Source organism: Pseudophryne corroboree, chromosome 3 (genome assembly GCF_028390025.1).
Source record: "Pseudophryne corroboree isolate aPseCor3 chromosome 3, aPseCor3.hap2, whole genome shotgun sequence".
NCBI lineage: Eukaryota > Metazoa > Chordata > Amphibia > Anura > Myobatrachidae > Pseudophryne > Pseudophryne corroboree.
The window spans coordinates 145,969,229-146,035,823 of NC_086446.1; the positions used below are offsets into that span (position 1 = coordinate 145,969,229).

At 39.4% G+C, this 66,595-nt stretch overlaps 7 non-coding genes across 7 annotated transcripts; all 7 read right to left on the reverse strand.

Annotated features, from left to right (window-relative positions):
• Positions 1–3,739: 3,739 nt before the first annotated feature.
• On the reverse strand, positions 3,740–3,813 carry TRNAY-AUA (transfer RNA tyrosine (anticodon AUA)). The gene has a single exon. It is a non-coding gene; the product is annotated as a tRNA-Tyr (tRNA).
• Positions 3,814–15,412: 11,599 nt separating this feature from the next.
• TRNAS-ACU (transfer RNA serine (anticodon ACU)) lies at positions 15,413–15,486 on the reverse strand. The gene has a single exon. It is a non-coding gene; the product is annotated as a tRNA-Ser (tRNA).
• A 1,093-nt stretch (positions 15,487–16,579) lies between these two features.
• TRNAS-ACU (transfer RNA serine (anticodon ACU)) lies at positions 16,580–16,653 on the reverse strand. The gene has a single exon. It is a non-coding gene; the product is annotated as a tRNA-Ser (tRNA).
• A 1,094-nt stretch (positions 16,654–17,747) lies between these two features.
• TRNAS-ACU (transfer RNA serine (anticodon ACU)) lies at positions 17,748–17,821 on the reverse strand. Its single transcript has one exon. It is a non-coding gene; the product is annotated as a tRNA-Ser (tRNA).
• Positions 17,822–18,915: 1,094 nt separating this feature from the next.
• TRNAS-ACU (transfer RNA serine (anticodon ACU)) lies at positions 18,916–18,989 on the reverse strand. Its single transcript has one exon. It is a non-coding gene; the product is annotated as a tRNA-Ser (tRNA).
• A 1,093-nt stretch (positions 18,990–20,082) lies between these two features.
• Positions 20,083–20,156, reverse strand: TRNAS-ACU (transfer RNA serine (anticodon ACU)). The gene has a single exon. It is a non-coding gene; the product is annotated as a tRNA-Ser (tRNA).
• A 1,094-nt stretch (positions 20,157–21,250) lies between these two features.
• Positions 21,251–21,324, reverse strand: TRNAS-ACU (transfer RNA serine (anticodon ACU)). The gene has a single exon. It is a non-coding gene; the product is annotated as a tRNA-Ser (tRNA).
• Between the last annotated feature and the right edge of the window lie 45,271 nt (positions 21,325–66,595).

A 66,595-nucleotide genomic window follows, 5' to 3' on the forward strand; every position in this document is an offset into this window, starting at 1 on the left:
AAGCCAGAAAATGAAGAGCTGTTTAATCACTCAATTGGATTTTTTTGCCAGCATATTTCTTTTTCTCTGCAACCCACTGCTAAATTGTGCTTCCTAGCTGTTTTTATAAAATCACTGAATCAAATCTAACTCTGATTACATCAGAGAAGGCCAGGTACCCTACACCATAAGAGGGGGTTTGAAATTTTGACTTGTCTACTTAAAGATCACCAAAATCTGATAACAAGGTCAATTACGTCCCTGGGTGGGATTGAACCACCAACCTTTTGGTTTATAGCCGTACACACTAACTGATTGCGCCACAGAGACACTTTGCAAAAGTACATACTGACAAAGGCTAATAAGCATTCATCTAAAACGTTTCCTAGAAAAACTTTAAAAAGTCAATAATCTGGAGAGTTTTTGTAAGATGTTTCTTCCATCCACCAACGAAGAAACACATTGGTACTTTCCCATGATGAGTGAGTGCTTCAGGATCTCTTGCACTTACATGTGCAGCAGAGTACTGCAATGGAAGCATGCTGGGCCCATAACCCAGAGGTAGGCAGATTAAAACTATCCTCTGCTATATGCATTTTTTTTGTTAATTAAAGTAATCCAAAACTGGGATTGATATTTTTGCTCTTTTATTTTTCATTAAAGTACAATAACTTTTACCATTTTAATTTGTTTTAATAGTATATTGAAAGTATTGTTTTCTTTTAAAAATCCACTTAATTTTCTTTACCCTATTATTAAAATGGTAATTGACAAAAACAAACTACATTGTCACCAGAAGAGCAATACAAAATGTACAAGTGATATATTAAAATCATCTTTCCAGCTTGAATTTCAATGATGCATTGGGGCAACGATTTTGTGAGAAACATTTTCACCCTTAAATAAAGATTTTCTTAATTCCTTACCTGTGTGCTAATTAGATATCACCTTGTTTTCACATTAAACAGACTTCCACATGAGAAAGCAGCAAGGATGCAGTGGCGTTAATGTTTCCTGGTGTCAACCTGTATTATTTCAGTAGACATTGAAATGAGGATGCATCTTGCTGCCTTTCCAATGAAGCAAGTTTAATTTAGTAATAGGTGAAAAACCATCCTTACAAAGGTGTTAATCAGAGACTTGGCTTTGTGGATACTTTTCAGAGAACAAATTTGTTAGCATAAAAATAAAGCCAGAAAATGAAGAGCTGTTTAATCACTCAATTGGATTTTTTTGCCAGCATATTTCTTTTTCTCTGCAACCCACTGCTAAATTGTGCTTCCTAGCTGTTTTTATAAAATCACTGAATCAAATCTAACTCTGATTACATCAGAGAAGGCCAGGTACCCTACACCATAAGAGGGGGTTTGAAATTTTGACTTGTCTACTTAAAGATCACCAAAATCTGATAACAAGGTCAATTACGTCCCTGGGTGGGATTGAACCACCAACCTTTTGGTTAATAGCCATATACACTAACTGATTGCGCCACAGAGACACTTAGCAAAAGTACATACTGACAAAGGCTAATAAGCATTCATCTAAAACGTTTCCTAGAAAAACTTTAAAAAGTCAATAATCTGGAGAGTTTTTGTAAGATGTTTCTTCCATCAACCAACGAAGAAACACATTGGTACTTTCCCATGATGACTGAGTGCTTCAGGATCTCTTGCACTTACATGTGCAGCAGAGTACTGCAATGGAAGCATGCTGGGCCCATAACCCAGAGGTAGGCAGATTGAAACTATCCTTTGCTATATGCATTTTTTTTTGTTAATTTAAGTAATCAAAACTGGGATTGATATTTTTGCTCTTTTATTTTTACTTAAAGTACAATAACTTTTACCATTTTAATTTGTTTTAATAGTATATTGACAGTATAGTTTTCTTTAAAAAATCCACTTAATTTTCTTTACCCTATTATTAAAAGGGTAATTGACAAAAACAAACTACATTGTCACCAGAAGAGCAATACAAAATGTACAAGTGATAAATTAAAATCATCTTTCCAGCTTGAATTTCAATGATGCATTGGGGCAACGATTTTGTGAGAAACATCTTCACCCTTAAATAAAGATTTTCTTAATTCCTTACCTGTGTGCTAATTAGATATCACCTTGTTTTCACATTAAACAGACTTCCACATGAGAAAGCAGCAAGGATGCAGTGGCGTTAATGTTTCCTTGTGTCAACCCGTATTATTTCAGTAGACATTGAAATGAGGATGCATCTTGCTGCCTTTCCAATGAAGCAAATTTAATTTAGTAATAGGTTAAAAACCATCCCTACAAAGGTGTTAATCAGAGACTTGGCTTTGTGGACACTTTTCAAAGAACAAATTTGTTAGCATAAAAATAAATCCAGAAAATTAAGAGCTGTTTAATCACTCAATTGGATTTTTTTGCCAGCATATTTCTTTTTCTCTGCAACCCACTGCTAAATTGTGCTTCCTAGCTGTTTTTATAAAATCACTGAATCAAATCTAACTCTGATTACATCAGAGAAGGCCAGGTACCCTACACCATAAGAGGGGGTTTGAAATTTTGACTTGTCTACTTAAAGATCACCAAAATCTGATAACAAGGTCAATTACGTCCCTGGGTGGGATTGAACCACCAACCTTTTGGTTTATAGCCGTACACACTAACTGATTGCGCCACAGAGACACTTTGCAAAAGTACATACTGACAAAGGCTAATAAGCATTCATCTAAAACGTTTCCTAGAAAAACTTTAAAAAGTCAATAATCTGGAGAGTTTTTGTAAGATGTTTCTTCCATCCACCAACGAAGAAACACATTGGTACTTTCCCATGATGAGTGAGTGCTTCAGGATCTCTTGCACTTACATGTGCAGCAGAGTACTGCAATGGAAGCATGCTGGGCCCATAACCCAGAGGTAGGCAGATTAAAACTATCCTCTGCTATATGCATTTTTTTTGTTAATTAAAGTAATCCAAAACTGGGATTGATATTTTTGCTCTTTTATTTTTCATTAAAGTACAATAACTTTTACCATTTTAATTTGTTTTAATAGTATATTGAAAGTATTGTTTTCTTTTAAAAATCCACTTAATTTTCTTTACCCTATTATTAAAATGGTAATTGACAAAAACAAACTACATTGTCACCAGAAGAGCAATACAAAATGTACAAGTGATATATTAAAATCATCTTTCCAGCTTGAATTTCAATGATGCATTGGGGCAACGATTTTGTGAGAAACATTTTCACCCTTAAATAAAGATTTTCTTAATTCCTTACCTGTGTGCTAATTAGATATCACCTTGTTTTCACATTAAACAGACTTCCACATGAGAAAGCAGCAAGGATGCAGTGGCGTTAATGTTTCCTGGTGTCAACCTGTATTATTTCAGTAGACATTGAAATGAGGATGCATCTTGCTGCCTTTCCAATGAAGCAAGTTTAATTTAGTAATAGGTGAAAAACCATCCTTACAAAGGTGTTAATCAGAGACTTGGCTTTGTGGACACTTTTCAGAGAACAAATTTGTTAGCATAAAAATAAAGCCAGAAAATGAAGAGCTGTTTAATCACTCAATTGGATTTTTTTGCCAGCATATTTCTTTTTCTCTGCAACCCACTGCTAAATTGTGCTTCCTAGCTGTTTTTATAAAATCACTGAATCAAATCTAACTCTGATTACATCAGAGAAGGCCAGGTACCCTACACCATAAGAGGGGGTTTGAAATTTTGACTTGTCTACTTAAAGATCACCAAAATCTGATAACAAGGTCAATTACGTCCCTGGGTGGGATTGAACCACCAACCTTTTGGTTTATAGCCATACACACTAACTGATTGCGCCACAGAGACACTTTGCAAAAGTACATACTGACAAAGGCTAATAAGCATTCATCTAAAACGTTTCCTAGAAAAACTTTAAAAAGTCAATAATCTGGAGAGTTTTTGTAAGATGTTTCTTCCATCAACCAACGAAGAAACACATTGGTACTTTCCCATGATGAGTGAGTGCTTCAGGATCTCTTGCACTTACATGTGCAGCAGAGTACTGCAATGGAAGCATGCTGGGCCCATAACCCAGAGGTAGGCAGATTAAAACTATCCTCTGCTATATGCATTTTTTTTGTTAATTAAAGTAATCCAAAACTGGGATTGATATTTTTGCTCTTTTATTTTTCATTAAAGTACAATAACTTTTACCATTTTAATTTGTTTTAATAGTATATTGAAAGTATTGTTTTCTTTTAAAAATCCACTTAATTTTCTTTACCCTATTATTAAAATGGTAATTGACAAAAACAAACTACATTGTCACCAGAAGAGCAATACAAAATGTACAAGTGATATATTAAAATCATCTTTCCAGCTTGAATTTCAATGGTGCATTGGGGCAACGATTTTGTGAGAAACATTTTCACCCTTAAATAAAGATTTTCTTAATTCCTTACCTGTGTGCTAATTAGATATCACCTTGTTTTCACATTAAACAGACTTCCACATGAGAAAGCAGCAAGGATGCAGTGGCGTTAATGTTTCCTGGTGTCAACCTGTATTATTTCAGTAGACATTGAAATGAGGATGCATCTTGCTGCCTTTCCAATGAAGCAAGTTTAATTTAGTAATAGGTGAAAAACCATCCTTACAAAGGTGTTAATCAGAGACTTGGCTTTGTGGACACTTTTCAGAGAACAAATTTGTTAGCATAAAAATAAAGCCAGAAAATGAAGAGCTGTTTAATCACTCAATTGGATTTTTTTGCCAGCATATTTCTTTTTCTCTGCAACCCACTGCTAAATTGTGCTTCCTAGCTGTTTTTATAAAATCACTGAATCAAATCTAACTCTGATTACATCAGAGAAGGCCAGGTACCCTACACCATAAGAGGGGGTTTGAAATTTTGACTTGTCTACTTAAAGATCACCAAAATCTGATAACAAGGTCAATTACGTCCCTGGGTGGGATTGAACCACCAACCTTTTGGTTAATAGCCATATACACTAACTGATTGCGCCACAGAGACACTTAGCAAAAGTACATACTGACAAAGGCTAATAAGCATTCATCTAAAACGTTTCCTAGAAAAACTTTAGAAAGTCAATAATCTGGAGAGTTTTTGTAAGATGTTTCTTCCATCAACCAACGAAGAAACACATTGGTACTTTCCCATGATGAGTGAGTGCTTCAGGATCTCTTGCACTTACATGTGCAGCAGAGTACTGCAATGGAAGCATGCTGGGCCCATAACCCAGAGGTAGGCAGATTGAAACTATCCTTTGCTGTATGCATTTTTTTTTGTTAATTTAAGTAATCAAAACTGGGATTGATATTTTTGCTCTTTTATTTTTACTTAAAGTACAATAACTTTTACCATTTTAATTTGTTTTAATAGTATATTGACAGTATAGTTTTCTTTAAAAAATCCACTTAATTTTCTTTACCCTATTATTAAAAGGGTAATTGACAAAAACAAACTACATTGTCACCAGAAGAGCAATACAAAATGTACAAGTGATAAATTAAAATCATCTTTCCAGCTTGAATTTCAATGATGCATTGGGGCAACGATTTTGTGAGAAACATCTTCACCCTTAAATAAAGATTTTCTTAATTCCTTACCTGTGTGCAAATTAGATATCACCTTGTTTTCACATTAAACAGACTTCCACATGAGAAAGCAGCAAGGATGCAGTGGCGTTAATGTTTCCTTGTGTCAACCCGTATTATTTCAGTAGACATTGAAATGAGGATGCATCTTGCTGCCTTTCCAATGAAGCAAATTTAATTTAGTAATAGGTTAAAAACCATCCCTACAAAGGTGTTAATCAGAGACTTGGCTTTGTGGACACTTTTCAAAGAACAAATTTGTTAGCATAAAAATAAATCCAGAAAATTAAGAGCTGTTTAATCACTCAATTGGATTTTTTTGCCAGCATATTTCTTTTTCTCTGCAACCCACTGCTAAATTGTGCTTCCTAGCTGTTTTTATAAAATCACTGAATCAAATCTAACTCTGATTACATCAGAGAAGGCCAGGTACCCTACACCATAAGAGGGGGTTTGAAATTTTGACTTGTCTACTTAAAGATCACCAAAATCTGATAACAAGGTCAATTACGTCCCTGGGTGGGATTGAACCACCAACCTTTTGGTTTATAGCCGTACACACTAACTGATTGCGCCACAGAGACACTTTGCAAAAGTACATACTGACAAAGGCTAATAAGCATTCATCTAAAACGTTTCCTAGAAAAACTTTAAAAAGTCAATAATCTGGAGAGTTTTTGTAAGATGTTTCTTCCATCCACCAACGAAGAAACACATTGGTACTTTCCCATGATGAGTGAGTGCTTCAGGATCTCTTGCACTTACATGTGCAGCAGAGTACTGCAATGGAAGCATGCTGGGCCCATAACCCAGAGGTAGGCAGATTAAAACTATCCTCTGCTATATGCATTTTTTTTGTTAATTAAAGTAATCCAAAACTGGGATTGATATTTTTGCTCTTTTATTTTTCATTAAAGTACAATAACTTTTACCATTTTAATTTGTTTTAATAGTATATTGAAAGTATTGTTTTCTTTTAAAAATCCACTTAATTTTCTTTACCCTATTATTAAAATGGTAATTGACAAAAACAAACTACATTGTCACCAGAAGAGCAATACAAAATGTACAAGTGATATATTAAAATCATCTTTCCAGCTTGAATTTCAATGATGCATTGGGGCAACGATTTTGTGAGAAACATTTTCACCCTTAAATAAAGATTTTCTTAATTCCTTACCTGTGTGCTAATTAGATATCACCTTGTTTTCACATTAAACAGACTTCCACATGAGAAAGCAGCAAGGATGCAGTGGCGTTAATGTTTCCTGGTGTCAACCTGTATTATTTCAGTAGACATTGAAATGAGGATGCATCTTGCTGCCTTTCCAATGAAGCAAGTTTAATTTAGTAATAGGTGAAAAACCATCCTTACAAAGGTGTTAATCAGAGACTTGGCTTTGTGGACACTTTTCAGAGAACAAATTTGTTAGCATAAAAATAAAGCCAGAAAATGAAGAGCTGTTTAATCACTCAATTGGATTTTTTTGCCAGCATATTTCTTTTTCTCTGCAACCCACTGCTAAATTGTGCTTCCTAGCTGTTTTTATAAAATCACTGAATCAAATCTAACTCTGATTACATCAGAGAAGGCCAGGTACCCTACACCATAAGAGGGGGTTTGAAATTTTGACTTGTCTACTTAAAGATCACCAAAATCTGATAACAAGGTCAATTACGTCCCTGGGTGGGATTGAACCACCAACCTTTTGGTTAATAGCCATATACACTAACTGATTGCGCCACAGAGACACTTAGCAAAAGTACATACTGACAAAGGCTAATAAGCATTCATCTAAAACGTTTCCTAGAAAAACTTTAAAAAGTCAATAATCTGGAGAGTTTTTGTAAGATGTTTCTTCCATCAACCAACGAAGAAACACATTGGTACTTTCCCATGATGACTGAGTGCTTCAGGATCTCTTGCACTTACATGTGCAGCAGAGTACTGCAATGGAAGCATGCTGGGCCCATAACCCAGAGGTAGGCAGATTGAAACTATCCTTTGCTATATGCATTTTTTTTTGTTAATTTAAGTAATCAAAACTGGGATTGATATTTTTGCTCTTTTATTTTTACTTAAAGTACAATAACTTTTACCATTTTAATTTGTTTTAATAGTATATTGACAGTATAGTTTTCTTTAAAAAATCCACTTAATTTTCTTTACCCTATTATTAAAAGGGTAATTGACAAAAACAAACTACATTGTCACCAGAAGAGCAATACAAAATGTACAAGTGATAAATTAAAATCATCTTTCCAGCTTGAATTTCAATGATGCATTGGGGCAACGATTTTGTGAGAAACATCTTCACCCTTAAATAAAGATTTTCTTAATTCCTTACCTGTGTGCTAATTAGATATCACCTTGTTTTCACATTAAACAGACTTCCACATGAGAAAGCAGCAAGGATGCAGTGGCGTTAATGTTTCCTTGTGTCAACCCGTATTATTTCAGTAGACATTGAAATGAGGATGCATCTTGCTGCCTTTCCAATGAAGCAAATTTAATTTAGTAATAGGTTAAAAACCATCCCTACAAAGGTGTTAATCAGAGACTTGGCTTTGTGGACACTTTTCAAAGAACAAATTTGTTAGCATAAAAATAAATCCAGAAAATTAAGAGCTGTTTAATCACTCAATTGGATTTTTTTGCCAGCATATTTCTTTTTCTCTGCAACCCACTGCTAAATTGTGCTTCCTAGCTGTTTTTATAAAATCACTGAATCAAATCTAACTCTGATTACATCAGAGAAGGCCAGGTACCCTACACCATAAGAGGGGGTTTGAAATTTTGACTTGTCTACTTAAAGATCACCAAAATCTGATAACAAGGTCAATTACGTCCCTGGGTGGGATTGAACCACCAACCTTTTGGTTTATAGCCGTACACACTAACTGATTGCGCCACAGAGACACTTTGCAAAAGTACATACTGACAAAGGCTAATAAGCATTCATCTAAAACGTTTCCTAGAAAAACTTTAAAAAGTCAATAATCTGGAGAGTTTTTGTAAGATGTTTCTTCCATCCACCAACGAAGAAACACATTGGTACTTTCCCATGATGAGTGAGTGCTTCAGGATCTCTTGCACTTACATGTGCAGCAGAGTACTGCAATGGAAGCATGCTGGGCCCATAACCCAGAGGTAGGCAGATTAAAACTATCCTCTGCTATATGCATTTTTTTTGTTAATTAAAGTAATCCAAAACTGGGATTGATATTTTTGCTCTTTTATTTTTCATTAAAGTACAATAACTTTTACCATTTTAATTTGTTTTAATAGTATATTGAAAGTATTGTTTTCTTTTAAAAATCCACTTAATTTTCTTTACCCTATTATTAAAATGGTAATTGACAAAAACAAACTACATTGTCATCAGAAGAGCAATACAAAATGTACAAGTGATATATTAAAATCATCTTTCCAGCTTGAATTTCAATGATGCATTGGGGCAACGATTTTGTGAGAAACATTTTCACCCTTAAATAAAGATTTTCTTAATTCCTTACCTGTGTGCTAATTAGATATCACCTTGTTTTCACATTAAACAGACTTCCACATGAGAAAGCAGCAAGGATGCAGTGGCGTTAATGTTTCCTGGTGTCAACCTGTATTATTTCAGTAGACATTGAAATGAGGATGCATCTTGCTGCCTTTCCAATGAAGCAAGTTTAATTTAGCAATAGGTGAAAAACCATCCTTACAAAGGTGTTAATCAGAGACTTGGCTTTGTGGACACTTTTCAGAGAACAAATTTGTTAGCATAAAAATAAAGCCAGAAAATGAAGAGCTGTTTAATCACTCAATTGGATTTTTTTGCCAGCATATTTCTTTTTCTCTGCAACCCACTGCTAAATTGTGCTTCCTAGCTGTTTTTATAAAATCACTGAATCAAATCTAACTCTGATTACATCAGAGAAGGCCAGGTACCCTACACCATAAGAGGGGGTTTGAAATTTTGACTTGTCTACTTAAAGATCACCAAAATCTGATAACAAGGTCAATTACGTCCCTGGGTGGGATTGAACCACCAACCTTTTGGTTTATAGCCGTACACACTAACTGATTGCGCCACAGAGACACTTTGCAAAAGTACATACTGACAAAGGCTAATAAGCATTCATCTAAAATGTTTCCTAGAAAAACTTTAAAAAGTCAATAATCTGGAGAGTTTTTGTAAGATGTTTCTTCCATCCACCAACGAAGAAACACATTGGTACTTTCCCATGATGAGTGAGTGCTTCAGGATCTCTTGCACTTACATGTGCAGCAGAGTACTGCAATGGAAGCATGCTGGGCCCATAACCCAGAGGTAGGCAGATTAAAACTATCCTCTGCTATATGCATTTTTTTTTGTTAATTAAAGTAATCCAAAACTGGGATTGATATTTTTGCTCTTTTATTTTTCATTAAAGTACAATAACTTTTACCATTTTAATTTGTTTTAATAGTATATTGAAAGTATTGTTTTCTTTTAAAAATCCACTTAATTTTCTTTACCCTATTATTAAAATGGTAATTGACAAAAACAAACTACATTGTCATCAGAAGAGCAATACAAAATGTACAAGTGATATATTAAAATCATCTTTCCAGCTTGAATTTCAATGATGCATTGGGGCAACGATTTTGTGAGAAACATTTTCACCCTTAAATAAAGATTTTCTTAATTCCTTACCTGTGTGCAAATTAGATATCACCTTGTTTTCACATTAAACAGACTTCCACATGAGAAAGCAGCAAGGATGCAGTGGCGTTAATGTTTCCTGGTGTCAACCTGTATTATTTCAGTAGACATTGAAATGAGGATGCATCTTGCTGCCTTTCCAATGAAGCAAGTTTAATTTAGTAATAGGTGAAAAACCATCCTTACAAAGGTGTTAATCAGAGACTTGGCTTTGTGGACACTTTTCAGAGAACAAATTTGTTAGCATAAAAATAAAGCCAGAAAATGAAGAGCTGTTTAATCACTCAATTGGATTTTTTTGCCAGCATATTTCTTTTTCTCTGCAACCCACTGCTAAATTGTGCTTCCTAGCTGTTTTTATAAAATCACTGAATCAAATCTAACTCTGATTACATCAGAGAAGGCCAGGTACCCTACACCATAAGAGGGGGTTTGAAATTTTGACTTGTCTACTTAAAGATCACCAAAATCTGATAACAAGGTCAAATACATCCCTGGGTGGGATTGAACCACCAACCTTTTGGTTAATAGCCGTGCACACTAACTGATTGCGCCACAGAGACACTTTGCAAAAGTCCATACTGACAAAGGCTAATAAGCATTCATCTAAAACGTTTCCTAGAAAAACTTTAAAAAGTCAATAATCTGGAGAGTTTTTGTAAGATGTTTCTTCCATCAACCAACGAAGAAACACATTGGTACTTTCCCATGATGACTGAGTGCTTCAGGATCTCTTGCACTTACATGTGCAGCAGCGTACTGCAATGGAAGCATGCTGGGCCCATAACCCAGAGGTAGGCAGATTGAATCTATCCTTTGCTATATGCATTTTTTTTTGTTAATTTAAGAAATCAAAACTGGGATTGATATTTTTGCTCTTTTATTTTTACTTAAAGTACAATAACTTTTACCATTTTAATTTGTTTTAATAGTATATTGACAGTATAGTTTTCTTTAAAAAATCCACTTAATTTTCTTTACCCTATTATTAAAAGGGTAATTGACAAAAACAAACTACATTGTCACCAGAAGAGCAATACAAAATGTACAAGTGATATATTAAAATCATCTTTCCAGCTTGAATTTCAATGATGCATTGGGGCAACGATTTTGTGAGAAACATCTTCACCCTTAAATAAAGATTTTCTTAATTCCTTACCTGTGTGCTAATTAGATATCACCTTGTTTTCACATTAAACAGACTTCCACATGAGAAAGCAGCAAGGATGCAGTGGCGTTAATGTTTCCTTGTGTCAACCCGTATTATTTCAGTAGACATTGAAATGAGGATGCATCTTGCTGCCTTTCCAATGAAGCAAATTTAATTTAGTAATAGGTGAAAAACCATCCCTACAAAGGTGTTAATCAGAGACTTGGCTTTGTGGACACTTTTCAAAGAACAAATTTGTTAGCATAAAAATAAAGCCAGAAAATTAAGAGCTGTTTAATCACTCAATTGGATTTTTTTGCCAGCATATTTCTTTTTCTCTGCAACCCACTGCTAAATTGTGCTTCCTAGCTGTTTTTATAAAATCACTGAATCAAATCTAACTCTGATTACATCAGAGAAGGCCAGGTACCCTACACCATAAGAGGGGGTTTGAAATTTTGACTTGTCTACTTAAAGATCACCAAAATCTGATAACAAGGTCAATTACGTCCCTGGGTGGGATTGAACCACCAACCTTTTGGTTTATAGCCATACACACTAACTGATTGCACCACAGAGACACTTTTCAAAAGTACATACTGACAAAGGCTAATAAGCATTCATCTAAAACGTTTCCTAGAAAAACTTTAAAAAGTCAATAATCTGGAGAGTTTTTGTAAGATGTTTCTTCCATCCACCAACGAAGAAACACATTGGTACTTTCCCATGATGAGTGAGTGCTTCAGGATCTCTTGCACTTACATGTGCAGCAGAGTACTGCAATGGAAGCATGCTGGGCCCATAACCCAGAGGTAGGCAGATTGAAACTATCCTTTGCTATATGCATTTTTTTTGTTAATTTAAGTAATCAAAACTGGGATTGATATTTTTGCTCTTTTATTTTTCATTAAAGTACAATAACTTTTACTATTTTAATTTGTTTTAATAGTATATTGAAAGTATTGTTTTCTTTTAAAAATCCACTTAATTTTCTTTACCCTATTATTAAAATGGTAATTGACAAAAACAAACTACATTGTCACCAGAAGAGCAATACAAAATGTACAAGTGATATATTAAAATCATCTTTCCAGCTTGAATTTCAATGATGCATTGGGGCAACGATTTTGTGAGAAACATTTTCACCCTTAAATAAAGATTTTCTTAATTCCTTACCTGTGTACTAATTAGATATCACCTTGTTTTCACATTAAACAGACTTCCACATGAGAAAGCAGCAAGGATGCAGTGGCGTTAATGTTTCCTGGTGTCAACCTGTATTATTTCAGTAGACATTGAAATGAGGATGCATCTTGCTGCCTTTCCAATGAAGCAAGTTTAATTTAGTAATAGGTGAAAAACCATCCTTACAAAGGTGTTAATCAGAGACTTGGCTTTGTGGACACTTTTCAGAGAACAAATTTGTTAGCATAAAAATAAAGCCAGAAAATGAAGAGCTGTTTAATCACTCAATTGGATTTTTTTGCCAGCATATTTCTTTTTCTCTGCAACCCACTGCTAAATTGTGCTTCCTAGCTGTTTTTATAAAATCACTGAATCAAATCTAACTCCATCAGAGAAGGCCACGTACCCTACACCAGAACAGGGGGTTTGAAATTTTGACTTGTCTACTTAAAGATCACCAAAATCTGATAACAAGGTCAAATACGTCCCTGGGTGGGATTGAACCACCAACCTTTTGGTTAATAGCCATGCACACTAACTGATTGCGCCACAGAGACACTTTGCAAAAGTCCATACTGACAAAGGCTAATAAGCATTCATCTAAAACGTTTCCTAGAAAAACTTTAAAAAGTCAATAATCTGGAGAGTTTTTGTAAGATGTTTCTTCCATCAACCAACGAAGAAACACATTGGTACTTTCCCATGATGAGTGAGTGCTTCAGGATCTCTTGCACTTACATGTGCAGCAGAGTACAGCAATGGAAGCATGCTGGGCCCATAACCCAACGGTAGGCAGATTGAAACTATCCTCTGCTATATGCATTTTTTTTTGTTAATTAAAGTAATCCAAAACTGGGATTGATATGTTGGCTCTTTTATTTTTACTTACAGTACAATAACTTTTACCATTTTAATTTGTTTTAATAGTATATTGACAGTATAGTTTTCTTTCAAAAATCCACTTAATTTTCTTTACCCTATTATTAAAATGGTAATTGACAAAAACAAACTACATTGTCACCAGAAGAGCAATACAAAATGTACAAGTGATATATTAAAATCATCTTTCCAGCTTGAATTTCAATGATGCATTGGGGCAACGATTTTGTGAGAAACATCTTCACCCTTAAATAAAGATTTTCTTAATTCCTTACCTGTGTGCTAATTAGATATCACCTTGTTTTCACATTAAACAGACTTCCACATGAGAAAGCAGCAAGGATACAGTGGCGTTAATGTTTCCTGGTGTCAACCTGTATTATTTCAGTAGACATTGAAATGAGGATGCATCTTGCTGCCTTTCCAATGAAGCAAGTTTAATTTAGTAATAGGTGAAAAACCATCCCTACAAAGGTGTTAATCAGAGACTTGGCTTTGTGGACACTTTTCAAAGAACAAATTTGTTAGCATAAAAATAAAGCCAGAAAATTAAGAGCTGTTTAATCACTCAATTGGATTTTTTTTGCCAGCATATTTCTTTTTCTCTGCAACCCACTGCTAAATTGTGCTTCCTAGCTGTTTTTATAAAATCACTGAATCAAATCTAACTCTGATTACATCAGAGAAGGCCAGGTACCCTACACCATAACAGGGGGTTTGAAATTTTGACTTGTCTACTTAAAGATCACCAAAATCTGATAACAAGGTCAATTATGTCCCTGGGTGGGATTGAACCACCAACCTTTTTGACAGTAGCCGGACATACTAACTGATTGCACCACAGAGACACTTTGCAAAAGTGGATACTGACAAAGGCTAATAAGCATTCATCTAGAACGTTTCCTAGAAAAACTTTAAAAAGTCAATAATCTGGAGAGTTTTTGTAAGATGTTTCTTAGATCAACCAACGAAGAAACACATTGGTACTTTCCCATGATGAGTGAGTGCTTCAGGATCTCTTGCACTTACATGTGCAGCAGAGTACTGCAATGGAAGCATGCTGGGCCCATAACCCAGAGGTAGGCAGATTAAAACTATCCTCTGCTATATGCATTTTTTTTTAATTAAAGTAATCCAAAACTGGGATTGATATTTTAGCTCTTTTATTTTTACTTAAAGTACAATAACTTTTACCATTTTAATTTGTTTTAATAGTGTATTGACATTATAGTTTTCTTAAAAAAATCCACTTAATTTTCTTTACCCTATTATTAAAAGGGTAATTGACAAAAACAAACTACATTGTCACCAGAAGAGCAATACAAAATGTACAAGTGATATATTAAAATCATCTTTCCAGCTTGAATTTCAATGATGCATTGGGGCAACGATTTTGTGAGAAACATCTTCACCCTTAAATAAAGATTTTCTTAATTCCTTACCTGTGTGCTAATTAGATATCACCTTGTTTTCACATTAAACAGACTTCTACATGAGAAAGCAGCAAGGATGCAGTGGCGTTAATGTTTCCTGGTGTCAACCTGTATTATTTCAGTAGACATTGAAATGAGGATGCATCTTGCTGCCTTTCCAATGAAGCAAGTTTAATTTAGTTATAGGTGAAAAACCATCCCTACAAAGGTGTTAATCAGAGACTTGGCTTTGTGGACACTTTTAGAGAACAAATTTGTTAGCATAAAAATAAAGCCAGAAAATGAAGAGCTGTTTAATCACTCAATTGGATTTTTCTGCCAGCATATTTTTTTTCTCTGCAATCCATTGCTAAATTGTGCTTCCTAGCTGTTTTTTATAAAATCACTGAATCAAATCTACCTCTGATTACATCAGAGAAGGCCAGGTACCCTACACCATAAAATGGGGTTTGAAATTTTGACTTGTCTACTTAAAGATCACCAAAACCTGATCACAAGGTCAATTATGTCCCTGGGTGGGATTGAACCACCAACCTTTTGGTTAGTAGCCAGACACACTAACCGATTGCGCCACAGAGACACTTTGCAAAAATTACATACTGACAAAGGCTAATAAGCATTCATCTAGAACGTTTCCTAGAAAAACTTTAAAAAGTCAATAATCTGGAGAGTTTTTGTAAGAATTTTCTTAAATCAACCAACGAAGAAACACATTGGTACTTTCCCATGATGAGTGAGTGCTTCAGGATCTCTTGCACTTACATGTGCAGCAGAGTACTGCAATGGAAGCATGCTGGGCCCATTACCCAGAGGTAGGCAGATTGAAACTATCCTCTGCTATATGCATTTTTTTTGTTAATTAAAGTAATCCAAAACTGGGATTGATGTTAGCTATTTTATGTTTACTTAAAGTACAATAACTTTTACCATTTTAATTTGTTTTAATAGTATATTGACAGTATTGTTTTCTTTCAAAAATCCACTTAATTTTCTTTACCCTATTATTAAAATGGTAATTGACAAAAACAAACTACATTGTCACCAGAAGAGCAATACAAAATGTACAAGTGATATATTAAAATCATCTTTCCAGCTTGAATTTCAATGATGCATTGGGGCAACGATTTTGTGAGAAACATCTTCACCCTTAAATAAAGATTTTCTTAATTCCTTACCTGTGTGCTAATTAGATATCACCTTGTTTTCACATTAAACAGACTTCCACATGAGAAAGCAGCAAGGATGCATTGGCGTTAATGTTTCCTGGTGTCAACCTGTATTATTTCAGTAGACATTGAAATGAGGATGCATCTTGCTGCCTTTCCAATGAAGCAAGTTTAATTTAGTAATAGGTGAAAAACCATCCTTACATAGGTGTTCATCAGAGACTTGGCTTTGTGGACACTTTTCAGAGAACAAATTTGTTAGCATAAAAATAAAGCCAGAAAATGAAGAGCTGTTTAATCACTCAATTGGATTTTTCTGCCAGCATATTTTTTTTCTCTGCAACCCACTGCTAAATTGTGCTTCCTAGCTGTTTTTTATAAAATCACTTAATCAAATCTAACTCTGATTACATCAGAGAAGGCCAGGTACCCTACATCATAACAGGGGGTTTGAAATTTTGACTTGTCCACTTAAAGATCACCAAAACCTGATCACAAGGTCACTTACATCCCTGGGTGGGATTGAACCACCAACCTTTTGGTTAGTAGCCAAACACACTAACTGATTGCGCCACAGAGACACTTTGCAAAAGTGGATACTGACAAAGGCTAATAAGCATTCATCTAAAACGTTTCCTAGAAAAACTTTAAAAAGTCAGTAATCTGGAGAGTTTTTGTAAGATGTTTCTTCCATCCACCAACGAAGAAACACATTGGTACTTTCCCATGATGAGTGAGTGCTTCAGGATCTCTTGCACTTACATGTGCAGCAGAGTACTGCAATGGAAGCATGCTGGGCCCATAACCCAGAGGTAGGCAGATTAAAACTATCCTCTGCTATATGCATTTTTTTTGTTAATTAAAGTAATCCAAAACTGGGATTGATATTTTTGCTCTCTTATTTTTCATTAAAGTACAATAACTTTTACCATTTTAATTTGTTTTAATAGTATATTGAAAGTATTGTTTTCTTTTAAAAAGCCACTTAATTTTCTTTACCCTATTATTAAAATGGTAATTGACAAAAACAAACTACATTGTCACCAGAAGAGCAGTACAAAATGTACAAGTGATATATTAAAATCATCTTTCCAGCTTGAATTTCAATGATGCATTGGGGCAACGATTTTGTGAGAAACATCTTCACCCTTAAATAAAGATTTTCTTAATTCCTTACCTGTGTGCTAATTAGATATCACCTTGTTTTCACATTAAACAGACTTCCACATGAGAAATCAGCAAGGATGCAGTGGCATTAATGTTTCCTGGTATCAACCCGTATTATTTCAGTAGACATTGAAATGAGGATGCATCTTGCTGCCTTTCCAATGAAGCAAGTTTAATTTAGTAATAGGTGAAAAACCATCCCTACAAAGGTGTTAATCAGAGACTTGGCTTTGTCGACACTTTTCAGAGAACAAATTTGTTAGCATAAAAATAAAGCCAGAAAATTAAGAGCTGTTTAATCACTCAATTGGATTTTTTTGCCAGCATATTTCTTTTTCTCTGCAACTCACTGCTAAATTGTGCTTCCTAGCTGTTTTTATAAAATCACTGAATCAAATCTAACTCTGATTACATCAGAGAAGGCCAGGTACTCTACACCATAAGAGGGGGTTTGAAATTTTGACTTGTCTACTTAAAGATCACCAAAACCTGATCACAAGGTCAATTATGTCCCTGGGTGGGATTGAACCACCAACCTTTTGGTTAGTAGCCAGACACAGTAACCGATTGCGCCACAGAGACACTTTGCAAAAAGTACATCCTGACAAAGGCTCATAAGCATTCATCTAGAACGTTTCCTAGAAAAACTTTAAAAAGTCAATAATCTGGAGAGTTTTTGTAAGAATTTTCTTAAATCAACCAACGAAGAAACACATTGGTACTTTCCCATGATGAGTGAGTGCTTCAGGATCTCTTGCACTTACATGTGCAGCAGAGTACTGCAATGGAAGCATGCTGGGCCCATTACCCAGAGGTAGGCAGATTGAAACTATCCTCTGCTATATGCATTTTTTTCTTTAATTAAAGTAATCCAAAACTGGGATTGATATGTTAGCTATTTTATGTTTACTTAAAGTACAATAACTTTTACCATTTTAATTTGTTTTAATAGTATATTGACAGTATTGTTTTCTTTCAAAAATCCACTTAATTTTCTTTACCCTATTATTAAAATGGTAATTGACAAAAACAAACTACATTGTCACCAGAAGAGCAATACAAAATGTACAAGTGATATATTAAAATCATCTTTCCAGCTTGAATTTCAATGATGCATTGGGGCAACGATTTTGTGAGAAACATCTTCACCCTTAAATAAAGATTTTCTTAATTCCTTACCTGTGTGCTAATTAGATATCACCTTGTTTTCACATTAAACAGACTTCTACATGAGAAAGCAGCAAGGATGCAGTGGCGTTAATGTTTCCTGGTGTCAACCTGTATTATTTCAGTAGACATTGAAATGAGGATGCATCTTGCTGCCTTTCCAATGAAGCAAGTTTAATTTAGTTATAGGTGAAAAACCATCCCTACAAAGGTGTTAATCAGAGACTTGGCTTTGTGGACACTTTTAGAGAACAAATTTGTTAGCATAAAAATAAAGCCAGAAAATGAAGAGCTGTTTAATCACTCAATTGGATTTTTCTGCCAGCATATTTTTTTTCTCTGCAATCCATTGCTAAATTGTGCTTCCTAGCTGTTTTTTATAAAATCACTGAATCAAATCTAACTCTGATTACATCAGAGAAGGCCAGGTACCCTACACCATAAAATGGGGTTTGAAATTTTGACTTGTCTACTTAAAGATCACCAAAACCTGATCACAAGGTCAATTATGTCCCTGGGTGGGATTGAACCACCAACCTTTTGGTTAGTAGCCAGACACACTAACCGATTGCGCCACAGAGACACTTTGCAAAAATTACATACTGACAAAGGCTAATAAGCATTCATCTAGAACGTTTCCTAGAAAAACTTTAAAAAGTCAATAATCTGGAGAGTTTTTGTAAGAATTTTCTTAAATCAACCAACGAAGAAACACATTGGTACTTTCCCATGATGAGTGAGTGCTTCAGGATCTCTTGCACTTACATGTGCAGCAGAGTACTGCAATGGAAGCATGCTGGGCCCATTACCCAGAGGTAGGCAGATTGAAACTATCCTCTGCTATATGCATTTTTTTTGTTAATTAAAGTAATCCAAAACTGGGATTGATGTTAGCTATTTTATGTTTACTTAAAGTACAATAACTTTTACCATTTTAATTTGTTTTAATAGTATATTGACAGTATTGTTTTCTTTCAAAAATCCACTTAATTTTCTTTACCCTATTATTAAAATGGTAATTGACAAAAACAAACTACATTGTCACCAGAAGAGCAATACAAAATGTACAAGTGATATATTAAAATCATCTTTCCAGCTTGAATTTCAATGATGCATTGGGGCAACGATTTTGTGAGAAACATCTTCACCCTTAAATAAAGATTTTCTTAATTCCTTACCTGTGTGCTAATTAGATATCACCTTGTTTTCACATTAAACAGACTTCCACATGAGAAAGCAGCAAGGATGCATTGGCGTTAATGTTTCCTGGTGTCAACCTGTATTATTTCAGTAGACATTGAAATGAGGATGCATCTTGCTGCCTTTCCAATGAAGCAAGTTTAATTTAGTAATAGGTGAAAAACCATCCTTACATAGGTGTTCATCAGAGACTTGGCTTTGTGGACACTTTTCAGAGAACAAATTTGTTAGCATAAAAATAAAGCCAGAAAATGAAGAGCTGTTTAATCACTCAATTGGATTTTTCTGCCAGCATATTTTTTTTCTCTGCAACCCACTGCTAAATTGTGCTTCCTAGCTGTTTTTTATAAAATCACTTAATCAAATCTAACTCTGATTACATCAGAGAAGGCCAGGTACCCTACATCATAACAGGGGGTTTGAAATTTTGACTTGTCCACTTAAAGATCACCAAAACCTGATCACAAGGTCACTTACATCCCTGGGTGGGATTGAACCACCAACCTTTTGGTTAGTAGCCAAACACACTAACTGATTGCGCCACAGAGACACTTTGCAAAAGTGGATACTGACAAAGGCTAATAAGCATTCATCTAAAACGTTTCCTAGAAAAACTTTAAAAAGTCAGTAATCTGGAGAGTTTTTGTAAGATGTTTCTTCCATCCACCAACGAAGAAACACATTGGTACTTTCCCATGATGAGTGAGTGCTTCAGGATCTCTTGCACTTACATGTGCAGCAGAGTACTGCAATGGAAGCATGCTGGGCCCATAACCCAGAGGTAGGCAGATTAAAACTATCCTCTGCTATATGCATTTTTTTTGTTAATTAAAGTAATCCAAAACTGGGATTGATATTTTTGCTCTCTTATTTTTCATTAAAGTACAATAACTTTTACCATTTTAATTTGTTTTAATAGTATATTGAAAGTATTGTTTTCTTTTAAAAAGCCACTTAATTTTCTTTACCCTATTATTAAAATGGTAATTGACAAAAACAAACTACATTGTCACCAGAAGAGCAGTACAAAATGTACAAGTGATATATTAAAATCATCTTTCCAGCTTGAATTTCAATGATGCATTGGGGCAACGATTTTGTGAGAAACATCTTCACCCTTAAATAAAGATTTTCTTAATTCCTTACCTGTGTGCTAATTAGATATCACCTTGTTTTCACATTAAACAGACTTCCACATGAGAAATCAGCAAGGATGCAGTGGCATTAATGTTTCCTGGTATCAACCCGTATTATTTCAGTAGACATTGAAATGAGGATGCATCTTGCTGCCTTTCCAATGAAGCAAGTTTAATTTAGTAATAGGTGAAAAACCATCCCTACAAAGGTGTTAATCAGAGACTTGGCTTTGTCGACACTTTTCAGAGAACAAATTTGTTAGCATAAAAATAAAGCCAGAAAATTAAGAGCTGTTTAATCACTCAATTGGATTTTTTTGCCAGCATATTTCTTTTTCTCTGCAACTCACTGCTAAATTGTGCTTCCTAGCTGTTTTTATAAAATCACTGAATCAAATCTAACTCTGATTACATCAGAGAAGGCCAGGTACTCTACACCATAAGAGGGGGTTTGAAATTTTGACTTGTCTACTTAAAGATCACCAAAACCTGATCACAAGGTCAATTATGTCCCTGGGTGGGATTGAACCACCAACCTTTTGGTTAGTAGCCAGACACAGTAACCGATTGCGCCACAGAGACACTTTGCAAAAAGTACATCCTGACAAAGGCTCATAAGCATTCATCTAGAACGTTTCCTAGAAAAACTTTAAAAAGTCAATAATCTGGAGAGTTTTTGTAAGAATTTTCTTAAATCAACCAACGAAGAAACACATTGGTACTTTCCCATGATGAGTGAGTGCTTCAGGATCTCTTGCACTTACATGTGCAGCAGAGTACTGCAATGGAAGCATGCTGGGCCCATTACCCAGAGGTAGGCAGATTGAAACTATCCTCTGCTATATGCATTTTTTTCTTTAATTAAAGTAATCCAAAACTGGGATTGATATGTTAGCTATTTTATGTTTACTTAAAGTACAATAACTTTTACCATTTTAATTTGTTTTAATAGTATATTGACAGTATTGTTTTCTTTCAAAAATCCACTTAATTTTCTTTACCCTATTATTAAAATGGTAATTGACAAAAACAAACTACATTGTCACCAGAAGAGCAATACAAAATGTACAAGTGATATATTAAAATCATCTTTCCAGCTTGAATTTCAATGATGCATTGGGGCAACGATTTTGTGAGAAACATCTTCACCCTTAAATAAAGATTTTCTTAATTCCTTACCTGTGTGCTAATTAGATATCACCTTGTTTTCACATTAAACAGACTTCTACATGAGAAAGCAGCAAGGATGCAGTGGCGTTAATGTTTCCTGGTGTCAACCTGTATTATTTCAGTAGACATTGAAATGAGGATGCATCTTGCTGCCTTTCCAATGAAGCAAGTTTAATTTAGTAATAGGTGAAAAACCATCCTTACATAAGTGTTCATCAGAGACTTGGCTTTGTGGACACTTTTCAGAGAACAAATTTGTTAGCATAAAAATAAAGCCAGAAAATGAAGAGCTGTTTAATCACTCAATTGGATTTTTCTGCCAGCATATTTTTTTTCTCTGCAACCCACTGCTAAATTGTGCTTCCTAGCTGTTTTTTATAAAATCACTTAATCAAATCTAACTCTGATTACATCAGAGAAGGCCAGGTACCCTACATCATAACAGGGGGTTTGAAATTTTGACTTGTCCACTTAAAGATCACCAAAACCTGATCACAAGGTCACTTACATCCCTGGGTGGGATTGAACCACCAACCTTTTGGTTAGTAGCCAAACACACTAACTGATTGCACCACAGAGACACTTTGCAAAAGTGGATACTGACAAAGGCTAATAAGCATTCATCTAAAACGTTTCCTAGAAAAACTTTAAAAAGTCAGTAATCTGGAGAGTTTTTGTAAGATGTTTCTTCCATCCACCAACGAAGAAACACATTGGTACTTTCCCATGATGAGTGAGTGCTTCAGGATCTCTTGCACTTACATGTGCAGCAGAGTACTGCAATGGAAGCATGCTGGGCCCATAACCCAGAGGTAGGCAGATTAAAACTATCCTCTGCTATATGCATTTTTTTTTGTTAATTAAAGTAATCCAAAACTGGGATTGATATTTTTGCTCTTTTATTTTTCATTAAAGTACAATAACTTTTACCATTTTAATTTGTTTTAATAGTATATTGAAAGTATTGTTTTCTTTTAAAAAGCCACTTAATTTTCTTTACCCTATTATTAAAATGGTAATTGACAAAAACAAACTACATTGTCACCAGAAGAGCAATACAAAATGTACAAGTGATATATTAAAATCATCTTTCCAGCTTGAATTTCAATGATGCATTGGGGCAACGATTTTGTGAGAAACATCTTCACCCTTAAATAAAGATTTTCTTAATTCCTTACCTGTGTGCTAATTAGATATCACCTTGTTTTCACATTAAACAGACTTCCACATGAGAAATCAGCAAGGATGCAGTGGCATTAATGTTTCCTGGTATCAACCCGTATTATTTCAGTAGACATTGAAATGAGGATGCATCTTGCTGCCTTTCCAATGAAGCAAGTTTAATTTAGTAATAGGTGAAAAACCATCCCTACAAAGGTGTTAATCAGAGACTTGGCTTTGTCGACACTTTTCAGAGAACAAATTTGTTAGCATAAAAATAAAGCCAGAAAATTAAGAGCTGTTTAATCACTCAATTGGATTTTTTTGCCAGCATATTTCTTTTTCTCTGCAACTCACTGCTAAATTGTGCTTCCTAGCTGTTTTTATAAAATCACTGAATCAAATCTAACTCTGATTACATCAGAGAAGGCCAGGTACCCTACACCAGAACAGGGGGTTTGAAATTTTGACTTGTCTACTTAAAGATCACCAAAATCTGATAACAAGGTCAATTACGTCCCTGGGTGGGATTGAACCACCAACCTTTTGGTTTATAGCCGTACACACTAACTGATTGCGCCACAGAGACACTTTGCAAAAGTACATACTGACAAAGGCTAATAAGCATTCATCTAAAACGTTTCCTAGAAAAACTTTAAAAAGTCAATAATCTGGAGAGTTTTTGTAAGATGTTTCTTCCATCCACCAACGAAGAAACACATTGGTACTTTCCCATGATGAGTGAGTGCTTCAGGATCTCTTGCACTTACATGTGCAGCAGAGTACTGCAATGGAAGCATGCTGGGCCCATAACCCAGAGGTAGGCAGATTAAAACTATCCTCTGCTATATGCATTTTTTTGTTAATTAAAGTAATCCAAAACTGGGATTGATATTTTTGCTCTTTTATTTTTCATTAAAGTACAATAACTTTTACCATTTTAATTTGTTTTAATAGTATATTGAAAGTATTGTTTTCTTTTAAAAATCCACTTAATTTTCTTTACCCTATTATTAAAATGGTAATTGACAAAAACAAACTACATTGTCACCAGAAGAGCAATACAAAATGTACAAGTGATATATTAAAATCATCTTTCCAGCTTGAATTTCAATGATGCATTGGGGCAACGATTTTGTGAGAAACATCTTCACCCTTAAATAAAGATTTTCTTAATTCCTTACCTGTGTGCTAATTAGATATCACCTTGTTTTCACATTAAACAGACTTCCACATGAGAAAGCAGCAAGGATGCAGTGGCGTTAATGTTTCCTGGTGTCAACCTGTATTATTTCAGTAGACATTGAAATGAGGATGCATCTTGCTGCCTTTCCAATGAAGCAAGTTTAATTTTATAATAGGTGAAAAACCATCCTTACAAAGGTGTTAATCAGAGACTTGGCTTTGTGGACACTTTTCAGAGAACAAATTTGTTAGCATAAAAATAAAGCCAGAAAATTAAGAGCTGTTTAATCACTCAATTGGATTTTTTTTTGCCAGCATATTTCTTTTTCTCTGCAACCCACTGCTAAATTGTGCTTCCTAGCTGTTTTTATAAAATCACTGAATCAAATCTAACTCTGATTACATCAGAGAAGGCCAGGTACCCTACACCAGAACAGGGCGTTTGAAATTTTGACTTGTCTACTTAAAGATCACCAAAATCTGATAACAAGGTCAATTACGTCCCTGGGTGGGATTGAACCACCAACCTTTTGGTTAATAGCCGTGCACACTAACTGATTGCGCCACAGAGACACTTTGCAAAAGTCCATACTGACAAAGGCTAATAAGCATTCATCTAAAACGTTTCCTAGAAAAACTTTAAAAAGTCAATAATCTGGAGAGTTTTTGTAAAATGTTTCTTCCATCAACCAACGAAGAAACACATTGGTACTTTCCCATGATGAGTGAGTGCTTCAGGATCTCTTGCACTTACATGTGCAGCAGAGTACAGCAATGTAGATGATGGCCTAACAGGAGGCTTTAAAATTTTCTTTCTAGTGTCCTTCGTTTGGGAGAAAAATGCAAAGGTACAAGACAGCTTTTCCTTGCCAATATCTCTCTTTTGCAAAGAGCTGCGCATTGGAAAATTCAGGGCTATGCCGTGTAAATGATGGCCTAACAGGAGGCTTTAAAATTTTCTTTCTAGTGTCCTTCGTTTGCGAGAAAAATGCAAAGGTACAAGACAGCTTTTCCTTGCCAATATCTCTCTTTTGCAAAGAGCTACGCATTGGAAAATTCAGGGCTATACCGTGTAGATATTAGAGATGAGCGGGTTCGGTTTCTCTGAATCCGAACCCGCACGAACTTCATGTTTTTTTTCACGGGTCCGAGCGACTCGGATCTTCCCGCCTTGCTCGGTTAACCCGAGCGCGCCCGAACGTCATCATGACGCTGTCGGATTCTCGCGAGACTCGGATTCTATATAAGGAGCCGCGCGTCGCCGCCATTTTCACACGTGCATTGAGATTGATAGGGAGAGGACGTGGCTGGCGTCCTCTCCATTTAGATTAGAAGAGAGAGAGAGATTGACCTGATTTACTGGAGCTTAGGAGTACTGTAGAACTGTAGAGAGTGCAGAGTTTACTAGTGACTGACCACAGTGACCACCAGACAGTGCAGTTTTTTTTAATATATCCGTTCTCTGCCTGAAAAAAACGATACACAGTGACTCAGTCACATACCATATCTGTGTGCACTGCTCAGCCCAGTGTGCTGCATCATCTATGTATATATCTGACTGTGCTCAGCTCACACATCTTATAATTGTGGGGGAGACTGGGGAGCACTGCAGTGCCAGTTATAGGTTATAGCAGGAGCCAGGAGTACATATTATTATTAAAATTAAACAGTGCACACTTTTGCTGCAGGAGTGCCACTGCCAGTGTGACTGACCAGTGACCTGACCACACTGACCACCAGTATAGTTAGTAGTATAGTATACTATATTGTGATTGCCTGAAAAAGTTAAACACTCGTATCTGACTGTGCTCAGCTCACACATCTTATAATTGTGGGGGAGACTGGGGAGCACTGCAGTGCCAGTTATAGGTTATAGCAGGAGCCAGGAGTACATATTATTATTAAAATTAAACAGTGCACACTTTTGCTGCAGGAGTGCCACTGCCAGTGTGACTGACCAGTGACCACCTGACCACACTGACCACCAGTATAGTTAGTAGTATAGTATACTATATTGTGATTGCCTGAAAAAGTTAAACACTCGTCGTGTGACTTCACTTGTGTGGTGTTTTTTTTTTTTATACTATAAAAAACTCATTCTGCTGACAGACAGTGTCCAGCAGGTCCGTCATTATATAATATATACCTGTCCGGCTGCAGTAGTGATATATATATATTTTTTATATAATTATTTATCATCCAGTCGCAGCAGACACAGTACGGTAGTTCACGGCTGTAGCTACCTCTGTGTCGGCACTCGGCAGTCCGTCCATAATTGTATACCACCTACCCGTGGTTTTTTTTTCTTTCTTCTTTATACATACATACTACTACTACATCTCTTTATCAACCAGTCTATATTAGCAGCAGACACAGTACAGTACGGTAGTCCACGGCTGTAGCTACCTCTGTGTCGGCACTGGGCAGTCCGTCCATAATTGTATACCACCTACCCGTGGTTTTTTTTTCTTTCTTCTTTATACATACATACTACTACTACATCTCTTTATCAACCAGTTTATATTAGCAGCAGACACAGTACAGTACGGTAGTCCACGGCTGTAGCTACCTCAGTGTCGGCACTGGGCAGTCCGTCCATAATTGTATACCACCTACCCGTGGTTTTTTTTTCTTTCTTCTTTATATTATACATACATACTACTACTACTACATCTCTTTATCAACCAGTCTATATTAGCAGCAGACACAGTACAGTACGGTAGTCCACGGCTGTAGCTACCTCTGTGTCGGCACTGGGCAGTCCGTCCATAATTGTATACCACCTACCCGTGGTTTTTTTTTCTTTCTTCTTTATACATACATACTACTACTACATCTCTTTATCAACCAGTCTATATTAGCAGCAGACACAGTACAGTACGGTAGTCCACGGCTGTAGCTACCTCTGTGTCAGCACTGGGCAGTCCGTCCATAATTGTATACCACCTACCCGTGGTTTTTTTTTCTTTCTTCTTTATACATACATACTACTACTACATCTCTTTATCAACCAGTCTATATTAGCAGCAGACACAGTACAGTACGGTAGTCCACGGCTGTAGCTACCTCTGTGTCGGCACTCGGCAGTCCGTCCATAATTGTATACCACCTACCCGTGGTTTTTTTTTCTTTCTTCTTTATACATACATACTACTACTACATCTCTTAATCAACCAGTCTATATTAGCAGCAGACACAGTACAGTACGGTAGTCCACGGCTGTAGCTACCTCTGTGTCGGCACTGGGCAGTCCGTCCATAATTGTATACCACCTACCCGTGGTTTTTTTTTTCTTTCTTCTTTATACATACATACTACTACTACATCTCTTTATCAACCAGTCTATATTAGCAGCAGACACAGTACAGTACGGTAGTCCACGGCTGTAGCTACCTCTGTGTTCGCACTCGGCAGTCCGTCCATAATTGTATACCACCTACCCGTGGTTTTTTTTTCTTTCTTCTTTATACATACATACTACTACTACATCTCTTTATCAACCAGTCTATATTAGCAGCAGACACAGTACAGTACGGTAGTCCACGGCTGTAGCTACCTCTGTGTCGGCACTCGGCAGTCCATCCATAATTGTATACTAGTATCCATCCATCTCCATTGTTTACCTGAGGTGCCTTTTAGTTGTGCCTATTAAAATATGGAGAACAAAAATGTTGAGGTTCCAAAATTAGGGAAAGATCAAGATCCACTTCCACCTCGTGCTGAAGCTGCTGCCACTAGTCATGGCCGAGACGATGAAATGCCAGCAACGTCGTCTGCCAAGGCCGATGCCCAATGTCATAGTACAGAGCATGTCAAATCCAAAACACCAAATATCAGTAAAAAAAGGACTCCAAAACCTAAAATAAAATTGTTGGAGGAGAAGCGTAAACTTGCCAATATGCCATTTACCACACGGAGTGGCAAGGAACGGCTGAGGCCCTGGCCTATGTTCATGGCTAGTGGTTCAGCTTCACATGAGGATGGAGGCACTCAGCCTCTCGCTAGAAAAATGAAAAGACTCAAGCTGGCAAAAGCAGTAGCACCGCAAAGAACTGTGCGTTCTTCGAAATCCCAAATCCACAAGGAGAGTCCAATTGTGTCGGTTGCGATGCCTGACCTTCCCAACACTGGACGTGAAGAGCATGCGCCTTCCACCATTTGCACGCCCCCTGCAAGTGCTGGAAGGAGCACCCGCAGTCCAGTTCCTGATAGTCAGATTGAAGATGTCAGTGTTGAAGTACACCAGGATGAGGAGGATATGGGTGTTGCTGGCGCTGGGGAGGAAATTGACCAGGAGGATTCTGATGGTGAGGTGGTTTGTTTAAGTCAGGCACCCGGGGAGACACCTGTTGTCCGTGGGAGGAATAGGGCCGTTGACATGCCTGGTGAAAATACCAAAAAAATCAGCTCTTCGGTGTGGAAGTATTTCACCAGAAATGCGGACAACAGGTGTCAAGCCGTGTGTTCCCTTTGTCAAGCTGTAATAAGTAGGGGTAAGGACGTTAACCACCTCGGAACATCCTCCCTTATACGTCACCTGCAGCGCATTCATAATAAGTCAGTGACAAGTTCAAAAACTTGGGCCGACAGCGGAAGCAGTCCACTGACCAGTAAATCCCTTCCTCTTGTAACCAAGCTCACACAAACCACCCCACCAACTCCCTCAGTGTCAATTTCCTCCTTCCCCAGGAATGCCAATAGTCCTGCAGGCCATGTCACTGGCAATTCTGACGAGTCCTCTCCTGCCTGGGATTCCTCCGATGCATCCTTGCGTGTAACGCCTACTGCTGCTGGCGCTGCTGTTGTTGCTGCTGGGAGTCGATGGTCATCCCAGAGGGGAAGTCGTAAGCCCACTTGTACTACTTCCAGTAAGCAATTGACTGTCCAACAGTCCTTTGCGAGGAAGATGAAATATCACAGCAGTCATCCTGTTGCAAAGCGGATAACTGAGTCCTTGACAACTATGTTGGTGTTAGACGTGCGTCCGGTATCCGCCGTTAGTTCACAGGGAACTAGACAATTTATTGAGGCAGTGTGCCCCCGTTACCAAATACCATCTAGGTTCCACTTCTGTAGGCAGGCGATACCGAGAATGTACACGGACGTCAGAAAAAGACTCACCAGTGTCCTAAAAAATGCAGTTGTACCCAATGTCCACTTAACCACGGACATGTGGACAAGTGGAGCAGGGCAGGGTCAGGACTATATGACTGTGACAGCCCACTGGGTAGGTGTATGGACTCCCGCCGCAAGAACAGCAGCGGCGGCACCAGTAGCAGCATCTCGCAAATGCCAACTCTTTCCTAGGCAGGCTACGCTTTGTATCACCGCTTTCCAGAATACGCACACAGCTGAAAACCTCTTACGGCAACTGAGGAAGATCATCGCAGAATGGCTTACCCCAATTGGACTCTCCTGTGGATTTGTGGCATCGGACAACGCCAGCAATATTGTGTGTGCATTAAATATGGGCAAATTCCAGCACGTCCCATGTTTTGCACATACCTTGAATTTGGTGGTGCAGAATTTTTAAAAAAACGACAGGGGCGTGCAAGAGATGCTGTCGGTGGCCAGAAGAATTGCGGGACACTTTCGGCGTACAGGCACCACGTACAGAAGACTGGAGCACCACCAAAAACTACTGAACCTGCCCTGCCATCATCTGAAGCAAGAAGTGGTAACGAGGTGGAATTCAACCCTCTATATGCTTCAGAGGTTGGAGGAGCAGCAAAAGGCCATTCAAGCCTATACAATTGAGCACGATATAGGAGGTGGAATGCACCTGTCTCAAGTGCAGTGGAGAATGATTTCAACGTTGTGCAAGGTTCTGATGCCCTTTGAACTTGCCACACGTGAAGTCAGTTCAGACACTTCCAGCCTGAGTCAGGTCATTCCCCTCATCAGGCTTTTGCAGAAGAAGCTGGAGGCATTGAAGAAGGAGCTAAAAGGGAGCGATTCCGCTAGGCATGTGGGACTTGTGGATGCAGCCCTTAATTCGCTTAACAAGGATTCACGGGTGGTCAATCTGTTGAAATCAGAGCACTACATTTTGGCCACCGTGCTCGATCCTAGATTTAAAACCTACCTTGGATCTCTCTTTCCGGCAGACACAAGTCTGCTGGGGTGCAAAGACCTGCTGGTGACAAAATTGTCAAGTCAAGCGGAACGCGACCTGTCAACATCTCCTCCTTCACATTCTCCCGCAACTGGGGGTGCGAGGAAAAGGCTCAGAATTCCGAGCCCACCCGCTGGCGGTGATGCAGGGCAGTCTGGAGCGACTGCTGATGCTGACATCTGGTCCGGACTGAAGGACCTGACAACGATTACGGACATGTCGTCTACTGTCACTGCATATGATTCTCTCAACATTGAAAGAATGGTGGAGGATTATATGAGTGACCGCATCCAAGTAGGCACGTCACACAGTCCGTACTTATACTGGCAGGAAAAAGAGGCAATTTGGAGGCCCTTGCACAAACTGGCTTTATTCTACCTAAGTTGCCCTCCCACAAGTGTGTACTCCGAAAGAGTGTTTAGTGCCGCCGCTCACCTTGTCAGCAATCGGCGTACGAGGTTACATCCAGAAAATGTGGAGAAGATGATGTTCATTAAAATGAATTATAATCAATTCCTCCGCGGAGACATTGACCAGCAGCAATTGCCTCCACAAAGTACACAGGGAGCTGAGATGGTGGATTCCAGTGGGGACGAATTGATAATCTGTGAGGAGGGGGATGTACACGGTGATATATCGGAGGATGATGATGAGGTGGACATCTTGCCTCTGTAGAGCCAGTTTGTGCAAGGAGAGATTAATTGCTTCTTTTTTGGTGGGGGTCCAAACCAACCCGTCATATCAGTCACAGTCGTGTGGCAGACCCTGTCACTGAAATGATGGGTTGGTTAAAGTGTGCATGTCCTGTTTATACAACATAAGGGTGGGTGGGAGGGCCCAAGGACAATTCCATCTTGCACCTCTTTTTTCTTTTATTTTTCTTTGCGTCATGTGCTGTTTGGGGAGGGTTTTTTGGAAGGGACATCCTGCGTGACACTGCAGTGCCACTCCTAGATGGGCCCGGTGTTTGTGTCGGCCACTAGGGTCGCTAATCTTACTCACACAGCTACCTCATTGCGCCTCTTTTTTTCTTTGCGTCATGTGCTGTTTGGGGAGGGTTTTTTGGAAGGGACATCCTGCGTGACACTGCAGTGCCACTCCTAGATGGGCCAGGTGTTTGTGTCGGGCACTTGGGTCGCTGAGCTTAGTCACACAGCTACCTCATTGCACCTCTTTTTTTCTTTGCGTCATGTGCTGTTTGGGGAGTGTTTTTTGGAAGGGCCATCCTGCGTGACACTGCAGTGCCACTCCTAGAAGGGCCAGGTGTTTGTGTCGGCCACTAGGGTCGCTTAGCTTAGTCATCCAGCGACCTCGGTGCAAATTTTAGGACTAAAAATAATATTGTGAGGTGTGAGGTATTCAGAATAGACTGAAAATGAGTGGAAATTATGGTTTTTGAGGTTAATAATAATATGGGATCAAAATGACCCCCAAATTCTATGATTTAAGCTGTTTTTTAGGGTTTTTTGAAAAAAACACCCGAATCCAAAACACACCCGAATCCGACAAAAAAAATTCGGTGAGGTTTTGCCAAAACGCGGTCGAACCCAAAACACGGCCGCGGAACCGAACCCAAAACCAAAACACAAAACACGAAAAATTTCAGGCGCTCATCTCTAGTATATATAGCACTAACAGGAGGCTTTAAAATTTTCATTCTAGTGTCCTTCGTTTGGGAGAAAAATCCAATGGTACAAGACAGCTTTTCCTTGCCAATATCTCTCTTTTGCAAAGAGCTGCGCATTGGAAAATTCAGGGCTATGCCGTGTAGATGATGGCCTAACAGGAGGCTTTAAAATTTTCTTTCTAGTGTCCTTCGTTTGGGAGAAAAATGCAAAGGTACAAGACAGCTTTTCCTTGCCAATATCTCTCTTTTGCAAAGAGCTGCGCATTGGAAAATTCAGGGCTATGCCGTGTAGATGATGGCCTAACAGGAGGCTTTAAAATTGTCTTTCTAGTGTCCTTCGTTTGGGAGAAAAATGCAAAGGTACAAGACAGCTTTTCCTTGCCAATATCTCTCTTTTGCAAAGAGCTGCGCATTGGAAAATTCAGGGCTATGCCGTGTAGATGATGGCCTAACAGGAGGCTTTAAAATTTTCTTTCTAGTGTCCTTCGTTTGGGAGAAAAATGCAAAGGTACAAGACAGCTTTTCCTTGCCAATATCTCTCTTTTGCAAAGAGCTGCGCATTGGAAAATTCAGGGCTATGCCGTGTAGATGATGGCCTAACAGGAGGCTTTAAAATTTTCTTTCTAGTGTCCTTCGTTTGCGAGAAAAATGCAAAGGTACAAGACAGCTTTTCCTTGCCAATATCTCTCTTTTGCAAAGAGCTGCGCATTGGAAAATTCAGGGCTATGCCGTGTAGATGATGGCCTAACAGGAGGCTTTAAAATTTTCTTTCTAGTGTCCTTCGTTTGGGAGAAAAATGCAAAGGTACAAGACAGCTTTTCCTTGCCAATATCTCTCTTTTGCAAAGAGCTGCGCATTGGAAAATTCAGGGCTATGCCGTGTAGATGATGGCCTAACAGGAGGCTTTAACATTTTCTTTCTAGTGTCCTTCGTTTGGGAGAAAAATGCAAAGGTACAAGACAGCTTTTCCTTGCCAATATCTCTCTTTTGCAAAGAGCTGCGCATTGGAAAATTCAGGGCTATGCCGTGTAGATGATGGCCTAACAGGAGGCTTTAACATTTTCTTTCTAGTGTCCTTCGTTTGGGAGAAAAATCCAATGGTACAAGACAGCTTTTCCTTGCCAATATCTCTCTTTTGCAAAGAGCTGCGCATTGGAAAATTCAAGGCTATGCCGTGTAGATGATGGCCTAACAGGAGGCTTTAAAATTTTCTTTCTAGTGTCCTTCGTTTGGGAGAAAAATGCAAAGGTACAAGACAGCTTTTCCTTGCCAATATCTCTCTTTTGCAAAGAGCTGCGCATTGGAAAATTCAGGGCTATGCCGTGTAGATGATGGCCTAACATGAGGCTTTAAAATTGTCTTTCTAGTGTCCTTCGTTTGGGAGAAAAATGCAAAGGTACAAGACAGCTTTTCCTTGCCAATATCTCTCTTTTGCAAAGAGCTGCGCATTGGAAAATTCAGGGCTATGCCGTGTAGATGATGGCCTAACAGGAGGCTTTAAAATTTTCTTTCTAGTGTCCTTCGTTTGGGAGAAAAATGCAAAGGTACAAGACAGCTTTTCCTTGCCAATATCTCTCTTTTGCAAAGAGCTGCGCATTGGAAAATTCAGGGCTATGCCGTGTAGATGATGGCCTAACAGGAGGCTTTAAAATTTTCTTTCTAGTGTCCTTCGTTTGCGAGAAAAATGCAAAGGTACAAGACAGCTTTTCCTTGCCAATATCTCTCTTTTGCAAAGAGCTGCGCATTGGAAAATTCAGGGCTATGCCGTGTAGATGATGGCCTAACAGGAGGCTTTAAAATTTTCTTTCTAGTGTCCTTCGTTTGGGAGAAAAATGCAAAGGTACAAGACAGGTTTTCCTTGCCAATATCTCTCTTTTGCAAAGAGCTGCGCATTGGAAAATTCAGGGCTATGCCGTGTAGATGATGGCCTAACAGGAGGCTTTAAAATTTTCTTTCTAGTGTCCTTCGTTTGGGAGAAAAATGCAAAGGTACAAGACAGCTTTTCCTTGCCAATATCTCTCTTTTGCAAAGAGCTGCGCATTGGAAAATTCAGGGCTATGCCGTGTAGATGATGGCCTAACAGGAGGCTTTAACATTTTCTTTCTAGTGTCCTTCGTTTGGGAGAAAAATGCAAAGGTACAAGACAGCTTTTCCTTGCCAATATCTCTCTTTTGCAAAGAGCTGCGCATTGGAAAATTCAGGGCTATGCCGTGTAGATGATGGCCTAACAGGAGGCTTTAAAATTTTCTTTCTAGTGTCCTTCGTTTGGGAGAAAAATGCAAAGGTACAAGACAGCTTTTCCTTGCCAATATCTCTCTTTTGCAAAGAGCTGCGCATTGGAAAATTCAGGGCTATGCCGTGTAGATGATGGCCTAACAGGAGGCTTTAAAATTTTCTTTCTAGTGTCCTTCGTTTGCGAGAAAAATGCAAAGGTACAAGACAGCTTTTCCTTGCCAATATCTCTCTTTTGCAAAGAGCTACGCATTGGAAAATTCATGGCTATACCGTGTAGATATAGCACTAACAGGAGGCTTTAAAATTTTCATTCTAGTGTCCTTCGTTTGGGAGAAAAATCCAATGGTACAAGACAGCTTTTCCTTGCCAATATCTCTCTTTTGCAAAGAGCTGCGCATTGGAAAATTCAGGGCTATGCCGTGTAGATGATGGCCTAACAGGAGGCTTTAAAATTTTCTTTCTAGTGTCCTTCGTTTGGGAGAAAAATGCAAAGGTACAAGACAGCTTTTCCTTGCCAATATCTCTCTTTTGCAAAGAGCTGCGCATTGGAAAATTCAGGGCTATGCCGTGTAGATGATGGCCTAACAGGAGGCTTTAAAATTTTCTTTCTAGTGTCCTTCGTTTGGGAGAAAAATGCAAAGGTACAAGACAGCTTTTCCTTGCCAATATCTCTCTTTTGCAAAGAGCTGCGCATTGGAAAATTCAGGGCTATGCCGTGTAGATGATGGCCTAACAGGAGGCTTTAAAATTTTCTTTCTAGTGTCCTTCGTTTGCGAGAAAAATGCAAAGGTACAAGACAGCTTTTCCTTGCCAATATCTCTCTTTTGCAAAGAGCTACGCTTTGGAAAATTCAGGGCTATACCGTGTAGATATAGCACTAACAGGAGGCTTTAAAATTTTCATTCTAGTGTCCTTCGTTTGGGAGAAAAATCCAATGGTACAAGACAGCTTTTCCTTGCCAATATCTCTCTTTTGCAAAGAGCTGCGCATTGGAAAATTCAGGGCTATGCCGTGTAGATGATGGCCTAACAGGAGGCTTTAAAATTTTCTTTCTAGTGTCCTTCGTTTGGGAGAAAAATGCAAAGGTACAAGACAGCTTTTCCTTGCCAATATCTCTCTTTTGCAAAGAGCTGCGCATTGGAAAATTCAGGGCTATGCCGTGTAGATGATGGTCTAACAGGAGGCTTTAAAATTTTCTTTCTAGTGTCCTTCGTTTGGGAGAAAAATGCAAAGGTACAAGACAGCTTTTCCTTGCCAATATCTCTCTTTTGCAAAGAGCTGCGCATTGGAAAATTCAGGGCTATGCCGTGTAGATGATGGCCTAACAGGAGGCTTTAAAATTTTCTTTCTAGTGTCCTTCGTTTGGGAGAAAAATGCAAAGGTACAAGACAGGTTTTCCTTGTTAATATCTCTCTTTTGCAAAGAGCTGCGCATTGGAAATTTCAGGGCTATGCCGTGTAGATGATGGCCTAACAGGAGGCTTTAAAATTTTCTTTCTAGTGTCCTTCGTTTGCGAGAAAAATGCAAAGGTACAAGACAGCTTTTCCTTGCCAATATCTCTCTTTTGCAAAGAGCTACGCATTGGAAAATTCAGGGCTATACCGTGTAGATATAGCACTAACAGGAGGCTTTAAAATTTTCATTCTAGTGTCCTTCGTTTGGGAGAAAAATCCAATGGTACAAGACAGCTTTTCCTTGCCAATATCTCTCTTTTGCAAAGAGCTGCGCATTGGAAAATTCAGGGCTATGCCGTGTAGATGATGGCCTAACAGGAGGCTTTAAAATTTTCTTTCTAGTGTCCTTCGTTTGGGAGAAAAATGCAAAGGTACAAGTCAGCTTTTCCTTGCCAATATCTCTCTTTTGCAAAGAGCTGCGCATTGCAAAATTCAGGGCTATGCCGTGTAGATGATGGCCTAACAGGAGGCTTTAAAATTTTCTTTCTAGTGTCCTTCGCTTGGGAGAAAAATGCAAAGGTACAAGACAGCTTTTCCTTGCCAATATCTCTCTTTTGCAAAGAGCTGCGCATTGGAAAATTCAGGGCTATGCCGTGTAGATGATGGCCTAACAGGAGGCTTTAAAATTTTCTTTCTAGTGTCCTTCGTTTGGGAGAAAAATGCAAAGGTACAAGACAGCTTTTCCTTGCCAATATCTCTCTTTTGCAAAGAGCTGCGCATTGGAAAATTCAGGGCTATGCCGTGTAGATGATGGCCTAACAGGAGGCTTTAAAATTTTCTTTCTAGTGTCCTTCGTTTGCGAGAAAAATGCAAAGGTACAAGACAGCTTTTCCTTGCCAATATCTCTCTTTTGCAAAGAGCTGCGCATTGGAAAATTCTGGGCTATGCCGTGTAGATGATGGCCTAACAGGAGGCTTTAAAATTTTCTTTCTAGTGTCCTTCGTTTGCGAGAAAAATGCAAAGGTACAAGACAGCTTTTCCTTGCCAATATCTCTCTTTTGCAAAGAGCTACGCATTGGAAAATTCAGGGCTATACCGTGTAGATATAGCACTAACAGGAGGCTTTAAAATTTTCATTCTAGTGTCCTTCGTTTGGAAGAAAAATCCAATGGTACAAGACAGCTTTTCCTTGCCAATATCTCTCTTTTGCAAAGAGCTGCGCATTGGAAAATTCAGGGCTATGCCGTGTAGATGATGGCCTAACAGGAGGCTTTAAAATTTTCTTTCTAGTGTCCTTCGTTTGGGAGAAAAATGCAAAGGTACAAGACAGCTTTTCCTTGCCAATATCTCTCTTTTGCAAAGAGCTGCGCATTGGAAAATTCAGGGCTATGCCGTGTAGATGATGGCCTAACAGGAGGCTTTAAAATTTTCTTTCTAGTGTCCTTCGTTTGGGAGAAAACTGCAAAGGTACAAGACAGCTTTTCCTTGCCAATATCTCTCTTTTGCAAAGAGCTGCGCATTGGAAAATTCAGGGCTATGCCGTGTAGATGATGGCCTAACAGGAGGCTTTAAAATTTTCTTTCTAGTGTCCTTCGTTTGGGAGAAAAATGCAAAGGTACAAGACTGCTTTTCCTTGCCAATATCTCTCTTTTGCAAAGAGCTGCGCATTGGAAAATTCAGGGCTATGCCGTGTAGATGATGGCCTAACAGGAGGCTTTAAAATTTTCTTTCTAGTGTCCTTCGTTTGCGAGAAAAATGCAAAGGTACAAGACAGCTTTTCCTTGCAAATATCTCTCTTTTGCAAAGAGCTACGCATTGGAAAATTCAGGGCTATACCGTGTAGATATAGCACTAACAGGAGGCTTTAAAATTTTCATTCTAGTGTCCTTCGTTTGGAAGAAAAATCCAATGGTACAAGACAGCTTTTCCTTGCCAATATCTCTCTTTTGCAAAGAGCTGCGCATTGGAAAATTCAGGGCTATGCCGTGTAGATGATGGCCTAACAGGAGGCTTTAAAATTTTCTTTCTAGTGTCCTTCGTTTGGGAGAAAAATGCAAAGGTACAAGACAGCTTTTCCTTGCCAATATCTCTCTTTTGCAAAGAGCTGCGCATTGGAAAATTCAGGGCTATGCCGTGTAGATGATGGCCTAACAGGAGGCTTTAAAATTTTCTTTCTAGTGTCCTTCGTTTGGGAGAAAAATGCAAAGGTACAAGACAGCTTTTCCTTGCCAATATCTCTCTTTTGCAAAGAGCTGCGCATTGGAAAATTCAGGGCTATGCCGTGTAGATGATGGCCTAACAGGAGGCTTTAAAATTTTCTTTCTAGTGTCCTTCGTTTGGGAGAAAAATGCAAAGGTACAAGACAGCTTTTCCTTGCCAATATCTCTCTTTTGCAAAGAGCTGCGCATTGGAAAATTCAGGGCTATGCCGTGTAGATGATGGCTTAACAGGAGGCTTTAAAATTTTCTTTCTAGTGTCCTTCGTTTGGGAGAAAAATGCAAAGGTACAAGACAGCTTTTCCTTGCCAATATCTCTCTTTTGCAAAGAGCTGCGCATTGGAAAATTCAGGGCTATACCGTGTAGATGATGGCCTAACAGGAGGCTTTAAAATTTTCTTTCTAGTGTCCTTCGTTTGGGAGAAAAATGCAAAGGTACAAGACAGCTTTTCCTTGCCAATATCTCTCTTTTGCAAAGAGCTGCGCATTGGAAAATTCAGGGCTATGCCGTGTAGATGATGGCCTAACAGGAGGCTTTAAAATTTTCTTTCTAGTGTCCTTCGTTTGGGAGAAAAATGCAAAGGTACAAGACAGCTTTTCCTTGCCAATATCTCTCTTTTGCAAAGAGCTGCGCATTGCAAAATTCAGGGCTATGCCGTGTAGATGATGGCCTAACAGGAGGCTTTAAAATTTTCTTTCTAGTGTCCTTCGCTTGGGAGAAAAATGCAAAGGTACAAGACAGCTTTTCCTTGCCAATATCTCTCTTTTGCAAAGAGCTGCGCATTGGAAAAATCAGGGCTATGCCGTGTAGATGATGGCCTAACAGGAGGCTTTAAAATTTTCTTTCTAGTGTCCTTCGTTTGGGAGAAAAATGCAAAGGTACAAGACAGCTTTTCCTTGCCAATATCTCTCTTTTGCAAAGAGCTGCGCATTGGAAAATTCAGGGCTATGCCGTGTAGATGATGGCCTAACAGGAGGCTTTAAAATTTTCTTTCTAGTGTCCTTCGTTTGCGAGAAAAATGCAAAGGTACAAGACAGCTTTTCCTTGCCAATATCTCTCTTTTGCAAAGAGCTGCGCATTGGAAAATTCTGGGCTATGCCGTGTAGATGATGGCCTAACAGGAGGCTTTAAAATTTTCTTTCTAGTGTCCTTCGTTTGCGAGAAAAATGCAAAGGTACAAGACAGCTTTTCCTTGCCAATATCTCTCTTTTGCAAAGAGCTACGCATTGGAAAATTCAGGGCTATACCGTGTAGATATAGCACTAACAGGAGGCTTTAAAATTTTCACTCTAGTGTCCTTCGTTTGGAAGAAAAATCCAATGGTACAAGACAGCTTTTCCTTGCCAATATCTCTCTTTTGCAAAGAGCTGCGCATTGGAAAATTCAGGGCTATGCCGTGTAGATGATGGCCTAACAGGAGGCTTTAAAATTTTCTTTCTAGTGTCCTTCGTTTGGGAGAAAAATGCAAAGGTACAAGACAGCTTTTCCTTGCCAATATCTCTCTTTTGCAAAGAGCTGCGCATTGGAAAATTCAGGGCTATGCCGTGTAGATGATGGCCTAACAGGAGGCTTTAAAATTTTCTTTCTAGTGTCCTTCGTTTGGGAGAAAAATGCAAAGGTACAAGACAGCTTTTCCTTGCCAATATCTCTCTTTTGCAAAGAGCTGCGCATTGGAAAATTCAGGGCTATGCCGTGTAGATGATGGCCTAACAGGAGGCTTTAAAATTTTCTTTCTAGTGTCCTTCGTTTGGGAGAAAAATGCAAAGGTACAAGACTGCTTTTCCTTGCCAATATCTCTCTTTTGCAAAGAGCTGCGCATTGGAAAATTCAGGGCTATGCCGTGTAGATGATGGCCTAACAGGAGGCTTTAAAATTTTCTTTCTAGTGTCCTTCGTTTGCGAGAAAAATGCAAAGGTACAAGACAGCTTTTCCTTGCAAATATCTCTCTTTTGCAAAGAGCTACGCATTGGAAAATTCAGGGCTATACCGTGTAGATATAGCACTAACAGGAGGCTTTAAAATTTTCATTCTAGTGTCCTTCGTTTGGAAGAAAAATCCAATGGTACAAGACAGCTTTTCCTTGCCAATATCTCTCTTTTGCAAAGAGCTGCGCATTGGAAAATTCAGGGCTATGCCGTGTAGATGATGGCCTAACAGGAGGCTTTAAAATTTTCTTTCTAGTGTCCTTCGTTTGGGAGAAAAATGCAAAGGTACAAGACAGCTTTTCCTTGCCAATATCTCTCTTTTGCAAAGAGCTGCGCATTGGAAAATTCAGGGCTATGCCGTGTAGATGATGGCCTAACAGGAGGCTTTAAAATTTTCTTTCTAGTGTCCTTCGTTTGGGAGAAAAATGAAAAGGTACAAGACAGCTTTTCCTTGCCAATATCTCTCTTTTGCAAAGAGCTGCGCATTGGAAAATTCAGGGCTATGCCGTGTAGATGATGGCCTAACAGGAGGCTTTAAAATTTTCTTTCTAGTGTCCTTCGTTTGGGAGAAAAATGCAAAGGTACAAGACAGCTTTTCCTTGCCAATATCTCTCTTTTGCAAAGAGCTGCGCATTGGAAAATTCAGGGCTATGCCGTGTAGATGATGGCTTAACAGGAGGCTTTAAAATTTTCTTTCTAGTGTCCTTCGTTTGGGAGAAAAATGCAAAGGTGCAAGACAGCTTTTCCTTGCCAATATCTCTCTTTTGCAAAGAGCTGCGCATTGGAAAATTCAGGGCTATACCGTGTAGATGATGGCCTAACAGGAGGCTTTAAAATTTTCTTTCTAGTGTCCTTCGTTTGGGAGAAAAATGCAAAGGTACAAGACAGCTTTTCCTTGCCAATATCTCTCTTTTGCAAAGAGCTGCGCATTGGAAAATTCAGGGCTATGCCGTGTAGATGATGGCCTAACAGGAGGCTTTAAAATTTTCTTTCTAGTGTCCTTCGTTTGGGAGAAAAATGCAAAGGTACAAGACAGCTTTTCCTTGCCAATATCTCTCTTTTGCAAAGAGCTGCGCATTGCAAAATTCAGGGCTATGCCGTGTAGATGATGGCCTAACAGGAGGCTTTAAAATTTTCTTTCTAGTGTCCTTCGTTTGGGAGAAAAATGCAAAGGTACAAGACAGCTTTTCCTTGCCAATATCTCTCTTTTGCAAAGAGCTGCGCATTGGAAAATTCAGGGCTATGCCGTGTAGATGATGGCCTAACAGGAGGCTTTAAAATTTTCTTTCTAGTGTCCTTCGTTTGGGAGAAAAATGCAAAGGTACAAGACAGCTTTTCCTTGCCAATATCTCTCTTTTGCAAAGAGCTGCGCATTGGAAAATTCAGGGCTATGCCGTGTAGATGATGGCCTAACAGGAGGCTTTAAAATTTTCTTTCTAGTGTCCTTCGTTTGGGAGAAAAATGCAAAGGTACAAGACAGCTTTTCCTTGCCAATATCTCTCTTTTGCAAAGAGCTGCGCATTGGAAAATTCAGGGCTATGCCGTGTAGATGATGGCCTAAAAGGAGGCTTTAAAATTTTCTTTCTAGTGTCCTTCGTTTGAGAGAAAAATGCAAAGGTACAAGACAGCTTTTCCTTGCCAATATCTCTCTTTTGCAAAGAGCTGCGCATTGGAAAATTCAGGGCTATGCCGTGTAGATGATGGCCTAACAGGAGGCTTTAAAATTTTCTTTCTAGTGTCCTTCGTTTGGGAGAAAAATGCAAAGGTACAAGACAGCTTTTCCTTGCCAATATCTCTCTTTTGCAAAGAGCTGCGCATTGGAAAATTCAGGGCTATGCCGTGTAGATGATGGCCTAACAGGAGGCTTTAAAATTTTCTTTCTAGTGTCCTTCGTTTGCGAGAAAAATGCAAAGGTACAAGACAGCTTTTCCTTGCCAATATCTCTCTTTTGCAAAGAGCTGCGCATTGGAAAATTCAGGGCTATGCCGTGTAGATGATGGCCTAACAGGAGGCTTTAAAATTTTCTTTCTAGTGTCCTTCGTTTGCGAGAAAAATGCAAAGGTACAAGACAGCTTTTCCTTGCCAATATCTCTCTTTTGCAAAGAGCTACGCATTGGAAAATTCAGGGCTATACCGTGTAGATATAGCACTAACAGGAGGCTTTAAAATTTTCATTCTAGTGTCCTTCGTTTGGAAGAAAAATCCAATGGTACAAGACAGCTTTTCCTTGCCAATATCTCTCTTTTGCAAAGAGCTGCGCATTGGAAAATTCAGGGCTATGCCGTGTAGATGATGGCCTAACAGGAGGCTTTAAAATTTTCTTTCTAGTGTCCTTCGTTTGGGAGAAAAATGCAAAGGTACAAGACAGCTTTTCCTTGCCAATATCTCTCTTTTGCAAAGAGCTGCGCATTGGAAAATTCAGGGCTATGCCGTGTAGATGATGGCCTAACAGGAGGCTTTAAAATTTTCTTTCTAGTGTCCTTCGTTTGGGAGAAAAATGCAAAGGTACAAGACAGCTTTTCCTTGCCAATATCTCTCTTTTGCAAAGAGCTGCGCATTGGAAAATTCAGGGCTATGCCGTGTAGATGATGGCCTAACAGGAGGCTTTAAAATTTTCTTTCTAGTGTCCTTCGTTTGGGAGAAAAATGCAAAGGCACAAGACAGCTTTTCCTTGCCAATATCTCTCTTTTGCAAAGAGCTGCGCATTGGAAAATTCAGGGCTATGCCGTGTAGATGATGGCCTAACAGGAGGCTTTAAAATTTTCTTTCTAGTGTCCTTCGTTTGAGAGAAAAATGCAAAGGTACAAGACAGCTTTTCCTTGCCAATATCTCTCTTTTGCAAAGAGCTGCGCATTGGAAAATTCAGGGCTATGCCGTGTAGATGATGGCCTAACAGGAGGCTTTAAAATTTTCTTTCTAGTGTCCTTCGTTTGGGAGAAAAATGCAAAGGTACAAGACAGCTTTTCCTTGCCAATATCTCTCTTTTGCAAAGAGCTGCGCATTGGAAAATTCAGGGCTATGCCGTGTAGATGATGGCCTAACAGGAGGCTTTAAAATTTTCTTTCTAGTGTCCTTCGTTTGCGAGAAAAATGCAAAGGTACAAGACAGCTTTTCCTTGCCAATATCTCTCTTTTGCAAAGAGCTGCGCATTGGAAAATTCAGGGCTATGCCGTGTAGATGATGGCCTAACAGGAGGCTTTAAAATTTTCTTTCTAGTGTCCTTCGTTTGCGAGAAAAATGCAAAGGTACAAGACAGCTTTTCCTTGCCAATATCTCTCTTTTGCAAAGAGCTACGCATTGGAAAATTCAGGGCTATACCGTGTAGATATAGCACTAACAGGAGGCTTTAAAATTTTCATTCTAGTGTCCTTCGTTTGGAAGAAAAATCCAATGGTACAAGACAGCTTTTCCTTGCCAATATCTCTCTTTTGCAAAGAGCTGCGCATTGGAAAATTCAGGGCTATGCCGTGTAGATGATGGCCTAACAGGAGGCTTTAAAATTTTCTTTCTAGTGTCCTTCGTTTGGGAGAAAAATGCAAAGGTACAAGACAGCTTTTCCTTGCCAATATCTCTCTTTTGCAAAGAGCTGCGCATTGGAAAATTCAGGGCTATGCCGTGTAGATGATGGCCTAACAGGAGGCTTTAAAATTTTCTTTCTAGTGTCCTTCGTTTGGGAGAAAAATGCAAAGGTACAAGACAGCTTTTCCTTGCCAATATCTCTCTTTTGCAAAGAGCTGCGCATTGGAAAATTCAGGGCTATGCCGTGTAGATGATGGCCTAACAGGAGGCTTTAAAATTTTCTTTCTAGTGTCCTTCGTTTGGGAGAAAAATGCAAAGGTACAAGACTGCTTTTCCTTGCCAATATCTCTCTTTTGCAAAGAGCTGCGCATTGGAAAATTCAGGGCTATGCCGTGTAGATGATGGCCTAACAGGAGGCTTTAAAATTTTCTTTCTAGTGTCCTTCGTTTGCGAGAAAAATGCAAAGGTACAAGACAGCTTTTCCTTGCAAATATCTCTCTTTTGCAAAGAGCTACGCATTGGAAAATTCAGGGCTATACCGTGTAGATATAGCACTAACAGGAGGCTTTAAAATTTTCATTCTAGTGTCCTTCGTTTGGAAGAAAAATCCAATGGTACAAGACAGCTTTTCCTTGCCAATATCTCTCTTTTGCAAAGAGCTGCGCATTGGAAAATTCAGGGCTATACCGTGTAGATGATGGCCTAACAGGAGGCTTTAAAATTTTCTTTCTAGTGTCCTTCGTTTGAGAGAAAAATGCAAAGGTACAAGACAGCTTTTCCTTGCCAATATCTCTCTTTTGCAAAGAGCTGCGCATTGGAAAATTCAGGGCTATGCCGTGTAGATGATGGCCTAACAGGAGGCTTTAAAATTTTCTTTCTAGTGTCCTTCGTTTGGGAGAAAAATGCAAAGGTACAAGACAGCTTTTCCTTGCCAATATCTCTCTTTTGCAAAGAGCTGCGCATTGGAAAATTCAGGGCTATGCCGTGTAGATGATGGCCTAACAGGAGGCTTTAAAATTTTCTTTCTAGTGTCCTTCGTTTGCGAGAAAAATGCAAAGGTACAAGACAGCTTTTCCTTGCCAATATCTCTCTTTTGCAAAGAGCTGCGCATTGGAAAATTCAGGGCTATGCCGTGTAGATGATGGCCTAACAGGAGGCTTTAAAATTTTCTTTCTAGTGTCCTTCGTTTGCGAGAAAAATGCAAAGGTACAAGACAGCTTTTCCTTGCCAATATCTCTCTTTTGCAAAGAGCTACGCATTGGAAAATTCAGGGCTATACCGTGTAGATATAGCACTAACAGGAGGCTTTAAAATTTTCATTCTAGTGTCCTTCGTTTGGAAGAAAAATCCAATGGTACAAGACAGCTTTTCCTTGCCAATATCTCTCTTTTGCAAAGAGCTGCGCATTGGAAAATTCAGGGCTATGCCGTGTAGATGATGGCCTAACAGGAGGCTTTAAAATTTTCTTTCTAGTGTCCTTCGTTTGGGAGAAAAATGCAAAGGTACAAGACAGCTTTTCCTTGCCAATATCTCTCTTTTGCAAAGAGCTGCGCATTGGAAAATTCAGGGCTATGCCGTGTAGATGATGGCCTAACAGGAGGCTTTAAAATTTTCTTTCTAGTGTCCTTCGTTTGGGAGAAAAATGCAAAGGTACAAGACAGCTTTTCCTTGCCAATATCTCTCTTTTGCAAAGAGCTGCGCATTGGAAAATTCAGGGCTATGCCGTGTAGATGATGGCCTAACAGGAGGCTTTAAAATTTTCTTTCTAGTGTCCTTCGTTTGGGAGAAAAATGCAAAGGTACAAGACAGCTTTTCCTTGCCAATATCTCTCTTTTGCAAAGAGCTGCGCATTGGAAAATTCAGGGCTATGCCGTGTAGATGATGGCCTAACAGGAGGCTTTAAAATTTTCTTTCTAGTGTCCTTCGTTTGCGAGAAAAATGCAAAGGTACAAGACAGCTTTTCCTTGCCAATATCTCTCTTTTGCAAAGAGCTACGCATTGGAAAATTCAGGGCTATACCGTGTAGATATAGCACTAACAGGAGGCTTTAAAATTTTCATTCTAGTGTCCTTCGTTTGGAAGAAAAATCCAATGGTACAAGACAGCTTTTCCTTGCCAATATCTCTCTTTTGCAAAGAGCTGCGCATTGGAAAATTCAGGGCTATGCCGTGTAGATGATTGCCTAACAGGAGGCTTTAAAATTTTCTTTCTAGTGTCCTTCGTTTGGGAGAAAAATGCAAAGGTACAAGACAGCTTTTCCTTGCCAATATCTCTCTTTTGCAAAGAGCTGCGCATTGGAAAATTCAGGGCTATGCCGTGTAGCTGATGGCCTAACAGGAGGCTTTAAAATTTTCTTTCTAGTGTCCTTCGTTTGGGAGAAAAATGCAAAGGTACAAGACAGCTTTTCCTTGCCAATATCTCTCTTTTGCAAAGAGCTGCGCATTGGAAAATTCAGGGCTATGCCGTGTAGATGATGGCCTAACAGGAGGCTTTAAAATTTTCTTTCTAGTGTCCTTCGTTTGGGAGAAAAATGCAAAGGTACAAGACAGCTTTTCCTTGCCAATATCTCTCTTTTGCAAAGAGCTGCGCATTGGAAAATTCAGGGCTATGCCGTGTAGATGATGGCTTAACAGGAGGCTTTAAAATTTTCTTTCTAGTGTCCTTCGTTTGGGAGAAAAATGCAAAGGTACAAGAGCTTTTCCTTGCCAATATCTCTCTTTTGCAAAGAGCTGCGCATTGAAAAATTCAGGGCTATACCGTGTAGATGATGGCCTAACAGGAGGCTTTAAAATTTTCTTTCTAGTGTCCTTCGTTTGGGAGAAAAATGCAAAGGTACAAGACAGCTTTTCCTTGCCAATATCTCTCTTTTGCAAAGAGCTGCGCATTGGAAAATTCAGGGCTATGCCGTGTAGATGATGGCCTAACAGGAGGCTTTAAAATTTTCTTTCTAGTGTCCTTCGTTTGGGAGAAAAATGCAAAGGTACAAGACAGCTTTTCCTTGCCAATAACTCTCTTTTGCAAAGAGCTGCGCATTGGAAAATTCAGGGCTATGCCGTGTAGATGATGGCCTAAAAGGAGGCTTTAAAATTTTCTTTCTAGTGTCCTTCGTTTGCGAGAAAATTGCAAAGGTACAAGACAGCTTTTCCTTGCCAATATCTCTCTTTTGCAAAGAGCTGCGCATTGGAAAATTCAGGGCTATGCCGTGTAGATGATGGCCTAACAGGAGGCTTTAAAATTTTCTTTCTAGTGTCCTTCGTTTGGGAGAAAATTGCAAAGGTACAAGACAGCTTTTCCTTGCCAATATCTCTCTTTTGCAAAGAGCTGCGCATTGGAAAATTCAGGGCTATGCCGTGTAGATGATGGCTTAACAGGAGGCTTTAAAATTTTCTTTCTAGTGTCCTTCGTTTGGGAGAAAAATGCAAAGGTACAAGACAGCTTTTCCTTGCCAATATCTCTCTTTTGCAAAGAGCTGCGCATTGGAAAATTCAGGGCTATACCGTGTAGATGATGGCCTAAAAGGAGGCTTTAAAATTTTCTTTCTAGTGTCCTTCGTTTGCGAGAAAATTGCAAAGGTACAAGACAACTTTTCCTTGCCAATATCTCTCTTTTGCAAAGAGCTGCGCATTGGAAAATTCAGGGCTATGCCGTGTAGATGATGGCCTAACAGGAGGCTTTAAAATTTTCTTTCTAGTGTCCTTCGTTTGGGAGAAAAATGCAAAGGTACAAGACAGCTTTTCCTTGCCAATATCTCTCTTTTGCAAAGAGCTGCGCATTGGAAAATTCAGGGCTATGCCGTGTAGATGATGGCCTAACAGGAGGCTTTAAAATTTTCTTTCTAGTGTCCTTCGTTTGCGAGAAAAATGCAAAGGTACAAGACAGCTTTTCCTTGCCAATATCTCTCTTTTGCAAAGAGCTGCGCATTGGAAAATTCAGGGCTATGCCGTGTAGATGATGGCCTAACAGGAGGCTTTAAAATTTTCTTTCTAGTGTCCTTCGTTTGGGAGAAAAATGCAAAGGTACAAGACAGCTTTTCCTTGCCAATATCTCTCTTTTGCAAAGAGCTGCGCATTGGAAAATTCAGGGCTATGCCGTGTAGATGATGGCCTAACAGGAGGCTTTAAAATTTTCTTTCTAGTGTCCTTCGTTTGCGAGAAAAATGCAAAGGTACAAGACAGCTTTTCCTTGCCAATATCTCTCTTTTACAAAGAGCTGCGCATTGGAAAATTCAGGGCTATGCCGTGTAGATGATGGCCTAACAGGAGGCTTTAAAATTTTCTTTCTAGTGTCCTTCGTTTGCGAGAAAAATGCAAAGGTACAAGACAGCTTTTCCTTGCCAATATCTCTCTTTTGCAAAGAGCTGCGCATTGGAAAATTCAGGGCTATACCGTGTAGATGATGGCCTAACAGGAGGCTTTAAAATTTTCTTTCTAGTGTCCTTCGTTTGGGAGAAAAATGCAAAGGTACAAGACAGCTTTTCCTTGCCAATATCTCTCTTTTGCAAAGAGCTGCGCATTGGAAAATTCAGGGCTATGCCGTGTAGATGATGGCCTAACAGGAGGCTTTAAAATTTTCTTTCTAGTGTCCTTCGTTCGGGAGAAAAATGCAAAGGTACAAGACAGCTTTTCCTTGCCAATATCTCTCTTTTGCAAAGAGCTGCGCATTGGAAAATTCAGGGCTATGCCGTGTAGATGATGGCCTAACAGGAGGCTTTAAAATTTTCTTTCTAGTGTCCTTCGTTTGGGAGAAAAATGCAAAGGTACAAGACAGCTTTTCCTTGCCAATATCTCTCTTTTGCAAAGAGCTGCGCATTGGAAAATTCAGGGCTATGCCGTGTAGATGATGGCCTAACAGGAGGCTTTAAAATTTTCTTTCTAGTGTCCTTCGTTTGGGAGAAAAATGCAAAGGTACAAGACAGCTTTTCCTTGCCAATATCTCTCTTTTGCAAAGAGCTGCGCATTGGAAAATTCAGGGCTATGCCGTGTAGATGATGGCCTAACAGGAGGCTTTAAAATTTTCTTTCTAGTGTCCTTCGTTTGCGAGAAAAATGCAAAGGTACAAGACAGCTTTTCCTTGCCAATATCTCTCTTTTACAAAGAGCTGCGCATTGGAAAATTCAGGGCTATGCCGTGTAGATGATGGCCTAACAGGAGGCTTTAAAATTTTCTTTCTAGTGTCCTTCGTTTGCGAGAAAAATGCAAAGGTACAAGACAGCTTTTCCTTGCCAATATCTCTCTTTTGCAAAGAGCTGCGCATTGGAAAATTCAGGGCTATACCGTGTAGATGATGGCCTAACAGGAGGCTTTAAAATTTTCTTTCTAGTGTCCTTCGTTTGGGAGAAAAATGCAAAGGTACAAGACAGCTTTTCCTTGCAATATCTCTCTTTTGCAAAGAGCTGCGCATTGGAAAATTCAGGGCTATACCGTGTAGATGATGGCCTAACAGGAGGCTTTAAAATTTTCTTTCTAGTGTCCTTCGTTTGGGAGAAAAATGCAAAGGTACAAGACAGCTTTTCCTTGCCAATATCTCTCTTTTGCAAAGAGCTGCGCATTGGAAAATTCAGGGCTATGCCGTGTAGATGATGGCCTAACAGGAGGCTTTAAAATTTTCTTTCTAGTGTCCTTCGTTTGGGAGAAAAATGCAAAGGTACAAGACAGCTTTTCCTTGCCAATATCTCTATTTTGCAAAGAGCTGCGCATTGGAAAATTCAGGGCTGTGCCGTGTAGATGATGGGCTAACAGGAGGCTTTAAAATTTTCTTTCTAGTGTCCTTCGTTTGGGAGAAAAATGCAAAGGTACAAGACAGCTTTTCCTTGCCAATATCTCTCTTTTGCAAAGAGCTGCGCATTGGAAAATTCAGGGCTATGGCGTGTAGATGATGTCCTAACAGGAGGCTTTAACATTTTCTTTCTAGTGTCCTTCGTTTGGGAGAAAAATGCAAAGGTACAAGACAGCTTTTCCTTGCCAATATCTCTCTTTTGCAAAGAGCTGCGAATTGGAAAATTCAGGGCTATGCCGTGTAGATGATGGCCTAACAGGAGGCTTTAAAATTTTCTTTCTAGTGTCCTTCGTTTGCGAGAAAAATGCAAAGGTACAAGACAGCTTTTCCTTGCCAATATCTCTCTTTTGCAAAGAGCTACGCATTGGAAAATTCAGGGCTATACCGTGTAGATATAGCACTAACAGGAGGCTTTAAAATTTTCATTCTAGTGTCCTTCGTTTGGGAGAAAAATTCAATGGTACAAGACAGCTTTTCCTTGCCAATATCTCTCTTTTGCAAAGAGCTGCGCATTGGAAAATTCAGGGCTATGCCGTGTAGATGATGGCCTAACAGGAGGCTTTAAAATTTTCTTTCTAGTGTCCTTCGTTTGGGAGAAAAATGCAAAGGTACAAGACATCTTTTCCTTGCCAATATCTCTCTTTTGCAAAGAGCTGCGCATTGGAAAATTCAGGGCTATGCCGTGTAGATGATGGCCTAACAGGAGGCTTTAATATTTTCTTTCTAGTGTCCTTCGTTTGGGAGAAAAATGCAAAGGTACAAGACAGCTTTTCCTTGCCAATATCTCTCTTTTGCAAAGAGCTGCGCATTGGAAAATTCAGGGCTATGCCGTGTAGATGATGGCCTAACAGGAGGCTTTAAAATTTTCTTTCTAGTGTCCTTCGTTTGCGAGAAAAATGCAAAGGTACAAGACAGCTTTTCCTTGCCAATATCTCTCTTTTGCAAAGAGCTGCGCATTGGAAAATTCAGGGCTATGCCGTGTAGATGATGGCCTAACAGGAGGCTTTAAAATTTTCTTTCTAGTGTCCTTCGTTTGCGAGAAAAATGCAAAGGTACAAGACAGCTTTTCCTTGCCAATATCTCTCTTTTGCAAAGAGCTGCGCATTGGAAAATTCAGGGCTGTGCCGTGTAGATGATGGCCTAACAGGAGGCTTTAAAATTTTCTTTCTAGTGTCCTTCGTTTGCGAGAAAAATGCAAAGGTACAAGACAGCTTTTCCTTGCCAATATCTCTCTTTTGCAAAGAGCTGCGCATTGGAAAATTCAGGGCTATGCCGTGTAGATGATGGCCTAACAGGAGGCTTTAAAATTTTCTTTCTAGTGTCCTTCGTTTGGGAGAAAAATGCAAAGGTACAAGACAGCTTTTCCTTGCCAATATCTCTCTTTTGCAAAGAGCTGCGCATTGGAAAATTCAGGGCTGTGCCGTGTAGATGATGGCCTAACAGGAGGCTTTAAAATTTTCTTTCTAGTGTCCTTCGTTTGCGAGAAAAATGCATAGGTACAAGACAGCTTTTCCTTGCCAATATCTCTCTTTTGCAAAGAGCTGCGCATTGGAAAATTCAGGGCTATGCCGTGTAGATGATGGCCTAACAGGAGGCTTTAAAATTTTCTTTCTAGTGTCCTTCGTTTGCGAGAAAAATGCAAAGGTACAAGACAGCTTTTCCTTGCCAATATCTCTCTTTTGCAAAGAGCTGCGCATTGGAAAATTCAGGGCTATGCCGTGTAGATGATGGCCTAACAGGAGGCTTTAAAATTTTCTTTCTAGTGTCCTTCGTTTGCGAGAAAAATGCAAAGGTACAAGACAGCTTTTCCTTGCCAATATCTCTCTTTTGCAAAGAGCTGCGCATTGGAAAATTCAGGGCTATACCGTGTAGATGATGGCCTAACAGGAGGCTTTAAAATTTTCTTTCTAGTGTCCTTCGTTTGGGAGAAAAATGCAAAGGTACAAGACAGCTTTTCCTTGCCAATATCTCTCTTTTGCAAAGAGCTGCGCATTGGAAAATTCAGGGCTATACCGTGTAGATGATGGCCTAACAGGAGGCTTTAAAATTTTCTTTCTAGTGTCCTTCGTTTGCGAGAAAAATGCAAAGGTACAAGACAGCTTTTCCTTGCCAATATCTCTCTTTTGCAAAGAGCTGCGCATTGGAAAATTCAGGGCTATACCGTGTAGATGATGGCCTAACAGGAGGCTTTAAAATTTTCTTTCTAGTGTCCTTCGTTTGGGAGAAAAATGCAAAGGTACAAGACAGCTTTTCCTTGCCAATATCTCTCTTTTGCAAAGAGCTGCGCATTGGAAAATTCAGGGCTATACCGTGTAGATGATGGCCTAACAGGAGGCTTTAAAATTTTCTTTCTAGTGTCCTTCGTTTGGGAGAAAAATGCAAAGGTACAAGACAGCTTTTCCTTGCCAATATCTCTCTTTTGCAAAGAGCTGCGCATTGGAAAATTCAGGGCTATACCGTGTAGATGATGGCCTAACAGGAGGCTTTAAAATTTTCTTTCTAGTGTCCTTCGTTTGGGAGAAAAATGCAAAGGTACAAGACAGCTTTTCCTTGCCAATATCTCTCTTTTGCAAAGAGCTGCGCATTGGAAAATTCAGGGCTATGCCGTGTAGATGATGGCCTAACAGGAGGCTTTAAAATTTTCTTTCTAGTGTCCTTCGTTTGCGAGAAAAATGCAAAGGTACAAGACAGCTTTTCCTTGCCAATATCTCTCTTTTGCAAAGAGCTGCGCATTGGAAAATTCAGGGCTATGCCGTGTAGATGATGGCCTAACAGGAGGCTTTAAAATTTTCTTTCTAGTGTCCTTCGTTTGCGAGAAAAATGCAAAGGTACAAGACAGCTTTTCCTTGCCAATATCTCTCTTTTGCAAAGAGCTGCGCATTGGAAAATTCAGGGCTATACCGTGTAGATGATGGCCTAACAGGAGGCTTTAAAATTTTCTTTCTAGTGTCCTTCGTTTGGGAGAAAAATGCAAAGGTACAAGACAGCTTTTCCTTGCCAATATCTCTCTTTTGCAAAGAGCTGCGCATTGGAAAATTCAGGGCTATGCCGTGTAGATGATGGCCTAACAGGAGGCTTTAAAATCTTCTTTCTATTGTCCTTCGTTTGCGAGAAAAATGCAAAGGTACAAGACAGCTTTTCCTTGCCAATATCTCTCTTTTGCAAATAGCTGCGCATTGGAAAATTCAGGGCTATGCCGTGTAGATGATGGCCTAACAGGAGGCTTTAAAATTTTCTTTCTAGTGTCCTTCGTTTGCGAGAAAAATGCAAAGGTACAAGACAGCTTTTCCTTGCCAATATCTCTCTTTTGCAAAGAGCTACGCATTGGAAAATTCAGGGCTATACCGTGTAGATATAGCACTAACAGGAGGCTTTAAAATTTTCTTTCTAGTGTCCTTCGTTTGAGAGAAAAATGCAAAGGTACAAGACAGCTTTTCCTTGCCAATATCTCTCTTTTGCAAAGAGCTGCGCATTGGAAAATTCAGGGCTATGCCGTGTAGATGATGGCCTAACAGGAGGCTTTAAAATTTTCTTTCTAGTGTCCTTCGTTTGCGAGAAAAATGCAAAGGTACAAGACAGCTTTTCCTTGCCAATATCTCTCTTTTGCAAAGAGCTACGAATTGGAAAATTCAGGGCTATACCGTGTAGATATAGCACTAACAGGAGGCTTTAAAATTTTCATTCTAGTGTCCTTCGTTTGGGAGAAAAATCCAATGGTACAAGACAGCTTTTCCTTGCCAATATCTCTCTTTTGCAAAGAGCTGCGCATTGGAAAATTCAGGGCTATGCCGTGTAGATGATGGCCTAACAGGAGGCTTTAAAAATTTCTTTCTAGTGTCCTTCGTTTGGGAGAAAAATGCAAAGGTACAAGACAGCTTTTCCTTGCCAATATCTCTCTTTTGCAAAGAGCTGCGCATTGGAAAAATCTGGACTATGCCGTGTAGATGATGGCCTAACAGGAGGCTTTAAAATTTTCTTTCTAGTGTCCTTCGTTTGGGAGAAAAATGCAAAGGTACAAGACAGCTTTTCCTTGCCAATATCTCTCTTTTGCAAAGAGCTGCGCATTGGAAAATTCAGGGCTATGCCGTGTAGATGATGGCCTAACAGGAGGCTTTAAAATTTTCTTTCTAGTGTCCTTCGTTTGGGAGAAAAATGCAAAGGTACAAGACAGCTTTTCCTTGCCAATATCTCTCTTTTGCAAAGAGCTGCGCATTGGAAAATTCAGGGCTATGCCGTGTAGATGATGGCCTAACAGGAGGCTTTAAAATTTTCTTTCTAGTGTCCTTCGTTTGGGAGAAAAATGCAAAGGTACAAGACAGCTTTTCCTTGCCAATATCTCTCTTTTGCAAAGAGCTGCGCATTGGAAAATTCAGGGCTATGCCGTGTAGATGATGGCCTAACAGGAGGCTTTAAAATTTTCTTTCTAGTGTCCTTCGTTTGCGAGAAAAATGCAAAGGTACAAGACAGCTTTTCCTTGCCAATATCTCTCTTTTGCAAATAGCTGCGCATTGGAAAATTCAGGGCTATGCCGTGTAGATGATGGCCTAACAGGAGGCTTTAAAATTTTCTTTCTAGTGTCCTTCGTTTGCGAGAAAAATGCAAAGGTACAAGACAGCTTTTCCTTGCCCATATCTCTCTTTTGCAAAGAGCTGCGCATTGGAATATTCAGGGCTATACCGTGTAGATGATGGCCTAACAGGAGGCTTTAAAATTTTCTTTCTAGTGTCCTTCGTTTGGGAGAAAAATGCAAAGGTACAAGACAGCTTTTCCTTGCCAATATCTCTCTTTTGCAAAGAGCTGCTTATTGGAAAATTCAGGGCTATGCCGTGTAGATGATGGCCTAACAGGAGGCTTTAAAATTTTCTTTCTAGTGTCCTTCGTTTGGGAGAAAAATGCAAAGGTACAAAACAGCTTTTCCTTGCCAATATCTCTCTTTTGCAAAGAGCTGCGCATTGGAAAATTCAGGGCTATGCCGTGTAGATGATGGCCTAACAGGAGGCTTTAAAATTTTCTTTCTAGTGTCCTTCGTTTGAGAGAAAAATGCAAAGGTACAAGACAACTTTTCCTTGCCAATATCTCTCTTTTGCAAAGAGCTGCGCATTGGAAAATTCAGGGCTATGCCGTGTAGATGATGGCCTAACAGGAGGCTTTAAAATTTTCTTTCTAGTGTCCTTCGTTTGGGAGAAAAATGCAAAGGTACAAGACAGCTTTTCCTTGCCAATATCTCTCTTTTGCAAAGAGCTGCGCATTGGAAAATTCAGGGCTATGCCGTGTAGATGATGGCCTAACAGGAGGCTTTAAAATTTTCTTTCTAGTGTCCTTCGTTTGCGAGAAAAATGCAAAGGTACAAGACAGCTTTTCCTTGCCAATATCTCTCTTTTGCAAAGAGCTACGCATTGGAAAATTCAGGGCTATACCGTGAAGATATAGCACTAACAGGAGGCTTTAAAATTTTCATTCTAGTGTCCTTCGTTTGGGAGAAAAATTCAATGGTACAAGACAGCTTTTCCTTGCCAATATCTCTCTTTTGCAAAGAGCTGCGCATTTGAAAATTCAGGGCTATGCCGTGTAGATGATGGCCTAACAGGAGGCTTTAAAATTTTCTTTCTAGTGTCCTTCGTTTGGGAGAAAAATGCAAAGGTACAAGACAGCTTTTCCTTGCCAATATCTCTCTTTTGCAAAGAGCTGCGCATTGGAAAATTCAGGGCTATGCCGTGTAGATGATGGCCTAACAGGAGGCTTTAAAATTTTCTTTCTATTGTCCTTCGTTTGCGAGAAAAATGCAAAGGTACAAGACAGCTTTTCCTTGCCAATATCTCTCTTTTGCAAATAGCTGCGCATTGGAAAATTCAGGGCTATGCCGTGTAGATGATGGCCTAACAGGAGGCTTTAAAATTTTCTTTCTAGTGTCCTTCGTTTGCGAGAAAAATGCAAAGGAACAAGACAGCTTTTCCTTGCCAATATCTCTCTTTTGCAAAGAGCTACGCATTGGAAAATTCAGGGCTATACCGTGTAGATATAGCACTAACAGGAGGCTTTAAAATTTTCTTTCTAGTGTCCTTCGTTTGAGAGAAAAATGCAAAGGTACAAGACAGCTTTTCCTTGCCAATATCTCTCTTTTGCAAAGAGCTGCGCATTGGAAAATTCAGGGCTATGCCGTGTAGATGATGGCCTAACAGGAGGCTTTAAAATTTTCTTTCTAGTGTCCTTCGTTTGCGAGAAAAATGCAAAGGTACAAGACAGCTTTTCCTTGCCAATATCTCTCTTTTGCAAAGAGCTACGAATTGGAAAATTCAGAGCTATACCGTGTAGATATAGCACTAACAGGAGGCTTTAAAATTTTCATTCTAGTGTCCTTCGTTTGGGAGAAAAATCCAATGGTACAAGACAGCTTTTCCTTGCCAATATCTCTCTTTTGCAAAGAGCTGCGCATTGGAAAATTCAGGGCTATGCCGTGTAGATGATGGCCTAACAGGAGGCTTTAAAATTTTCTTTCTAGTGTCCTTCGTTTGCGAGAAAAATGCAAAGGTACAAGACAGCTTTTCCTTGCCAATATCTCTCTTTTGCAAAGAGCTACGCATTGGAAAATTCAGGGCTATACCGTGTAGATATAGCACTAACAGGAGGCTTTAAAATTTTCATTCTAGTGTCCTTCGTTTGGAAGAAAAATCCAATGGTACAAGACAGCTTTTCCTTGCCAATATCTCTCTTTTGCAAAGAGCTGCGCATTGGAAAATTCAGGGCTATGCCGTGTAGATGATGGCCTAACAGGAGGCTTTAAAATTTTCTTTCTAGTGTCCTTCGTTTGGGAGAAAAATGCAAAGGTACAAGACAGCTTTTCCTTGCCAATATCTCTCTTTTGCAAAGAGCTGCGCATTGGAAAATTCAGGGCTATGCCGTGTAGATGATGGCCTAACAGGAGGCTTTAAAATTTTCTTTCTAGTGTCCTTCGTTTGGGAGAAAAATGCAAAGGTACAAGACAGCTTTTCCTTGCCAATATCTCTCTTTTGCAAAGAGCTGCGCATTGGAAAATTCAGGGCTATGCCGTGTAGATGATGGCCTAACAGGAGGCTTTAAAATTTTCTTTCTAGTGTCCTTCGTTTGGGAGAAAAATGCAAAGGCACAAGACAGCTTTTCCTTGCCAATATCTCTCTTTTGCAAAGAGCTGCGCATTGGAAAATTCAGGGCTATGCCGTGTAGATGATGGCCTAACAGGAGGCTTTAAAATTTTCTTTCTAGTGTCCTTCGTTTGAGAGAAAAATGCAAAGGTACAAGACAGCTTTTCCTTGCCAATATCTCTCTTTTGCAAAGAGCTGCGCATTGGAAAATTCAGGGCTATGCCGTGTAGATGATGGCCTAACAGGAGGCTTTAAAATTTTCTTTCTAGTGTCCTTCGTTTGGGAGAAAAATGCAAAGGTACAAGACAGCTTTTCCTTGCCAATATCTCTCTTTTGCAAAGAGCTGCGCATTGGAAAATTCAGGGCTATGCCGTGTAGATGATGGCCTAACAGGAGGCTTTAAAATTTTCTTTCTAGTGTCCTTCGTTTGCGAGAAAAATGCAAAGGTACAAGACAGCTTTTCCTTGCCAATATCTCTCTTTTGCAAAGAGCTGCGCATTGGAAAATTCAGGGCTATGCCGTGTAGATGATGGCCTAACAGGAGGCTTTAAAATTTTCTTTCTAGTGTCCTTCGTTTGCGAGAAAAATGCAAAGGTACAAGACAGCTTTTCCTTGCCAATATCTCTCTTTTGCAAAGAGCTACGCATTGGAAAATTCAGGGCTATACCGTGTAGATATAGCACTAACAGGAGGCTTTAAAATTTTCATTCTAGTGTCCTTCGTTTGGAAGAAAAATCCAATGGTACAAGACAGCTTTTCCTTGCCAATATCTCTCTTTTGCAAAGAGCTGCGCATTGGAAAATTCAGGGCTATGCCGTGTAGATGATGGCCTAACAGGAGGCTTTAAAATTTTCTTTCTAGTGTCCTTCGTTTGGGAGAAAAATGCAAAGGTACAAGACAGCTTTTCCTTGCCAATATCTCTCTTTTGCAAAGAGCTGCGCATTGGAAAATTCAGGGCTATGCCGTGTAGATGATGGCCTAACAGGAGGCTTTAAAATTTTCTTTCTAGTGTCCTTCGTTTGGGAGAAAAATGCAAAGGTACAAGACAGCTTTTCCTTGCCAATATCTCTCTTTTGCAAAGAGCTGCGCATTGGAAAATTCAGGGCTATGCCGTGTAGATGATGGCCTAACAGGAGGCTTTAAAATTTTCTTTCTAGTGTCCTTCGTTTGGGAGAAAAATGCAAAGGTACAAGACTGCTTTTCCTTGCCAATATCTCTCTTTTGCAAAGAGCTGCGCATTGGAAAATTCAGGGCTATGCCGTGTAGATGATGGCCTAACAGGAGGCTTTAAAATTTTCTTTCTAGTGTCCTTCGTTTGCGAGAAAAATGCAAAGGTACAAGACAGCTTTTCCTTGCAAATATCTCTCTTTTGCAAAGAGCTACGCATTGGAAAATTCAGGGCTATACCGTGTAGATATAGCACTAACAGGAGGCTTTAAAATTTTCATTCTAGTGTCCTTCGTTTGGAAGAAAAATCCAATGGTACAAGACAGCTTTTCCTTGCCAATATCTCTCTTTTGCAAAGAGCTGCGCATTGGAAAATTCAGGGCTATACCGTGTAGATGATGGCCTAACAGGAGGCTTTAAAATTTTCTTTCTAGTGTCCTTCGTTTGAGAGAAAAATGCAAAGGTACAAGACAGCTTTTCCTTGCCAATATCTCTCTTTTGCAAAGAGCTGCGCATTGGAAAATTCAGGGCTATGCCGTGTAGATGATGGCCTAACAGGAGGCTTTAAAATTTTCTTTCTAGTGTCCTTCGTTTGGGAGAAAAATGCAAAGGTACAAGACAGCTTTTCCTTGCCAATATCTCTCTTTTGCAAAGAGCTGCGCATTGGAAAATTCAGGGCTATGCCGTGTAGATGATGGCCTAACAGGAGGCTTTAAAATTTTCTTTCTAGTGTCCTTCGTTTGCGAGAAAAATGCAAAGGTACAAGACAGCTTTTCCTTGCCAATATCTCTCTTTTGCAAAGAGCTGCGCATTGGAAAATTCAGGGCTATGCCGTGTAGATGATGGCCTAACAGGAGGCTTTAAAATTTTCTTTCTAGTGTCCTTCGTTTGCGAGAAAAATGCAAAGGTACAAGACAGCTTTTCCTTGCCAATATCTCTCTTTTGCAAAGAGCTACGCATTGGAAAATTCAGGGCTATACCGTGTAGATATAGCACTAACAGGAGGCTTTAAAATTTTCATTCTAGTGTCCTTCGTTTGGAAGAAAAATCCAATGGTACAAGACAGCTTTTCCTTGCCAATATCTCTCTTTTGCAAAGAGCTGCGCATTGGAAAATTCAGGGCTATGCCGTGTAGATGATGGCCTAACAGGAGGCTTTAAAATTTTCTTTCTAGTGTCCTTCGTTTGGGAGAAAAATGCAAAGGTACAAGACAGCTTTTCCTTGCCAATATCTCTCTTTTGCAAAGAGCTGCGCATTGGAAAATTCAGGGCTATGCCGTGTAGATGATGGCCTAACAGGAGGCTTTACAATTTTCTTTCTAGTGTCCTTCGTTTGGGAGAAAAATGCAAAGGTACAAGACAGCTTTTCCTTGCCAATATCTCTCTTTTGCAAAGAGCTGCGCATTGGAAAATTCAGGGCTATGCCGTGTAGATGATGGCCTAACAGGAGGCTTTAAAATTTTCTTTCTAGTGTCCTTCGTTTGGGAGAAAAATGCAAAGGTACAAGACAGCTTTTCCTTGCCAATATCTCTCTTTTGCAAAGAGCTGCGCATTGGAAAATTCAGGGCTATGCCGTGTAGATGATGGCCTAACAGGAGGCTTTAAAATTTTCTTTCTAGTGTCCTTCGTTTGCGAGAAAAATGCAAAGGTACAAGACAGCTTTTCCTTGCCAATATCTCTTTTTTGCAAAGAGCTACGCATTGGAAAATTCAGGGCTATACCGTGTAGATATAGCACTAACAGGAGGCTTTAAAATTTTCATTCTAGTGTCCTTCGTTTGGAAGAAAAATCCAATGGTACAAGACAGCTTTTCCTTGCCAATATCTCTCTTTTGCAAAGAGCTGCGCATTGGAAAATTCAGGGCTATGCCGTGTAGATGATTGCCTAACAGGAGGCTTTAAAATTTTCTTTCTAGTGTCCTTCGTTTGGGAGAAAAATGCAAAGGTACAAGACAGCTTTTCCTTGCCAATATCTCTCTTTTGCAAAGAGCTGCGCATTGGAAAATTCAGGGCTATGCCGTGTAGATGATGGCCTAACAGGAGGCTTTAAAATTTTCTTTCTAGTGTCCTTCGTTTGGGAGAAAAATGCAAAGGTACAAGACAGCTTTTCCTTGCCAATATCTCTCTTTTGCAAAGAGCTGCGCATTGGAAAATTCAGGGCTATGCCGTGTAGATGATGGCCTAACAGGAGGCTTTAAAATTTTCTTTCTAGTGTCCTTCGTTTGGGAGAAAAATGCAAAGGTACAAGACAGCTTTTCCTTGCCAATATCTCTCTTTTGCAAAGAGCTGCGCATTGGAAAATTCAGGGCTATGCCGTGTAGATGATGGCTTAACAGGAGGCTTTAAAATTTTCTTTCTAGTGTCCTTCGTTTGGGAGAAAAATGCAAAGGTACAAGAGCTTTTCCTTGCCAATATCTCTCTTTTGCAAAGAGCTGCGCATTGAAAAATTCAGGGCTATACCGTGTAGATGATGGCCTAACAGGAGGCTTTAAAATTTTCTTTCTAGTGTCCTTCGTTTGGGAGAAAAATGCAAAGGTACAAGACAGCTTTTCCTTGCCAATATCTCTCTTTTGCAAAGAGCTGCGCATTGGAAAATTCAGGGCTATGCCGTGTAGATGATGGCCTAACAGGAGGCTTTAAAATTTTCTTTCTAGTGTCCTTCGTTTGGGAGAAAAATGCAAAGGTACAAGACAGCTTTTCCTTGCCAATAACTCTCTTTTGCAAAGAGCTGCGCATTGGAAAATTCAGGGCTATGCCGTGTAGATGATGGCCTAAAAGGAGGCTTTAAAATTTTCTTTCTAGTGTCCTTCGTTTGCGAGAAAATTGCAAAGGTACAAGACAGCTTTTCCTTGCCAATATCTCTCTTTTGCAAAGAGCTGCGCATTGGAAAATTCAGGGCTATGCCGTGTAGATGATGGCCTAACAGGAGGCTTTAAAATTTTCTTTCTAGTGTCCTTCGTTTGGGAGAAAATTGCAAAGGTACAAGACAGCTTTTCCTTGCCAATATCTCTCTTTTGCAAAGAGCTGCGCATTGGAAAATTCAGGGCTATGCCGTGTAGATGATGGCTTAACAGGAGGCTTTAAAATTTTCTTTCTAGTGTCCTTCGTTTGGGAGAAAAATGCAAAGGTACAAGACAGCTTTTCCTTGCCAATATCTCTCTTTTGCAAAGAGCTGCGCATTGGAAAATTCAGGGCTATACCGTGTAGATGATGGCCTAAAAGGAGGCTTTAAAATTTTCTTTCTAGTGTCCTTCGTTTGCGAGAAAATTGCAAAGGTACAAGACAACTTTTCCTTGCCAATATCTCTCTTTTGCAAAGAGCTGCGCATTGGAAAATTCAGGGCTATGCCGTGTAGATGATGGCCTAACAGGAGGCTTTAAAATTTTCTTTCTAGTGTCCTTCGTTTGGGAGAAAAATGCAAAGGTACAAGACAGCTTTTCCTTGCCAATATCTCTCTTTTGCAAAGAGCTGCGCATTGGAAAATTCAGGGCTATGCCGTGTAGATGATGGCCTAACAGGAGGCTTTAAAATTTTCTTTCTAGTGTCCTTCGTTTGCGAGAAAAATGCAAAGGTACAAGACAGCTTTTCCTTGCCAATATCTCTCTTTTGCAAAGAGCTGCGCATTGGAAAATTCAGGGCTATGCCGTGTAGATGATGGCCTAACAGGAGGCTTTAAAATTTTCTTTCTAGTGTCCTTCGTTTGGGAGAAAAATGCAAAGGTACAAGACAGCTTTTCCTTGCCAATATCTCTCTTTTGCAAAGAGCTGCGCATTGGAAAATTCAGGGCTATGCCGTGTAGATGATGGCCTAACAGGAGGCTTTAAAATTTTCTTTCTAGTGTCCTTCGTTTGCGAGAAAAATGCAAAGGTACAAGACAGCTTTTCCTTGCCAATATCTCTCTTTTACAAAGAGCTGCGCATTGGAAAATTCAGGGCTATGCCGTGTAGATGATGGCCTAACAGGAGGCTTTAAAATTTTCTTTCTAGTGTCCTTCGTTTGCGAGAAAAATGCAAAGGTACAAGACAGCTTTTCCTTGCCAATATCTCTCTTTTGCAAAGAGCTGCGCATTGGAAAATTCAGGGCTATACCGTGTAGATGATGGCCTAACAGGAGGCTTTAAAATTTTCTTTCTAGTGTCCTTCGTTTGGGAGAAAAATGCAAAGGTACAAGACAGCTTTTCCTTGCCAATATCTCTCTTTTGCAAAGAGCTGCGCATTGGAAAATTCAGGGCTATGCCGTGTAGATGATGGCCTAACAGGAGGCTTTAAAATTTTCTTTCTAGTGTCCTTCGTTCGGGAGAAAAATGCAAAGGTACAAGACAGCTTTTCCTTGCCAATATCTCTCTTTTGCAAAGAGCTGCGCATTGGAAAATTCAGGGCTATGCCGTGTAGATGATGGCCTAACAGGAGGCTTTAAAATTTTCTTTCTAGTGTCCTTCGTTTGGGAGAAAAATGCAAAGGTACAAGACAGCTTTTCCTTGCCAATATCTCTCTTTTGCAAAGAGCTGCGCATTGGAAAATTCAGGGCTATGCCGTGTAGATGATGGCCTAACAGGAGGCTTTAAAATTTTCTTTCTAGTGTCCTTCGTTTGGGAGAAAAATGCAAAGGTACAAGACAGCTTTTCCTTGCCAATATCTCTCTTTTGCAAAGAGCTGCGCATTGGAAAATTCAGGGCTATGCCGTGTAGATGATGGCCTAACAGGAGGCTTTAAAATTTTCTTTCTAGTGTCCTTCGTTTGCGAGAAAAATGCAAAGGTACAAGACAGCTTTTCCTTGCCAATATCTCTCTTTTACAAAGAGCTGCGCATTGGAAAATTCAGGGCTATGCCGTGTAGATGATGGCCTAACAGGAGGCTTTAAAATTTTCTTTCTAGTGTCCTTCGTTTGCGAGAAAAATGCAAAGGTACAAGACAGCTTTTCCTTGCCAATATCTCTCTTTTGCAAAGAGCTGCGCATTGGAAAATTCAGGGCTATACCGTGTAGATGATGGCCTAACAGGAGGCTTTAAAATTTTCTTTCTAGTGTCCTTCGTTTGGGAGAAAAATGCAAAGGTACAAGACAGCTTTTCCTTGCAATATCTCTCTTTTGCAAAGAGCTGCGCATTGGAAAATTCAGGGCTATACCGTGTAGATGATGGCCTAACAGGAGGCTTTAAAATTTTCTTTCTAGTGTCCTTCGTTTGGGAGAAAAATGCAAAGGTACAAGACAGCTTTTCCTTGCCAATATCTCTCTTTTGCAAAGAGCTGCGCATTGGAAAATTCAGGGCTATGCCGTGTAGATGATGGCCTAACAGGAGGCTTTAAAATTTTCTTTCTAGTGTCCTTCGTTTGGGAGAAAAATGCAAAGGTACAAGACAGCTTTTCCTTGCCAATATCTCTATTTTGCAAAGAGCTGCGCATTGGAAAATTCAGGGCTGTGCCGTGTAGATGATGGGCTAACAGGAGGCTTTAAAATTTTCTTTCTAGTGTCCTTCGTTTGGGAGAAAAATGCAAAGGTACAAGACAGCTTTTCCTTGCCAATATCTCTCTTTTGCAAAGAGCTGCGCATTGGAAAATTCAGGGCTATGGCGTGTAGATGATGTCCTAACAGGAGGCTTTAACATTTTCTTTCTAGTGTCCTTCGTTTGGGAGAAAAATGCAAAGGTACAAGACAGCTTTTCCTTGCCAATATCTCTCTTTTGCAAAGAGCTGCGAATTGGAAAATTCAGGGCTATGCCGTGTAGATGATGGCCTAACAGGAGGCTTTAAAATTTTCTTTCTAGTGTCCTTCGTTTGCGAGAAAAATGCAAAGGTACAAGACAGCTTTTCCTTGCCAATATCTCTCTTTTGCAAAGAGCTACGCATTGGAAAATTCAGGGCTATACCGTGTAGATATAGCACTAACAGGAGGCTTTAAAATTTTCATTCTAGTGTCCTTCGTTTGGGAGAAAAATTCAATGGTACAAGACAGCTTTTCCTTGCCAATATCTCTCTTTTGCAAAGAGCTGCGCATTGGAAAATTCAGGCTATGCCGTGTAGATGATGGCCTAACAGGAGGCTTTAAAATTTTCTTTCTAGTGTCCTTCGTTTGGGAGAAAAATGCAAAGGTACAAGACATCTTTTCCTTGCCAATATCTCTCTTTTGCAAAGAGCTGCGCATTGGAAAATTCAGGGCTATGCCGTGTAGATGATGGCCTAACAGGAGGCTTTAATATTTTCTTTCTAGTGTCCTTCGTTTGGGAGAAAAATGCAAAGGTACAAGACAGCTTTTCCTTGCCAATATCTCTCTTTTGCAAAGAGCTGCGCATTGGAAAATTCAGGGCTATGCCGTGTAGATGATGGCCTAACAGGAGGCTTTAAAATTTTCTTTCTAGTGTCCTTCGTTTGCGAGAAAAATGCAAAGGTACAAGACAGCTTTTCCTTGCCAATATCTCTCTTTTGCAAAGAGCTGCGCATTGGAAAATTCAGGGCTATGCCGTGTAGATGATGGCCTAACAGGAGGCTTTAAAATTTTATTTCTAGTGTCCTTCGTTTGCGAGAAAAATGCAAAGGTACAAGACAGCTTTTCCTTGCCAATATCTCTCTTTTGCAAAGAGCTGCGCATTGGAAAATTCAGGGCTGTGCCGTGTAGATGATGGCCTAACAGGAGGCTTTAAAATTTTCTTTCTAGTGTCCTTCGTTTGCGAGAAAAATGCAAAGGTACAAGACAGCTTTTCCTTGCCAATATCTCTCTTTTGCAAAGAGCTGCGCATTGGAAAATTCAGGGCTATGCCGTGTAGATGATGGCCTAACAGGAGGCTTTAAAATTTTCTTTCTAGTGTCCTTCGTTTGGGAGAAAAATGCAAAGGTACAAGACAGCTTTTCCTTGCCAATATCTCTCTTTTGCAAAGAGCTGCGCATTGGAAAATTCAGGGCTATGGCGTGTAGATGATGTCCTAACAGGAGGCTTTAACATTTTCTTTCTAGTGTCCTTCGTTTGGGAGAAAAATGCAAAGGTACAAGACAGCTTTTCCTTGCCAATATCTCTCTTTTGCAAAGAGCTGCGAATTGGAAAATTCAGGGCTATGCCGTGTAGATGATGGCCTAACAGGAGGCTTTAAAATTTTCTTTCTAGTGTCCTTCGTTTGCGAGAAAAATGCAAAGGTACAAGACAGCTTTTCCTTGCCAATATCTCTCTTTTGCAAAGAGCTACGCATTGGAAAATTCAGGGCTATACCGTGTAGATATAGCACTAACAGGAGGCTTTAAAATTTTCATTCTAGTGTCCTTCGTTTGGGAGAAAAATTCAATGGTACAAGACAGCTTTTCCTTGCCAATATCTCTCTTTTGCAAAGAGCTGCGCATTGGAAAATTCAGGGCTATGCCGTGTAGATGATGGCCTAACAGGAGGCTTTAAAATTTTCTTTCTAGTGTCCTTCGTTTGGGAGAAAAATGCAAAGGTACAAGACATCTTTTCCTTGCCAATATCTCTCTTTTGCAAAGAGCTGCGCATTGGAAAATTCAGGGCTATGCCGTGTAGATGATGGCCTAACAGGAGGCTTTAATATTTTCTTTCTAGTGTCCTTCGTTTGGGAGAAAAATGCAAAGGTACAAGACAGCTTTTCCTTGCCAATATCTCTCTTTTGCAAAGAGCTGCGCATTGGAAAATTCAGGGCTATGCCGTGTAGATGATGGCCTAACAGGAGGCTTTAAAATTTTCTTTCTAGTGTCCTTCGTTTGCGAGAAAAATGCAAAGGTACAAGACAGCTTTTCCTTGCCAATATCTCTCTTTTGCAAAGAGCTGCGCATTGGAAAATTCAGGGCTATGCCGTGTAGATGATGGCCTAACAGGAGGCTTTAAAATTTTCTTTCTAGTGTCCTTCGTTTGCGAGAAAAATGCAAAGGTACAAGACAGCTTTTCCTTGCCAATATCTCTCTTTTGCAAAGAGCTGCGCATTGGAAAATTCAGGGCTGTGCCGTGTAGATGATGGCCTAACAGGAGGCTTTAAAATTTTCTTTCTAGTGTCCTTCGTTTGCGAGAAAAATGCAAAGGTACAAGACAGCTTTTCCTTGCCAATATCTCTCTTTTGCAAAGAGCTGCGCATTGGAAAATTCAGGGCTATGCCGTGTAGATGATGGCCTAACAGGAGGCTTTAAAATTTTCTTTCTAGTGTCCTTCGTTTGGGAGAAAAATGCAAAGGTACAAGACAGCTTTTCCTTGCCAATATCTCTCTTTTGCAAAGAGCTGCGCATTGGAAAATTCAGGGCTGTGCCGTGTAGATGATGGCCTAACAGGAGGCTTTAAAATTTTCTTTCTAGTGTCCTTCGTTTGCGAGAAAAATGCATAGGTACAAGACAGCTTTTCCTTGCCAATATCTCTCTTTTGCAAAGAGCTGCGCATTGGAAAATTCAGGGCTATGCCGTGTAGATGATGGCCTAACAGGAGGCTTTAAAATTTTCTTTCTAGTGTCCTTCGTTTGCGAGAAAAATGCAAAGGTACAAGACAGCTTTTCCTTGCCAATATCTCTCTTTTGCAAAGAGCTGCGCATTGGAAAATTCAGGGCTATGCCGTGTAGATGATGGCCTAACAGGAGGCTTTAAAATTTTCTTTCTAGTGTCCTTCGTTTGCGAGAAAAATGCAAAGGTACAAGACAGCTTTTCCTTGCCAATATCTCTCTTTTGCAAAGAGCTGCGCATTGGAAAATTCAGGGCTATACCGTGTAGATGATGGCCTAACAGGAGGCTTTAAAATTTTCTTTCTAGTGTCCTTCGTTTGGGAGAAAAATGCAAAGGTACAAGACAGCTTTTCCTTGCCAATATCTCTCTTTTGCAAAGAGCTGCGCATTGGAAAATTCAGGGCTATACCGTGTAGATGATGGCCTAACAGGAGGCTTTAAAATTTTCTTTCTAGTGTCCTTCGTTTGCGAGAAAAATGCAAAGGTACAAGACAGCTTTTCCTTGCCAATATCTCTCTTTTGCAAAGAGCTGCGCATTGGAAAATTCAGGGCTATACCGTGTAGATGATGGCCTAACAGGAGGCTTTAAAATTTTCTTTCTAGTGTCCTTCGTTTGGGAGAAAAATGCAAAGGTACAAGACAGCTTTTCCTTGCCAATATCTCTCTTTTGCAAAGAGCTGCGCATTGGAAAATTCAGGGCTATACCGTGTAGATGATGGCCTAACAGGAGGCTTTAAAATTTTCTTTCTAGTGTCCTTCGTTTGGGAGAAAAATGCAAAGGTACAAGACAGCTTTTCCTTGCCAATATCTCTCTTTTGCAAAGAGCTGCGCATT